The sequence below is a fragment of the Dermacentor albipictus genome, chromosome 5, assembly GCF_038994185.2.
Source record: "Dermacentor albipictus isolate Rhodes 1998 colony chromosome 5, USDA_Dalb.pri_finalv2, whole genome shotgun sequence".
In the NCBI taxonomy this organism is placed as follows: Eukaryota; Metazoa; Arthropoda; class Arachnida; order Ixodida; family Ixodidae; genus Dermacentor; species Dermacentor albipictus.
In genome coordinates, this window is record NC_091825.1 from 68,677,699 (window position 1) to 68,749,787 (window position 72,089).

General features: G+C 44.4%; 1 protein-coding gene across 1 annotated transcript; it reads right to left on the bottom strand.

Annotated features, from left to right (window-relative positions):
- Positions 1–9,442: 9,442 nt before the first annotated feature.
- Positions 9,443–38,432, bottom strand: LOC139060301 (thiopurine S-methyltransferase-like). Its single transcript, XM_070539401.1, has 8 exons — positions 38,333–38,432; positions 31,910–32,002; positions 31,153–31,282; positions 28,530–28,582; positions 25,486–25,560; positions 22,340–22,431; positions 16,068–16,112; positions 9,443–9,658 (listed from the first exon to the last, which is right to left on the bottom strand). The coding sequence occupies exons 1-8, from the start codon at positions 38,422–38,424 to the stop codon at positions 9,540–9,542; spliced, it is 699 nt and encodes a 232-aa protein (XP_070395502.1). The 5' UTR covers positions 38,425–38,432; the 3' UTR covers positions 9,443–9,539.
- Positions 38,433–72,089: the final 33,657 nt, after the last annotated feature.

Below are 72,089 nucleotides of genomic sequence, written 5' to 3' on the forward strand. Positions count from 1 at the left end.
CAGCACCAGCGCTTGTTTTGTCTCACCTTTTTCGAGGCTCGGCGCCTGCGCAACTGCTTTGGCGAGAGGGCAATGCCAACTATCGAAGATATCGACCCTGTAAGAAACTTATTGTCATGCTAAGACACCTCCTATCTTTGGAAACAATCAGATAATCACCATGACATAATGTGATAAGGGTATTCGCTGTGAGTTTCTTAAAATTTTGGGGGGTAATCTATATCCAGTCATGGTCTCATCTCTTTATCTTGATAAGTTTTACAATATTTTTAGCATCATTCAGAAATGCATCTTAATACGAAGCTGTTATTGGGAATATATGCGGTTAAAAACGTGCGATCAGAGATGCCTACTTTGATCCAAATACTCATAACTCATTAAGAAAAACCTTGGAAGTCAAGCAGTGACGTTTCAGAGGGAGCTGGGCACATCAAAAGGGTGGTATGTGCTCAAAGTTTGCTTGGTCACCGACGCGACACCCGACGCAATGATGGTGCAGAATAAGCGCATCGCTAGCATCAAGAAAATGGGCTGCGGCTGAGGGAAGGAATAGCGAAGATGAACAACTAAGCAGTGTGGATCTAGAATGATGACAAATCTGAATCAGCGATCTTGACCCCTAAGTTGTTTTTTAAGCGAAGCTGATAAAGGCTTGTTCTTCCAGAATAGTGTCCATGTGTAGACACAAAATCCCGGAGATAGGATAGTGCAATGCCGGGCCGACTCGCTCTGGAATTGACGCAGGCGCTAAGCACTCGCCATATGTGGGCTGATCCCGAAGGTATTGCAATGCCCGGCTGAGCCGCGCTGGTGCTGAAGCACGTGTTAAGCGCTCCTCATACGCTGGCCGATATCGAAGATAGTGCAATGCTGGGCCGACCCACGGTGGAGGTGAAACAGGCGTTAAGCACACGCCGTACTGGGCTGACCCCGAAGGTATTCTAAGGCCGAGCCGACCTGCGGCGGAGGCACCTTTCGGCAATAAGGGACTCACATACACAGACTCTCTGGTCATCCTTCGTCATGAATTGGAAGAACACTGCGTTTTTTTTTACGTGGACTTCGCTTTCATAAAGAGATAATAAATTAGGTTCAGTGTCATTTCTTTTATCGTGCATTTAAATATGGGTTTAAATAAACTCTGTATACACTTTGTATGATGCAGCAGTGGCGTAGAGGTAGAACATCCGCCTCGCGTGCAAGAGGTCTTTGGTTTGAATCCCAGTGCCCCGCAGTTTTCCACCGGATTAAAAAAAAGAAACATCCGCGTGTTGATAAAATTGCATAAACAGGCCGGGGTATGGCCTGATCCCGGTGACCAGAACCGGTAACGCATTCCCTCACCAGAGCAGGATTGTCCACCCTGGTGCACTACTTGGCAGCAACCTCCTTATGAACACAACAATCAAACCGCGGCCCTCAGTCACCAGCAGATGCGAAGCAGCTGACCACGGCGGCAGTCAGAAATGCGACGCAGCAGACGGTGCTTAGAATCCCTGGCCCCTGACAGGCCCCCATTGGAATATGAACCTGGCAACGTTTAACGCTAGAAGGTTAACTAGTAAGGCGAGTCTAGCAGTGCTAATGGAAGAATTAAAGGGCAGTAAATGGGATATAATAGGGCTCAGTGAAGTTAGGAGGCCAAAAGAAGCACATACAGTGCTAAAAAGCGGGCGCGTCCTGTTCTACCAGGGCTTAGCCGAGAGACGAGAACTAGGGGTCGGATTCCTGATTAATAAGGATATAACTGGTAACATACAGGGATTCTATAGCATTAACGAGAGGGTGGCAGGTCTTGTTCTGAACCTAATAGGAGGTACAAAATGAGCGTTGTCCAGGTCTACGCCCCTACATCCAGTGATGACCAGGAAGTCGAATGCTTCTATGAAGACGTCGAATCGGCGATGGGTAGAGTTAAAACAAAATACACTATACTCATTGGCGACTTCAATGCCAAGGTAGGCAAGAAGCAGTCTGGAGACAAGGCAGTGGGGGAATATGGCATAGGCACTAGGAATAGCTGGGGAGAGTTATTAGTAGAGTTTGTGGAACAGAATAATATGCGGATAATGACTACCTTCTTCCGCAAGCGCCATAGGCGAAAGTGGACGTGGAGGAGGCCGAACAGCGTGACTAGAAATGAAATAGACCTCATACTCTGCGCTAGCCCTGGCATCATACAAGAGCGAGACGTGCTCAGCAAAGTGCGCTGCAGTGACCATAGGATGGCAAGAACTCGAATGAGCCTAGACTTGAGGAGGGAATGGAAGAAACTAGTACATAAGAAGCTGATCAATGAGTTGGCAGTAAGAGGGAAAATAGAGGAATTGTAGGTCTAGCTACAAAACAGGTATTCGGCTTTAACTCAGGAAGAGGACCTTAATGTTGAAGCAATGAATGGCAATCTTATGGGCATCATTAAGGAACGTGCAATAGAAGTCGGGGATAACTTCGTTAGGCAGGATACCAGTAACGTATCGCAGGAGATGAAAGATCGGATTAAGAAACACCAACGTATGAAAGCCTCTAACCCTACAGCTTGAATGGAACTGGCAGGACTTTCGAAGTTAATCAACCAGCGTAAGGCAGCTGACATAAGGAAGTATGATATGGATAGAATTGAACATGCTATCAGGAACGGAGGCAACCTAAAAGCAGTGAAGAAGCAATTAGGAATAGATAAGGATAAGACGTATGCATTAAAGACAAAGCCGGCAATATCATTGCTAATATGGATGAGATAGTTCAATTGGCTGAGGAGTTCTATAGAGATATATACAATACCAGTGGCACCCACGACGATAATGGAAGAGAGAATAGTCTAGAGGAAATTGAAATCCCACAAGTACCACCGGAAGAAGTAAAGAAAGCCTTGGGAGGGATGCAAAAGGGACGGCAGCTGGGAAGGTTCAGGTAACAGCAGATTTGCTAAAGGATGGTGGGCAGATTGTTCTAGGGAAACTAACGTTAACTAACGCTAACTAACCACAAGCTAACGCAAACTAACGGTAACTAACGCTAACATAATTCTAATGCATAAGAAAGAGGACGGCAATGACTTGAAAAACTAGAGATCGATCTGCTTACTGTCAGTTGCCCTACAAACTCTTTACTAAGGTAATTGCAAATAGAATCAGGAACACCTTATACTTCTTCCAAGCAAAAGTGTTCTGCCTTGACAAAGGTACGGGTGTAGTCAATAGCCTATTCGGAATGATCCTGAAAGAAACTCTTTATCACCTCAATCGCTTTATTCGATGGATACGCCAGTCACCTCTCGTGCGTTAGATTTGGCACTTAGCAAATTAAGAAGACGCTGTGCTGTGTGACCCGATTTCATCAGTATTAAGATGCTTACAAATCTGCTATGCTAGTGAAGACAAGCCATCGTAGAACTAGTCACGTGTGGAGCACAGGAGAGATCCCAGAAGCGTGAAAGGTAGCATGGGTGGGGCCAGGACACAAGTGCCAAAATGGTCCTGCGAGCCTTGACTCATAGCGGCCAGTATCGCTAAGAGCATGTGCATCACAGTCGACGCAAAGGCTAATTTTACGGATGTTACCTTGCTATATTGAGCAAAGAAGTATTCACATTGTGTATGACAGTATTTCATCCACGGTTTAGAGCCCAGGACCGTGTCTTCGAATTGCTAAGCCACATCGAGCACCATCGTGTCGACGGCCTTCCGACATTCGGTATCTATAAATGTAGCCAAAGCCGACGACTGTGCGCTTCATGCAAGCATTGGCAATGGGCTCCAAGCAGTGTGCGTCTCGGGAAATACTCTTCGATTCATCCGGGAATTTTTAGAGATTGAAGTGTCCAGGTGAACGCGGAAAATATATTGAGCGAAAAGCGACGCAATCCCCTTGACGTCCACAAGGATGCATACTATCCTCCTTGGTTTTTTAGCGTTGCCATGACCAGCCTTCCAGACGCACTGAATATAGGTTGGACGACGGGTAAAGTGCCCATCTACGCAAAAAACATTTGCATTTGGATATCGGGGTAGGAACACAAACGATTGGCCAGGATATCCCAGGGCACTATTTCCACCATGAAGCGCCACTCAACGACGCTTGGCTTATCTTTATGCGATGAAAAATCGGCCTTCATGCTTTTTCAAGGAATGAAGTGGAAGTCAACAAGGCTGACGCTGAATATTAGTGCCATACAATTTGTCGTGCAACTAGTGTTCGAATCCTAGGAATCACCATCGACAGTATGCTACTATGGCAATGCATAGCAGAAAGTGTTTTGCCTGCATCAGTGCACAGAGTCAACGCACTTCATTGGTTGCTAAGTGCACGTTGTGGAAGTAATCCATTGTTCATGCTTAAACAGAACGCTACACTGACAACAAGCTGCCTTCTTTTTCAGCTGCTCTTGAAATCACTATCACTGGTTTAATTCAAGAAGTCAGTGCCCAGAAAGGAATTTTGCTTGGTGATTGGAGTTTCTCAGGCAGCTTCAAGGAAGGTTAGTAATCACGTACACTTTTGCACTCTGCCTTTTGGAATGTCAGGCCTCGCTGGCACAGTCATAAAGATTGGACAAGTCCCCAGCAGGCACGGCGCTTCTTCGGCTGCTAAGAACAAGAACTCGGTCCCATTTTCATGCGCTCTTGAACACCATCGAATCTTTAAAATTGGAATAGCTTAAACTGAGTCGCGCCGACCCGCCAGGGTCTTTTTCGGACATCACCAGTCCGAATGTACCCCACCTATTGGCGAAACGCACAGTTTCAAATGCCAAAGGCAACTGCTTTTTTTTTTTGCTGGACAGCTTGAGCACCGCGTTTCAAAGCCACGTGGAAGTGTGACAGACTGGTCGCTTTGTGCACAAGCAGCTGCGGCATTCTGCATAGCCTCCCCAATATGTCATGTTCTGGCCACCTGCATCGTGTGGTTTTGTCTACAACAGTAGAAAACGCTGCAAATTGCCGCGGATCTGAGAAAGCTGCTAGGCTTTTAGGCACGAGACATCGTGGTGCCCACGCACTGAAAGTCAGCGTTACAGCGCGTACACCGTAGCTTACTCGAGCGAAGTTTTTTTCTTTTTTTGCTTACAAACACACGCTTTGTATGATGTAGCCAGCTACTGGTGCCAGAATTGTACTAACTCCATTTGCTTCTTGTTTAAGGGGTCTCTCCGACAGCTTTTACTTCGGGACCTCCGACTGCGCAAATATACTTCACCTGTTTGTATTACTGTTTGTAGTACTGATGAAAATAAATGCAACTTCCATTCAAGTTTGCTAGGCGATTTCTGGTCCTGATGAATGATCAGATCACAAGAGACTTAACGTAAAATTACAGTGTATTCCAACACACGTAGGAATTGAAGGAAATGCCAAAGCTTGCGCTCTTGCACGCCCAGCGCTGACATGTGTCTCCAAAGCGAAAATGAGAAACATGTATCACAACTCCAGGTATGCAATCCGCAATTACTTTAGGGTGACCTGCAAAACTCCACACCAAACCTGTATGACCCAGTGAGTTACTTGATGTACAGCATCAGCACCCATTCCGCCTACCCCTTGGCTTGTTTGTTCAATACGGAACGATGCGCTTGCCCGCTCTGTGCATTTCGTGGTGATATCGGTGACATCGAACATTTCAGTTGGCTATGCCCGCAGTTTCACACAGAACAAAAATAGATGGTCAGCAGCCTGCAAAATAATGGTGTTTTGCACCGTACCATTCAAGACGTCGTTTTCCCCGGAGGGGCCGCGGCAACCAGGAAGAGAGTGCAGCGACTGCTGATTGCTTTCAAGCGAGACAAGGGGCTCTCCGACACTTTGTGACACACGCCTGATCTCTACTCACTGGACATTCATGCAGAATGATTGCCAGCTATGTATGGCAGGTTAACCCCGCCTGCTGCAACACTACCAACACTAACCTTTAAAATTCATTATCAGCGAAACTCAACGGCTTTTCCACAAATCGTTTGGTACAATCAAAGTGCACAGGAAAACGTGTATCCAGTATTTCATGATGGTTCATCGATATTAAAAAGCCACCGGAGTTGTTATATGAGGAGGATGAAGAGGGAAATTGAAATGATCATGTTTAACCAAGCTCCTTTCTTCTGTTCGAACGTTAGCTAACTTGGTTGGCGACGCCCCGGTATTGTATTTCGGCAAACTCAGCCGTCGTATCTGAGGACTGCTCTGAGCCGCGTTGGTCACCAAAATACGCTCCGCATCTTTCATCGTGATGCGCCGACTTGTCAAACCGTAGCGTTTATGATTCGCTTGCACCATTTCCCATAGAACGTTTCATCTGTTTCACGTAATAGAGGTTGAAGAACTCCAGCTCGGAAAACGGTTAACTGGGTGGTGGTCACACTAATTAGTCGGATATAAACAGAATTATGGCCTTTGATTTTACATACTTACAACGCCATATTGCAACATATTTAAAAAGAAAAAGTTCTGGAAAATATTTGTGGCTTGAACACCAGTGGATCCGGAAACGCCACTGGTTCGCTGCCTATTACTACGTCATTGTGATAAGGTGTCCAAAGGCATCTTCTTTGCTGCACTGCAGCTGTTGCCTCGTTCGATATTTCCTCAAGTTAGGACTTTAGGTATCGGCATACTTTTCCGATTATGCCGATGAGTGTATATCATAGGGACCACAAAGCCACGGTGCCCAACATTACCCAGTGACTATGAGTAATGCGATAAAGTTTTTACAACAAGATTTCTCACCACGATGTTTACAGCTCTGCCGCCCATCGACATTTGCGGGGTGCAATGGCCTTGAATGCTTGACTTGTACTTCTAATTAAGTAGGCACGCGTACATTTTCGTACGTTTCGTAGATTTGGTCATGATACTCATGTCAGGCACTGTTTGGGATATCATTGCCCTTAGTGTGTTTAGGAGAACAGGTGAGACTTATACAGTGGTGACTAACGGCCACGTCCTCTGCTATGGAGGTGTCCCAGATAAGAAGTAACACGGGTAGATTCCTAATCATAAATACATAGCAGGCAACACCAACGAATTCTACAGCATATATGAGAGGGTAGCAGCTGTTGCAGTAATGCTCAATTGTAGGTATAAAATAAAGGTAGTACAAGCCTACACTCCAACATCCAGCCGCGATGATGATGAAATAGAAGTTTTCCAAAGATGTTGAATTAGAGATGCGAAAAGTACAAACGCAGTATATTAGAGTCACGGTCGACTTCAATGTAAACGTGGTGAAAAAGCAGGTCGGTGAGCATCCAATTTGCAACTACGGCATCGATTCTACGAACGCTAGAGGAGAGATGCTGTTGAATTCGCAGAAAGAAATGAGCTGCGAATAATGAAGACCTTCTTCAGGAACGGTGGTGACAGAAAAGGGATATGGAACAGCCGCAATCGTGAAGCAAGAAACAAAATAGATTTCATGCTTTCTGCCAATGCAAGCATAGTGCAGGATGTAGAACTCTTATGTAGGGTAAATTGCAGGGTTCATAATATAGTGAGAGCGGGGATTCACCTCAATATGAACACAAGAAGAGCAGTATTGGTCAAGAAGAAAAAGGGCACCCTAGACTCAGTAGAGGTAAAAGACGACCAATTCACGCTGGCACTTGCAAAAAATAAGCAGCCTTAGAATAGGGACATGGAAATGACACACAGGTAATGAATGAAACCGTAAACAGGCTGTCTTCAGAAGCAGCAGTTGAAGTCGGCGGTAATGTACCAAAGATACCAGAAGGTATGCTCTACCATGTAACGAAGGACCTAATAAAGAAACGACAAAGAATGAAAGTGTCCAACTAAAGACATCAGATTGAATTCGCAATACTCTCAAAACTGATAAACAGGAAGAAAGTAAGGGTAAGTTAAAGCATAAGAATGACCGAGGAAACAGTAAAAATGGACGCAGCATGAAATCAGTGAGATGAAAACAGCATAAAACAAGCGAAGATGTATGCACTCAATGTAGGGTAATATTTTCCGCAATTTCGAAGTTATAGTAAAAGCAGCGGAGGAATTCTATACTGACCTGTACAGTACCAAGAGCAACCACGATACCTAGGTCCATTCGAAATAACAATGAAAAGATACAGAGACTCCTGCTATAAATAGCGATGAAGTTAAAGCCTTGCAAGACACGAAACGAGGAAGAGCAGTTGGAGAACACGGAATAACAGTCGATTTATTCAAAGATGGAGGAGACATAAGGCTTGGAAAACTGGCGACTCTTTATACGAAGGGTCTATCGACTGCAAAAGCCCCAGAAAACTGGAAGAATGCAAACATTAAACTAATCCACAAACAGAGAGACGTTAAAGAATTGAAAAATTATAGGCCCATTAGCTTACTCCCAGTGCTTTATAATATATTTACGAAAATAATCTTTACCAGAATATGGGCAACACTGGACTTTAGTCAACCAAGGCAACAGGCTGACTTCAGGAAGCGATACTCTACAATGAGTCGCATCCATGTCATTAATCAGGTTATCGAGAAATCCGCTGAGTATAATCAACCTCTTTCTAGGGCTTTCAAAGATTACGAAAAGGCGTATGATTCAGTAGAGATACCAGCAGGCATCACAGGAACAGGCCTTCATCCTGCAGTTCACATAAAATAGGCTGATCATGAAAATGAAAAATTCTAGGCCCTTCAAACTAATCGCCTGGCAATATTAAGCAGTTACGACCCTAAGTGTACACAGAACTTTCTAATAATTGAAAATCTACTTGATATATTTACAATTATTTTTCGCCAGCCTTTATGCACTGTGAGTTTCCTTTTGTATTATGGTGTAATCTTAGTCTAAAAAGCTACCCGAATGATAACTATTAGTTGAATGAAATGCAATGTTCTCCTTTATATAAGAGTTTTAGATGTTGATATATTTTTTCTGTACTGGCATATTGCTTGTGTTGTGCTGCTTACCTTATCATTCTTCGTTTTTCGTGTTATATGTGCTGTTATTTTGTATCTGAGATCTTGTTATACTTGTTGTATAACAAAAAAATACTATTATATCTATAGCTCTAAGCGTTTAAGGTTAGAGATTGCTTGCCTGGTCAGCGTACTGCTTGCACAGTTTGCATGATATTGGTACTGGGCCCATTTCTGCTGAAAGTTCACTGCGAAAGTTGAAAAAGTATTCCTTCTGAGATATATTATTACTCCCTACTTACCGGCATGCCTTCTCATTCTGCAACCTTCATTGCATTATTCCCCGTTTCTTACTGTGTACGTTGCTGCCTGATACAACATAAGAGCCTTCTAGATTTTATAAGTCTATTCAAGCTTTCCGTTCAGCTTTTAGCCTACATAGCTTTCTACGATGTTTCCTTGAACAATTAGCATGCATTCGTTCACTGCTATGGTCAACCGAAATCTCGCATTCCGGGCTAAACAGGGGGTTCACAATACCGAAAGAACGTTTATTTTACGACAACATTTTTCATCGCTGACTGTACACAGAATGCGGGCAATATTTATCAAAACCCGGTATTGTATGACCCCTGCAATTGCGGTGAAACCGATTGTATGCCAAAAAGCTCTACGCTTTCATGGCGTTGGCGGGGTCATATGCCACAGGCAGAATGTGTAAGGTGCGCACCCCTGTGAGGACCCTGTCCTCTCTTCAACCTGACTATCCACCAGTGCAATCTTCGCAGCCGTATCACCTGCAGAAACAGTGAAAGAGTATTAGCCTTCTTGAAAATCATTTAGCAGTTTCTGTAAACCACTTCTAATGAAGCCTATTAGCACTACTTTCTTACTTTATTTGATGCAACATGTGAGTTTAAGTAGGCATGGCTACATAAAATTATGGGTAAATGTATACACGCAGTAAACTAAACTTAAGTCAAACTTGGGATAACATAGAACAAGCTCTAACTAATAGTATACAATGGTCAGCGAATGAAACACGATAGTCCGGGCGCGTGGCCGCCTGCGCTTGTTCCGCCACCGGTGAGTACGCTTCAAAGTACGTTGGTGCATTGTGATATACGCTAGAGGGCGAGATGGTTAGTAACACATGGAGGCTGCATCCGGCCCACAGGCGTTCCGGCTCTGTATTGCGGTGGCGCCGCCGCGGTGCTTCAAGCCGGGGTTTCTGCCATGGAGCTTCATACAATAATTACTTCAATAATAACTTTTCCGGCACTGTGGTTGTTCAGCCACCATGGGGATGATGGTAAATAACTGGATTTGTCGGTTCTTAGTGGTTGTTGCTTCAGACGCTCCTGCAGCTTTGTTTATTGTACGTTTTATCCGCCTTCATCTTAATAAACTTCAGAGCAGTGTATACTTTTCCAAGTATAAAATACTCTACGTACACGCACAATTTCTATTTATTGCAGTGATTCAACCTGTCGAGTTTTCCACATTGAAACGCTCCAAGCGCTTCAACGCACTGATTTGCCCGCGAGGAATTGATAAGGGCATTCGATTCGTATGCCACTTGTTGGTACATGCGTCCATGGTATAATGGTTTCAATATCGGGCTTCCGTACTCCAGGCCATGTGATGGAATCCTGCCGTCAGAAAGTTTTAATAATGTTTATTTTGTTGAAAATGACAAGCTCACACAGTCACGAATCCATTTGAAGCCAGAAGGACGAAGTTTAGGCACTTCCATCTACTTTCGATAAGTTCCACGCTGACAGGACTGCCCCGATATCAGCTACCGCAGACTATAGCGCCAGAGTTCCCTCTAGCAATTATTTTACGACACTCTATGGTTTCTGCACCGTGCTAATGTGGTGGCAGGAGATGACAGCGCACGTTTCGCAACACTTGAATGAGCATTCTTTTGCGATGTGTTAGTATGGTTCAAGGTTGCGGAGCAGGGCCATGGTGCTAGCGGCCTACTGTGCGCTTGCTAAAAAATCCTCAGTTTCGCCCGAAATCCGAAGCGCCGAATGTGATAGCAAATTAGTGCATAGCTGTACGAAGTAAGGATATTAGTTTTAGCGACCGCATCAACTTGTAAAGTTCGCTTACTAACTAAATTAACAAAGATACAATATCTAAGAGTGACTCAACGAGGACGTGGAGGAGAATGAGGAAAGAAAGAGAGAAGGCAGGGATGCTAACCAGAAATGAACGAGGAAGTAGGAAGAAGGATACACTCAGAGAAAGCGCTGTCTTTCTCTGTCTGCTTACTTCTACGTCCTTGTTCATTCGCGCTAACACATTCTATCATGGATCCCAATCAACTAGCCCGCCAACGTGTTTTAACTAAATTAACAAGCATTGTGTCACGCGTGCACAGGTAAACATGAACACATTTTGCTCGATGTGGGCGGAAACTTGCTGTGAAAATGCTGGAACGAAGAATCACGGGAGCAGCACCCGAATCGACCTTCGAGCATTTGTTGCTCCAACGCGAACGAAATGTCGAAAGCACAGCGCATACGAAGCTAGCGGCACTACATGCTCTCTGGAAACACTGCACATCAATTTGAAGATGAGGCCTGCGTGGGCGCGTACTTTGCCCACGTCGCAAATCAGTTTCAAGACCAATAATCGCCGGCAACACGCCCCTACAGCGTCCGCCAAAGGCGCCTACTACGGCGTGCGCTATTCTCGAGGCCCACGCCCTAAAGACGCCGCGGTTTTCTCCACTCTGTAGGGAGCTGCGAGCGAGGAGGACATCGATGCACCCTAGCAGCCACCGAAGAAGAACGCCCCTCCTGCCTCGCCTGACCCCCACGCCTCGCGCACTACAGGAGAAGGCACGCTACCCATCCGCGTTCCTCGCTCGCGCACACGAGATTGAACCGTGTTTGCCGGCTCACACGCGCAAGCTTTCATTCGCTCATGCAGCATACGGCGCGCGGCGACGGTTTTATCACCCCCCGACTTTATACAGAACCTCATGGCGACGCCGACGGCAGAAGTGCACCTGGAGTGTCCATGTAATTGCTAACGCAATAAAACACGAAGATGAATGATCGCGCGTAGAATAAGTATTAACTGTTATTCTTAAGACCTCGGAAAATGAGCGCGGCTCCACACGCGTTTTACTTTCGTAATATATTGGATGGCTCGCACAATGTCTCGTGCGGCATGTTCTAAGCGCAGCGAAGTGTAGCGCGCTTTCCGTGCTTTCCGTGCGCGCTTTCCGTGCTATTTCCGTGCGTGGGTCACGCGTGGCTACGAGTCGCAGCAGCCGCCCCAGACATAAGTCGACTCAAGCAGTGGGTACTTCGTCTCCGCTGAGACGAGGCGCGCTGCTCTGGAGCCATATCATGTCCTATCGTCGCCGCACAGCCCGTCTTGTGTTGCACTACGCTTTTTCGTAGGCTCTAGGTCCACCAACGACGAGAGCGGGCCTTCGTCGCAGCGATGTCTTGCCACAAGCGCCAGCGGCGACAACAGCCATAGGGGCGTTACATCGCCTTGCACGTAGCCCCTCACCATCGATCTTTTCAGCAACACTGATCCCTGTCACACAGCTGGTACCGTGGACTGGTCTCAGCAGCTCGCACCGCTATTAAGCGTAGGCCTCGCCACCTCACGGCATCCTGCCCCCGCCCTAGAAAGTGCAGATGAAATCGCCCACGTGACTGCGGATATCTAGGCGGCTGGTAACTCTGCGCACGCGTAGGCCGTCTCCTTAGAGTGTACTAGAATGGTCTAGTTTCAGGGTCTAAAGCCTAGTATCAGGGTTTACATGCACATTCTTCCTGCGCTATCGCCTTTTGTCTCCCGCTGCGCACTGCGTTCGCTAAGGCCGTGGTCATTGTTGATCTCCTTCGCGGTCAAAAATTTGTCGTAATTTGCAGCTTTCAGGATACATTGGTCTTCGTCGGACGTCGTCGCTCTCAGTCGGCGTACTTAAAGCAAGTTTTCTAGGCAACCTCCATGGTGTTTTGCATTAACAGTCCTGTCAATTTAGATATACATGCGCGCCGTAACTGTAACAACTTGTGACTGCGACATGCCTTAGTTATACATCGTAATGATTCAAATACGCTCTTCTGAAGATATGTCTGCTATGGCTAATCCATTATTAGATTCCAAAAGACTACTTATGTCCTCTTAGACCAATTTACACAGTCGCGCGATCGATAACGGTGGGTGTCCTTCGTGTCTAAACTATTAGTAAGACGGCGTCGGTCTTTTTCAGAATTTTTCGCCGCATAGGCTCGAAGCACATTATCTTATGTCAGAAACAAGGCGTGCGGCGCCGTGAGCACTTGAGGAAGGGGGGGGGGGGGAGGCACATCAAAGACCGTCTTGTGCTGCTTGCTACACCTCTAGGTCGATTTTACGCCACCAAAAACGGCCATCTCGTGAACAACTCATTTGTTCCCTTTATTCTTCAGTGGGATTTTGTTGACAACTTATTCATCGTAACGTAAGCCGAGGCCAATTCATATGACCCCGTCAATTAACCGGCTTCAGTTGTGCGGAGACGTTTGGTGAAGAGATGAATGTATCGCCCAGTTTTACGTGAAAGAGAAGGATCAACCTGTGAGGCTGTATGGCTTGACGTTACATCCACAAAAACATGAACGAGAGTACAATAAAGTGACAGAAATCTTGCCCACCGAGCCCTGTTTATTGAATCGCTCACAATTATCAAGTGTATTTCACATTTCGCAGAGAGTAAAAGATTGCTTAGGTACAATTCAAAATCTCATGGAATGGTACGGCCATAAAACTACATCAAAGCACTTGCCTCGAAAACCTTATGCAAGTTAATGCACTGTGCAAGAGTTCCCTTTCAATAATATTGCAGTGTCCACAATGAAGTGTACACAAGGTAAGCTGAAATACCGTGTGTATATAAAATGCTCTGTCATGAGAAGGGTACAATTAATCGCTCTATGTTTCCAATAAACTTATGAGGCACAGCGTCATTTGGAGAAGTGGGGAGGCGAGCCTCGAGCTCAACAGCACAATCCTATAGCATCCGACTTGAGCAGCCTGCCTGTTCAAAGACCTGCCTGTATACGGATGTTGGCCGCCGTGGCCAACGAGTCAGTGTATTGAAGTATTCTGCTACCTATAGAGTCCCCAGCTAAAAAACTGTGTGTAATATACTGAACGCTCAAAGCGCTGGCAATCTTGCTAATTTTTTTCTCTTGCGCTTTCTTTTGTTTCCATTTTTTTTTTGTAGGAAATCTCTTAGATGTCTCAAAGCTCCAAATCTTCTCGTTTTCCTGAGCAAGCAATATGCTGCCAGCACATTCACTCTGCTTCGAGACATTACGCCACGCTAGTAGGTTGACAGAACGCCCACTAAAATCCATATTCGCGCTCGCACAGAGAACCTACCGCGAATGTACGACTCCGACACGTGCACTTCGAGCGGCGCGGTAGGCAAGCATGATGTAGAAACCACACCATGCAGCGTTGCGGCAGTGCCACCTCCAAACATAGACCGACCAACCGTTGGCCGCATGTAGCCTTAAAACGTCACCAACCCAGTTCACCATCTAGAGTATACCACAGTGCTCCAGCTGGCCTTCATGAGGGCTCACAAGTTGCGCAACAAGCGCCGGCAGCCACGCCGTGCAGGTATCGTGTTTCACTAGCTGAGCAGGGTACATCGTGCCACCCTTTAACCTTCGTTAACCTCCTGCTTGGGCCAGCAATCCTGGCCTGCAGTATATTTAATTAAAAAACAAACAAATAAAACATGCTGACGCCAGGCACTGCGTCAGCTGACGCTGCAAGTGAATGCCAAGTGAGCGCATCAAAAAAACAAGAACTTATTTGTTCAATTCATCGGAGAAATATGACAAATACAATTACTAAGCGGAGGCGATGCAAAACCCCATTCCTAGGATGCGCGGCTTATAGCCAACATTGTTCCCATAAGCGCGGTGACACAACTCTGGGTGCAACAGAAGATATGGAAAACATAGTGATGATGACGTATTTCCGGTTAATGCAACCACTTCAGGAGCTTGCAGCGCACGAAAACATGGCCGCCAAAGTTCACTGTCATTACTCCGACTTTGCCGCCGCTAAGAGCGCCATTTCTACACCACTTGTTGGAACTACTAGGGTGGAAAAAAATTATTCGAGAACCTGTTTACGGGCAGCATTTCACTGTAGAAGATTTCATTCATCAAAAGAGCGTATAAAAACTAATTTTTAAGAAGAACGAATTTGCATCGGCTCTTCTGAGTGTTTTCGGAGTCTACCATAATAAAACTAAGATAAGATAAGAACTAAGAAACTAAACTAAACTAGTACAGTTCACCGGATCGTGGCTTACGGTTCCTATTCATCCTAAAGCTGAAGCGAGTTGAATTGCCTAATAAGAAAACTAGAAGAGTGAATTTTAGTGACGTCCTACAACCATTTGTACTGGGTGATGCAACAACCAACAACAGAATTTTACCACTGCGTTTCCTACATTTTGAGCAAAAATTTTGAAATTCTGTAAGCTTAATCACGGGGTATGAGACAGATATACAGGCAGTTGTGTATTTATTGGGGGAAAGCCATTCGAGAGTTTCGTTAGTCCATTTCTCAGCTTTCCCTTTACTTGCGGCCACTTCAGGGCCAAAGTAATGGCCGTACAGCCCCAAAAATTTGTTTTAAGAACGTTCCTGGGATTTCAGCGACAAGTTTTTGTTAGTAAATAATAATAGTCCATTAAAACTGCATTTACAGGTATAAAAACAATAAGACCTTAAGGTGCCATTTCAAGGTCGGAGACAAAACCGCTTATGTCCAGCAGCACATTAATTCTCTGATAAAAGGCATATCGCGTCATACTCAAATGCTAACTTTTCGGCCCTGCTTGGCGCAATATCATTAGTATATTTAACCCCGTGAAGATCCTAACAATGCACTGTTCAAGGTATCAAACCTTTGAAAAATGGTCTATGTTTCAGATGAGCCGTCGGAGAGTAAATCCTAAAACTTGGAAAACCACATCGCTATTGCAGCGCAAGTACATAAGCGTGGTAATTTATAGCAATGCTATGTGATTGACGAGCTTGCTAAGGTAGTCCATTTCTCAAAATGTCAGGCTTCTCGCCCAATTCAAAGTCAGTAAAATACTGAGTGGGTGCGCAAACATGAACTGAAGCAAGGTGCGTGATTCAGCAAGGTCCTCACCGAAACATTCCCGGATGGCCGACTCTCCAGCGCTTCGAGGCCCAACTGGAAAGCAAATGTGTTCAGCATTATGACGGGCTTGTCAGGTATACTATTAGATCACCTTGGAATTATAAGTTAAGAAAAGCAATTCACACCTTTTCTGTTGAAAGGTGTCACAACAATTTTATCCATGGTAAGCGGTGAGTGAGCCTGCACGTATTGGCAATGCGCTATTGGTGTTATCCGGTAAACATTCAGTGTGTGACATGTGAGACATGTATTTTGCTATGTTGCAAAAAACATAGTGATTCTTGCCTTCCTGGTAAATGACAGCTAGCTGCCAAAAATGAATTCACTCTCAATCTTGGTCCTTTCCAATCTATGCCAAAGAACGTGCCCACATGGCAAATACATTTCATTATTTATCAGTAACAAACGATTGAATTGCTGACGGGCTTTACCTACAGATTGATAACTTTGAATTTCATCATTTGATAATTTTGAAATGTCGCCTGCTGCAGCTGCCATAAATTTACTCATTGGGCGGGATTATTCAGAGGGGCGTACATTTCTTCAAGAAGAAATACTAACATATATTCAGCTAATTAACAATAATGTACTAATTACTTTTGAAATAGTTACTTTATGGCACATTTTGCATTCTGGAATGAATTTCCAGAATGACGCCAGGTTGGAGACATGCGCCATCAAACTTGCCACAAAAATTCACTGTTGTTCCAGTTACTTTTTTAACAACACACTATATTATACTTTGAAGCCCAAAAGTAACTGGAACGCCCATGTATTTCACTCAACACTTCGAGAAATTTGTCGAAATTGGCGTCATCCTGAAAATTAATTTCAGGTATATACGTAAAGCAAATACACCGTCTAAACTTGAAAAATTGCACTATGTGCCGTAAAGTAATAAACTAAGACCTTAATTATTTATTTTCTTAAATTGCTTACATAAGTTTCGATTTCTCGTGCTAATAATGTCGGCCTGTTCAAATTGTCCAGCTCAAGAACAAGAATTAACCTATCAACGACAGGCTACCATAAAAAAATCTGGAAAACCTAAAAATTATCACCCTGTGAAAGTAATTTTTTAGTGGTTTATACAAATTTATAACAAAGTACAGCATTTTTTCAGTTTAGTTTCACTGTTTGGCAGCCGCCGCTTCAATTTTTTTTTATTTGTGCCAGGTTGTAATTTGTCAAGGGAACTAGTTGATGTAAATGGAGGATCGTAGCATCGCCATTTCCTCTCATTTACTCAATCGCTTCGCTTGCAAACTGGTACCTGTCCCTTGAGCAGCCAACTTTGGTGAAATTTCCCTTCATGTATTTTTTTGTTGCTTTATTTGCCGTGTCTATTTCTAGGTTTTATGCAGCAGCGTAGTATTTATTATCTTAACAAAAGAATTTGGAAAACGAATTGCAATATTAAGCAACAGTACAGCTAGACAGGAATATAAAAGGCATTCGATTCGTGTTTATCCCCGAACACAACTTATAATATTTTGAAAACCTGCAACAGGAAGCTAGCGGTGTGAATAAACATCATACAGTGTATGCGTTTTCTTTCTTCCGAAATACTTTTAGAGCGTAAAAAGCTTACTAGCAATACGACATCACGGATTAATAATCTACCGGCTCGGAGACATTCGCAAGAAAAAAAAATATTGCCTTGCCTAATCCACCTACACGCATAAGTACCTTTTTAGTTACAAGCTTTGCGGCACATATTCAAATAGAAAATTCTGGGGAATTGTCATGAAAATCTGGTTCTGTGTTCCCAACACGACCTACTGGAAGTCAAGACCTGCACATATGTCCAGCTTCTATTGTAGCTGGTGCGCCTACTATCGTACAACCGTGGGTCGTTGGTTTTGCTTTTACGACTGGTTCGTTTGCTAACTGATGGTTGACCAGGGCGGCATTGCAATTAGAACGGCGTCTCTTGTGTTGTAAAGAACTGCTTGCATAGTTGATGGTTTTTGCCAGCACAGTGACAGTGATGTCACAAGGATTTGATCAGTCACTTTGTTCTAAATGTTTACGTCCCAACATGAAAAATGTCGGTGCATGCAGTCCGTTACTCTCTGAAGTAGCATTAAATAACCGCTCATACAGCCTTCTCCACGCAGTAATAAACATGACAAATTTTGCACATTAAGTCCCATCGTTTATAGTGTAGTTCGTAAACTTCACAGCAATTTCATTGTTTACATTGTAAAATTCACTTCTGCGCGTTTTAGAAACTGGAAACCACTGTAATGTTCGACGACAGAACGATTACCACTTATCTGAACTCTTGTGTGTCAAAAACAGAACTACACATATTCACTGCGTACGTATCTTTCGCTGCTGTATTACCACGCAAAAAAGCTAGCTTTGCAGTTTCGAAAAAGATCCGTGACAAAAGGCCTGCCGTGCAGCACGTTTTAAAGGACTGGGGTCGCTTTTGCAAGCTTTCAGCCCACCTAGAACTCAAACAATGCTTACAAAAAAAGTATGTTCACCTCTCCTTGAAACAGACTTGATCAATTTCTTGTGCACATCGGGCGCACGAATGACTGGGCAACGATTTTACCAGATCCTTTGCCTTTCATTAAGGCACACAGCAGTAAATCCTAATGTCATCTTTGACGGTAGGCTATCTGCAATAAACTCAAAAAAGCTAGTTTATCTATGGATCCTTTATATCACTTCTCGTCGGAGGCTACGAAGCGCAAGACTATGCCATGTAGCCTGGTAGCCGCCATCAGTGCTTTTTGTTTACCTTTCTCGCACCTATCATCCTTCTCTTATCCCACCATGCAAAATCCAAATACTCACAAATGTTGTTGTGTTTTTATTTGTGAATTTATTCTTTCACAACCAGTTTACGCGCATTATGCTTGTAGAAATGGCAGCATGGGCATAGTAACACATCGCGGAAGCAGACGAAGGCGAACCGGTTATAACTAGCGCCTGTCTGCCCACACGCTCTGTCCATAGCGACAAAACAGTTTATCTAGACCAGGCTCGCCTGGCAAGTGACATCTGGGCAGGCCTGGAGTTCAGTACGTCATGGTTCCTACATGCACGCCGAAAAAAGTCGGGTAGGCCAAAATAACTGGCGTTAAACTACTCGCTCAGTTTACCTGATTACATACGCGGCCCCGCGAAGCACCATTCTCCGCCCAGTTCAACCATAAGGTAAATTTTCGGCCTAATGTAATGCGGCCATCGCACATCCGTCTTCCCAGAAGTTTATTACGATTGGCGCTTTGCGCAACTCGTGATTAGACGCATAGTCACTTTGGAAGCAGGGGCGATATAGGTTGCTTTAACAGACCGTTACGGTGAAGTTTATTTTACGCCACTTCGCTATATCGCAAAAGGGCTGCACCCCGATCCATGCTTCACAGGGCCGTGTGCGCAAGCAAGTATATTAAACCATTAATTTGAAGCCAGCTGTTTCGGTCTACATGGCCACAATGAAAACTAGAAAACATGGACTTAGATTAATATGACAATTCGCTTCAGCTTTTCATCATAAACATGTGCAGTATACTTTGAAACTGAGAAGTAAATAAGGCACTTCGTCTTCTAAGAAATGGATCACATTGTTTTTTTGTCGCAACTCATGTCCGCCTGGACAAATAACTCATCGCCATAGACGTGACTCAAGTAAATCTTATAGCGATTTTTATTGCTCGAAGAAAAAAATCGCCGATGATTGCGGTACTACCTAATGCCAAGTCTGAGCGCAGCTCTATACCTGTTTTAATGTCGAGTGGGAATATTGTCAAGGGGCAACGAAGAGTGGTGCGAGGAAGAAGAACGCAATTTTACGTGTGGAGGTGGAATCGATATTGACACTACGGCACTCTGGCTCGAAGAATATTCGGTTTATATATATATATATATATATATATGTTACGCCACTTGCACAAGGGCGCTGAGTATCCCGTCATCCTGTTGATCGTGCTGAATACATTTATGGTATGCATGACACCTACGCTTGCGTCCAGGCCATTTCTGACCGGTGTGACATTCGCATTAAATAACGGCGTGATGACAGCTTACGTGTTCGCATCGATGGTCTCAATTCTGGATATTCGGAGGCCACGCTTGGCATGTTCCTGCTCGTCGACAACGTTCTTTACCGTAGCAGCTTACGACTGAAGCATCGAAATTTTTACTTGCTGTACCACGCAATCTCCAGACATCAATTCTCGAGCAGTTACATTACGCCCCTACTGAAGGCCACCTCGGCGTTTCGCGTACTTGCGACCGCATGCGGCTTGACTTCTACTCGGACTGTACCGCTCTGTGCACCGCTACGTAGCAGCCTGTGCACTCTGTCAGTGCCACAAGAAACCTGCTGTGCTGCCCACTAGACGTCTTCACCCCATCAACGTGCCCTGAGAACCATTCTTTCACACCGGTCTCGATCTTCTCGGCAGTAAAGTGGGTGGTTGTCGCGACTGATCACGCTAGCTTTGCGCAGAGCTGTGCATCTGAGGTGGCAGATTTACTTGTACATGACGTCATCCTCCATCGTAGCACACCAAGGTGGCCCCTCACTTATTGCGGCCGCACCTTCCTGCCCCGAGTAGTTGAAGACCTACTTCACTCCTGCTCTTCCCAGCACAAGCTTTTGACCACCTACCACCCTCAGACAAACAGACGAACGGACGGGCTCAATCGCACATTGACTGTAATGTTGTCTGTGCAGACTTCTGTCCACCACAGTGATTGGGGCAGTGCAGTACCTTTCATGGCGTTCACCTGTAGTTTGCCCCGTCACAACATCCCTGGCTTTTCACCCTTTTACCTTCTGTTTTGCCGCCACCCTTCTTTGCCCTTTGACATACTGCTTCCTTCCTCGATGAAAACCTCCACTGAAAATGCTTAAGGAGTCTTCACTCGGAATCGCATGGCACGCCAGATTGCCTGCTCCCAGCTCGCTGAGTCAGACTGCGCAGAGGATCATGTACGACCACGGACATCGGGGCATTCAATTTCTCCTGGCTCCATAGTCCTCCGATGGACACCATGTCGCCCCATAGGCTTGCCTGAATATCTGCTGCCGCGCTACACAGACCCCTACATGATATTGCTTCAGCTTGGCGGTGTGAACTACGAGATCCCTCCGCTGGACACGCGCATCCCCACGGACGTTGCGCATGTTTTCCGGCATAAGCCTAACTCTGCTGCGAGTTCAACCCCTTATACTTAGGGCCGAGACGGCGTGATTACAGGTGGGGATTGTGTTACGGCGCAACCAATGAGCCGCCAGTCAGAAGAAGATTTGATGCGTGAAGGTTCAATCGGTCTCAACAGCCATCTTGTTTATGCGTCGTTGTCTCTCTTGTAAATATTGCAAATACATCTGTACACGTGACTTCTGCAACATAACAATATTTTGTATCATGACTATATAGGTACACGGTTTACATTAGGAAGATAACGATGTCAGTAGTGTAGCCGGCACGGAAAATGTCTCGTGCAGCACATTACAATCCGAGGGAATTGTGGCGTTACTGCCTCGGTAATCAGGAGATCGCGAGAGGTAGCGCGTGGGTGACAAGTGGGCGTGATACACAGCAGCCGCCCCAGACAAATCTCCCCTCATGCAGCACTTTGTTTCCTTATAGACGACGCATGTTACTCTGGCGCCACATCGTAGGCATCATCGCCGCACAGCCCATCTTGCGCGGCACTATACATTTCTTCGCGCACTTCCGTTCCACCAACGAAACGAGCGGCACTTTGTTGCGGAGAAATCGTACCACCAGTGTCAGCGGTGACAACACCCATGGGAGTTTCACGTTGAACCTTACTGGTTGCTGGTTGCTATTGCCCCTTCCAGAACCAGTGATCTCCGTGACACACGCTGTTACCGTGAACTGACTCCAGTAGCTGAAGCCGCGCGCGAGCGTAGTCCTCGCCACCTCGTGCCAGCCTGACCCCCAACCCTCAAAAGCGCAAATCAGGTCGCCGACGCGGCTGCCGCTTCTGTCGTCGCCGGCTAAACAGCGTATGCTTAGGCTACCATTCGCTCCTCTTCCGCTTTTCTCTCTCACGCTTTCACTGTAGCTTCTTCCTCCAGTTTCCTCCTCACACTCTCTTCCTTTTTATCTCGCTACGCTCTGCCTTCACTTTCATATTTCGTTGTGCTCGTTCGCTCGGTTACCAAGTACGACAAAGCCGAGGCACGCCGACGCTCAATGCAGGGACGGGCGCCTAAGAACCGCACTTAAAGTAACAATGAATATGATAACAAGAAGACTCACCCATGTCAGCAGTACCGTGCGAATCATAAACGATCGTCCACATGCCATATGAGAAGTCAGGGGCCAGCAGTTTCTTCACTACCGCAGCATATCTGTTGTGAAATGTTAGTTAGGCAACTATAAACATAACCTTCCGCTTTTAATAACAAAACTTAATGGAGCTCTAGAAAGAGGCGGTGATACCACTTTCTTTCCGAACACCGCTAAACATGTCAGTAAAGTGTCCATAGATTATTTAGACACCACAAAAATATTGTTCCAGCATCCGGAGCAGAACTACAAAGGCAAGCATTTCTCAAGCGGCGTCTTGAGTTATGATGAGCGTTCCAGCCACGTCGCAATTAGGCATGCGTAAAATTTTTGGCTAACTAACAGGTCTGCAGATCCAACGGTACAGTGCGAACAATGTTAAGCGAATCTTCTCATGCGTTTTTGTTAAGAATACCATTTCTAATTAGGGATAATTGGCAAGTACATCTCCCACAACCCAGTTGGACACGTTATCACTGGGAACTGTCTTTCCTAGCATAAACTGCATTAATAATATCTTGTCGAGAGCTCATTGGTTGATATTTAGAATTGAGTTTGAACAACGCAAATCAGACAAGGACACGAGGAAAGAAATACCACAGACAAGCACTTGGAGAATTTCAAATAAACTTCCAGTTGGCAGTCAGCTGTTGTCTGTGGTATTTGATTCATCTTGTCCTTGTCTTATTCGCACTGTTCAACCTTACTTCTAGTCTAATCTGGTTGCACTTAATCATGCAAATTCCAGGCATGTCGCCAATGTAATTACCGCGATAGCATGAAGATCGATGTATGACGATGACACAACAAAAATGGGCTTGTGGTGGCATAAAGGCACGGGCATGACGACTCTGTAACCACTATGGCAGAATTAAGCTTCAATTTGAAGATGTGCAACAGCATCAAGACAAACGAACAATGATGACGATGATGTAACGGCTGTGTTATGACGTTCTTAGAAAGACGAAGCTGGAGTGAGGACGACGGTGTGACAACTACGTTGTAAAGTAAACGTGATGCGGTTGCAAGAATAGTAATATTGGCATGACGACTACAAGACCAGGACAGAGTGAAGAAGGGTATTAGGGAGGTTGAATGATGTATTTCGCATGACGTCAACATGATGATGAAACTAAAATATTTACAACAGTACGGCGCTAATGTCATGACAAAAAAGCTGTAATTGTGTTCTAATCACCACGACGCCATCAGGACTATGTGAATTGCAACGATAAATTGACGATAAAACAACAACAAAGGCATGACGACGACCGCATTACTACACTGCAATCATAACAATGCTACTACGATTAAATGAACTCGACGACAACAACGCCATGAAAACAATGACGATGCTGCAGTGTCAACGAAGACATGACGATGACGGCGAGTCATAAAAGTGATGCTTATACTGAAATAATGTCAATTTAGGACGACGCTAGAATAACGACGACTGTGTGGTGAATGGAATGAAGCAGTTCAAATGATGAGGACGAAATGACGACTGTAGATTGCGATGTTAAAATGATTACATTGGCATGACGATGTTGAAATTATGACGGCTTTGTGATAACGACGGCGGGACGATAACGGGATGACGGACGTTTGTAACGACCACAACACAATGACGGTGACGAAATAACGAGGACGCTGGGACGACAAAGACATGAGGGCAATGACTTGACATCATTGGAATCACTATGTCAGAATGGCGATGTCGTAGTGACCACAAAGGCATTACAGCAATTCACTGACCACGTCGGACTGATGACGATAGAATTACGACGGCTTAATGGGGATGATGGCATGGCAACGACGACATGCGGATGTTCAGTCTCGCATTCGGGATTACATACATCGCCTGGCGCCGTGTACCTGCTTGAAACGCACTATGTCCTGTGTTTCTCTTATACTCGAAGGAGGATCAGGCGGAACAATTGCCGGCTATGTATGCCAGGCTAACCCCGCCTGCTTCAACATCACCACCACCACCACCACCACCATATTATACCGGGTTGTTGTCGACGACGACGATGGCGTGGTGACTAACGTGAGCATTGTCTAGAGAAGCAGCTTGCCTTTTACACAGGTTAGATGCTTTCAATACAGGTTGCCTTCGGTGCAAAAATTTTTCCTTTATTCGTAATTTTTTTTCTCTCCTTGAAGCTTTGACCGATGCTGCAGGGGTTAGGATCAGGTAGACAGGAGAAACTCCCAGTTATGTGTGCCATAGTATTGTGTTGGCAAGTGACATTACCTGTTCATCTAGGCCCGCTCCTTCCAGCTCACTTAGAACTCCAAGCGCACATATGCAAATGTTTCCGCAAAGCAATGTCCTCCTTAGCGTTTCAAAATGATGTAGAAACAGCCTGAGCACAATAGAGAATATTCTACAAGCTTAAAAAATGGGGCATTTGAAATTCCTAAAACATGTCAAGGTACCGAAATTTAACAATTTCTTCGGGGTTAGGTTTCTTACATCCGCCATTAATTTAAGCTAGTTGGAGGTAATATCTGGAGGAACAACAACTAAAATTCCACTATTTAACTTTTTTGAACAAAAATCGTCTTGTGATTGGTCCTAATTGCGATAACTGCCTCAAAATCTTGAATTAGGGTCAATCGTGTAACCCTTTTTCGTAGTGTAGTTTTTTTCCTGGTCTGAGTTAATTAGCATGATTACTTCTGAGTTATTGCCATCTGCCTCTCTTTCAGACAATAATGATAAACTGGCAAAAACAAATATGCGCTAATATTGTGCCACTTCATATTATGACCCTAAATCAAAACGTCTTATTCAACTGTTTCACATCACCGTTATTATAAAATATAAGGACGCCCGCGACTTCTAAGGCGAGTTGCTGACTGCCTGTTGGCACATCATCAAAAATGCGCTCGTGCACAGGGTAATCTACGAAAAATGATGACTACAAAAAAGGCATTTACCGTTGAATCTGGCGTATTTATACATGGTTTGTGTTCTAAATCTGCACTTCTATATATGACTTGTTTGCAAACAAATAGCTTGTGCAGATGTTCCAAAGTACTCTGTCTCTGCATAGCACCATTGTTCTTCGCGCATAGGAATACGATTAAAATAATTTCTTTATTTTTACCTGGAACGGTCCTCGAGTCTCACGGCTGTAAATCCAGATCTGTCCCAAACAATGTCCACAGCTTCAATACAGTCCCTGCAAAAAGGTAAATGCAAAACACTGAACGACAAACAAATGTATTACATCCTCCTTCTTTCGAAGAATGTTCATGACACTCTCACCGTTTGCTCGATTTGTTGAATTTGCGTAGCAACTATTTATCTGCCGTTTCAATCATTATTTAATTGCACAAGTGACTGCCCAACCAGAACTATTAACTCTGGAGCGCTTTCTTTTATTTTTCTGGATGTTTCGGAATCCTGCACAGGGTGATAAAGATACATTTTTGTGTCTACATATGGGAAATGCCGATTTTCAGGTAGAGTCCTGTCTTTTTTCCTTAATTGGCGGCGTAAGCAAGGTGACGTTTAGTACATTTTACAATGATTTTCAATGATCTTACTTGTTAAATATGTTGATCAGTCCTTCAGCAGAGTATATTGTACAATATAGAGGGTGTTTATATATTTAGCTTGGCAAAGAACTGATCAAATTGGTCTGGAAGTGCTTTCAGTTATGATGCCTTTCTGTAACCTGTAAGAACTTTCGCATATCTATATCGGAAAACCCGTCGAGAGGACTATCAAAGGCAAGGTTTTTTTTCCAAAATTTCTACGTAGAGCATATATACCTTTCTTTGGCAGAAATTCGCTTGAGTTGTCGGAGTAGTTCTAGAAATTTGTTACATCCATAATAAATAAACCAAACATTTCTCCTCCATAAAGTGAGTCTTTTTACTTTCCAGGCGTAGTGCATATTGTCCAAGGCAGGACCGTAATGTAAATAACGGAATAGATTTTCAGAAATCTCCAGCAGCTAAATTAAGAATGATGAAATCCGTTGGCGTCCAATTCGAAGGCACGGCTCTTCTAAGTTAAATGAAAGTGAAAATGAAGTACTCTGTAGAGGGATCGACATGTGGGCGAGTTGGTACTGGTTGAACGTCTTTAAGGGGCGAGACGACGAAGACAGACTGTCTTGCGTGTTGCTGCCTTCTGTCTTCGTCGACTTGCGCCACCCCTTCAAGGTGAAAATGAAATACTAACAAAGGGAATTCAGCTTTCAGAGGAAATGAATGTAAATGAGCTCATAAAGATTTTCCGCAGCATTGTGGACGTATCTTGCTCCGACCAGAGTTTCCAGAACACCTTACGCTGATAATTAGAACGTTAAAGGCGAAACGTCACACGGGAAAGTCTTGGGTAAGCTGCCATCGAGGTACCCACGGGCAAACATCAATGACATGTATTTGTGCCACCTAAAAGATATGTGTACATGCCAATGATACTGAAAGCACGGACCTGCGTAACCAACGGGAAAGAAATTACGAAAAGAATTTCCCCATGTCAAAAAATTAAATATTTTATCTATTACACTGTTGCAGTGAGGAGTGCCTAAGCATGCAAAGTTCCTTCTTCCCCTCCCCTGTTTACGTTCATTTAGTGAAGCGGCTACGCTTATGTTAGGCGGTTGAGTAAGAAATTTCAGCAGTCAGCAGAAAAGCACCACACTTCTGCCACTGAAATTAGTGTTTCCAAATAAACATACCCTATTTTGCACAAATTTTTGAAATTAGACATAAATTATGGACAAGCGCTAGCACGCTTTCGCTAAACATTTTCTGAGCTCCATTGTGAGCTGGCTCAGCTGCAGCATTAGGATTCTCGAGCTTAATAGTTTTTCGTTTTCTTCGGGCAAAGTTCAAAGACGTGAAGTTTACTTGTTTATTTGCTGTACCGTTTGTTTATATGCCAGATGTACATATAGCCTAAATAAATCCGACGTTCTGGGCATCGATAGTGGTGTTCACTCATTGTTGCTGTTACTATAGCTGTATTGTAAATATGAGTATACGATTTGCTTTTTGACGCACGTTTCTTAATCACAATTTTGTTATTACAGGTTTATCAGGTCTTTCTACACCTAAATGCTTGACTTTGCACAAGAAACTCAAATTTATCACTAATGTTGATAGTGACGTAGTTGGAGAGTCGTTATCATTATTATGAAGTGCCCATAAAGTTGTCGACCTTTGTGGGCTCTTAGAGTAAGTTGATGCGGTGTTCTAAGAAAATGATCCACACAATACACAGTTCGTCAAATGCCGCGTCATTCCTTTGGTAACTCGAGAACACGAGTACCAAGAGAACGCTTAATCATTGTCTTTTGTTTTTGTACGTGCAACGACCATAACAAGATCCTATGTCACCACAGATATATTTTTTCATTCACTGTAGCAATATTCTAAGAGCGCCAGCTAATGGGTAAATTATTATATCGCACCATTTCTCTTGAAATCATTTGTCAAAAGCTATTACATATTTTTAAGACTTCCGATAGAAATTCGTACTTCAAAGCCAACAGTCGCAGAAAATCTCCTGCCACACCGGCCGACACTTTCAAAGTTATTTTCTACATTATCTAAAGTATACAGCTAACAAAGCCACTAAGATTTGGTGAAATCAATGCCACTGATAATATTCCACGTGACCTTCGATTATTATTGTGAAGAAAAAAGAAACAGGCTTCAACAGTGCTTTGGTTTTCTAGAAGCGGACTCTCAAATGTAGTCGCACAGTCGATTATCTCCAAGAGTGTGTCTTTATGCACAGAAAAAAAAACTGAGAACCACGCCAGCAATTGACTACCGGGCATGGAACAATGTCTAATAAAAATATACTTGTTCTTTATTTTCCTTGAAAAGATCAGTTATCTATAATATTCCATCCTGATTTTCTACATAAATGAACTTTACTGTGCTTGAACTAGTGTCCAACTGGCAGTAATATATTAGAATATAACCGAACCTTTGCATGTAGGTTAAATACTCAAAAGCAATTTCTTCATTTTCTCAGTCAACCAGGGACGGTACTTTTATCGTAACCACGAGAGGACCCACATCGTATGAACCATATATTTTTGCATTTCCTTAAAAATATATCACCAACGCTGCCAGTACATTAAAGAAGAACAGCGATTATCGACAAATTCAATGTGTAATTTACCTTTTAAAATCAAAAATGTCGCAGATAAAGACTTGCAGCCGATGATCTTCGGTCTACACAAAAAAGAAGAAAAATATGTGTAATGTTGTGTCATCCTACATTATACTTTTGCTCTGGCCATTCGAATTGCATTGATCATCTAAGTGACACACAAATACATGAATACCACTAATATTTTCCACAACAGCACTACCTTTCACAACAGGTCACGCGTATTTTGGATGCATTGCCAAAACAAGTTCGCACATTTTTTTTTTTTCTTCAATGGAAACTTTGTGGACTCTGTAGCACGATAATCCTATACAACTTCAGTACTGAAGTGTCATTACAGGAAGGACACGTTCATGCAAGAGCTCGTAGAAGACCGCACTTGAACTTTATTTGACAATAAAGGTCTTATTTATTGCTTAGGCGCTGCTTCATGTTAACGCGCGAATTTTCGTGTCAACCATGGTCTCTGGCATATCTAGTAACTGTACCATGGATATTTCATAAAAGGCTAAGTGCCTTAGTGGGCCGAATAGGTTCTGCATTGACAATAGTTAGACTTCCACGTTATTGAATGTTACGTACGTTTCAAATATGCATAATTGTTTGTAATTTTCTTGTGCGTTACTTTACCCTACCCTTCCACAAGCCTCATTTAGGCAAACTTTAACAACCAAGTAAACTTGCAGGCAAAGTGATGGCCTCCTCTCAGACAATGCTTCTGGTGAAGTACGATTGCAGTATTCTTGTTTTTGACTATTTAAATTTGCAGCCGCGACAATATTGTGATACAATTTTCTGTTATTTACTCAATATGTTAAGCTTCACAAGATGTTTGTCATGCGAGTCAGAGACAGAGGAAGAGGAGAGGAAGAGAGTTTGACCAGACACAAGTATTCCATATGCTCGCCTGTACGTGTTTTTCCAAAAATAGTGGTAGAAATATGCAAGAGGAGACACAAAGAAATTAACAGCCGCACTAAACATTCACTTAGTCAATTGGAGCGCAAAAAGCGCCTTCATGTGGTGCGAAATTAGGTCATGTCTATGTTTGATGATTACCTCCGCCGGCAGTTGTGCGTCGCCGAACTCATGAAGCACAGCACAGTAGGACTACTGGAGACATTCCTATGTAATGTGTGCAAAAACTTTCGTGAAACCATTTTATGCAAACTTTCCGACATAACTAATCCAGTAGCATCATCAGCCTTATTTCTTGAATAACACATTTATCGTCATCTGAAGGGGCCGGAGATGTTGACAACAAATGCGTAACTGCAACAATCCATTCCTAGAGGGAAAACAGCTTTTATACACCATGCATGGTGGTGCCACGACTGATCAATACGTCAAAGTGAGCTTTCTAAAAAGCACGTTCCTTTATTTTACAGGTCCATAGAAGGCGTGCTTGCACAGCTTTGACCACACTGATTGATAGCCTGAGGCTCAATTTGACCTTTCGGCCTGAACAGAATTACACAATCATCAAAGAAGCGCTGCCGCATTCATGGCAGTGAAAACAGAAGTGATCGCTAGGTTACACTGTCACATTCATATTACACTTCGTTAAAGCGCAATGACACCGTCCTGTCTTTCCTATGTACAGAGTTGAGTAGCCTTGCCTACAGGGCACCACCGGGGCTCTGCAGAGTAAGGCAGTGCCGTGTAACGTTTACTGCTGAGTTCGAGTTAGGTGTCTTCTGTGCTCCCGCGACAAAAAGAAGCGAGTGCCTGCTCATCGCTTCCTTGTCGAGTTTCCGACTTGTGCATTCGCTTCCTGCCGAAGAAAGCAAGTGTCACTGTGTCACATCATACCTAAGTGGCACAGTGTATGAGAAAGGTGTTTGTAGAGCTCCTCCACCACGCATTCAGCATGTAGCAAAGAACGTGCGGGCTTATTGACTTTCGTATACGGCAATTCCACATGGTTCATTTATTTCACGTTTTACTAATTAACATCCATCATTAATTCCAGTAAGCGATAGTAGTTGACAATGTAGCAAGGAAAAGGCTGCACCGTTGACTTTTAGACATAGAGGCTTAACCTAAGCTCAAGAAGGGAATTAGTGACTCCTCTTAATGTCACTTACAATAACTGGTGAGCAGCTTCGTTCGTAGACGTCAATTTACAAATATATGTATTGTCCATGTGGAATATCAAGCCCTCGAAATCTGATGGAAAATGTTGTGGCAACAATGCATTAGTGCTTTAAAGTATGTAAAGCGGATTGTACTTGCTTGCTGTACTCCTTATGATAGCCTTTCTTCAGACGTTTCCCCTATCATTTCGGTTCTCAAACGCCTTTCTCTCAGCAAAAATATATAAGAAACTTATTGTCCTCCCGCAAATAATTAAAGTTAATACAAACCTAGAGCCTCAATATGGTTAGTCCATGTGCACTTTTTGTATTTCGAAAAAAAGCTACTCTATCTTGGCCGTTGGCATATTGCTTATCAAAACCGTAACTCGACTCATAGTGCACTCCATTGTAAACTGGCTCCTGTGTAATACAGATGAATTCTGAGGCAACAAAGTGTGTGCTTCAGTTCACCACTCAATGCGTCAACTGATCATGTTTCCCACAATTTCGTAAATGCTGTATGTGAAGCCTATTTGTTGATAAAAATTCCCTACCCTGAGTATTTTGCAGTTAATAATGGGACAAGTTGCCTCTTCCAATTTCAGCCCATTCTCGTCGAAAAAGCTGCGCACGCAGTCTTCCACGAATTCCACACCAATGACGGTGTGCCCTAGGTCATAAAACCTGTAACGGAAACAAAATATAATGACAAACAAGACAAACGATACCAGACTAAAAGATAGAGATGATGCCCCAAGAATGACCGCTGGATTTTAGACCAAGCCCTGCATTTTTTTTTTGTTGTTGTTGCTCAGGCGTTTGTCAAACTCTTAGCATCAAAGCTTTATTTATAGCCGTATATGATTGCTGTCCGCGAAAGATTGTGTCGAATTTTTTACTATAGGTAACATGTACTACGTGGAAGCAAATAGAGCCACAGCCTTTATTTGTGAAATTTACCACTTATTATATTTCTGCTTTTAGCAGTTACTAAGCCTTCTCTCATTGAAAATTTCAAGATGGGAACATGACTCGATTTATCATTGCCATTGCAAAGAAAAATTTCCATGAAAAAATCCCGCACCCTTTCCAACAAACAAAATTGATGGAAATACTAAGCGAGAGCGAGCCAAAGAAATAAATATTTGTACCTGACAGCCGAAGACGTTATGACACGCCTCTAGATGGTATATCTCCAAGACATCGTCTAATTACATGCCAACATACTCAAAGGTTTCTTCGGGAGACCACCTTCTCTATACAGCAGGTGAGAATTAGCTGAGACTCAAGTTACTCTAGAGGTTTACTCACCACTTCAGTTCTGATGCTTTTCCGCAGAGGGGTATGAACACACGAGCGCGCGATTTTCCCGCGGTAATAACTTCTTTGTTGTCACTCAAAAGTCTGAAATCAACGAACCTATTATGTTTCAGACGATCATGGAAATTCTCAAAGAACATTTACTTACACGTCTGACTACTGTGAAATCTATTACTCCCAAATATCAGAGTGCACCGTGTGCAGGTGAAGAGATTGTCAAACGTATTAAAAATAAATTATCTGTCATACCGTACCGGCGACACCCCAAAGGAGAATATAGAGATTTTTAATAATTAGATCATGCTCAGCAGCAACTTAGCGAAATTTGCTAATAACAAGGACTCAAATAAAGGGAATATATATTGAGAAATTTCACCTATAAGATTCAAAATTTCTTGTTGCTGCCGAAGCTAAAGGCTCTTTTAGCAACCAAAAATAGATAGCGAAACCATTGACCTCCTGTCATACGGTATGCTGGCAATGAAATCTAGTGTGTGGCTCTTGTTTTTATTAGAGAACAACTCAAACTGCAATAAAACAATAGATAAAATACAGTTTGCCTCACGTGACAGACACGTGATATGTACCTTCCTAAATTTCGTCAATGATGGTGTGCCTGTCCATGCATGAGTTCCTCGAATATTGGTACACCGCAGTCATCATTTCCTTCAGCTACGTACAGACGGCGTGTCTGACCATGAGCTCTATCGAGCAATTTCCCTTGAGAGGGGGCCGGGCTCATTCCTCGCTGTGTCATAAGCGATGAAATCATCGTTTGGTGCAGGGAACGTCTGAATACGGAAACGTATTGAAGCGTCGGCTCAATAAATTGAACATACAATGTCAATTCAAAGTATAGATGTAGCTTTTGAATATTTCTCATTTACATTTCATGGAGGCGACACTATCGATGATGTTTCCCCCTTAACTTGGATTCCGTCGTTTTGTGCTAGTTATAGTTGCGATTACGTACAATAGATAACTTCGGCCCCTCGGTAATTAACAAGTAGACAACTAGGGTCTCAGGAAACGTGCGATGGCGGATGTGCCATTGTGTATGTGCTCAGTCTCGGCCACTCACCGAGTATAATTTTCCCAATCGAAGGCAATGCGTATGAAGGCTGAAATGTATGAAGTTGGAAACTCAAGAATTGAAACGGGAAGAAAGTTCGTTAAATGTACTCCTGTTCATTTATGTTTGGTCTTGCGGCGACACACTCCGCGCATACTTCTGCGCACCCTCCGTCTTCTTATCATCTGGCCCCGCATCACACAGCTGCACGCTGGACTGCATGGTGAATAAAACATAGCGCCACCGCCACGTCACCGCAGGTATGCGTCACCAACGGTGGCTATAAAAACAGGCTGCCTGGCTGAGAAAGGGGCCTTCTACCTTCCGCTACTGTGACGAACGTAGCGTTAGTATGCCCGTCCGCTGCCATCGTTCGTCGAATAAAGAAGCGTTACGTTTTTATGTTGGGATTCGTCCTTCGCTACACACGACATCCCACATCTGGTGACCCGGACGTGATAAACAACGCGTCGCCATGGACGAACAAGACGCCCTTCAACGACGGCAGCGGACGGGCATACCAACGCTACGTTCGTCACAGTAGCGGAAGGTAGAAGGCCCACTTTCTCAGCCAGGCAGCCTGTTTTTATAGCCACCGTTGGTGACGCATACCTGCGGTGACGTGGCGGTGGCGGTATGTTTCATTCACCATGCAGTCCAGCGTGGAGCTGTGTGATGCGGGGCGAGATGATAAGAAGACGGAGGGTGCGCAGAAGTATGCGCGGAGTGTGTCACCGCAGTCTTATCCCTCGTCAAGAAGGTCACGTCATTACTGAGAAGAACTGCGTCAATGCGTGGCTTGCGAGAGAGCATTAACTAGTGTGCGTGCCAATGGAGGTAAGACTATTCCAACGGCCGAAAAAGCGGCGGCCAAGAAGACTCATCTCGCTGAACAGGCGCGCATACATTCTGTCGCTAAACACAAACACGTACTAAACACAAGTGCAAACGACGACAGCGAGCAAGCTTAGCTATACCATAATGGCCACGTAGAGATTCGCGTTTTCTCCTTTCAGCACCAAGATGCGAAGGAATCATCTACATGAAGACTTTAGAACGAGAAACAGACTAATTCGTCAGACAGTTCAGGCCCTCTTTTCCGAAGCAATGCACGTCAACAACAAAATCACGAACATTGACAATCGCAATCACAAATAATGTTAAAAAAATTTCGCCGCACTTGCACTTTAACATATTTCTTTGATCTCGATAATTTTTCACTTTGGGCGTGAGACGCATTTTTCAGGGGACCGAATTTCTAGTAAGAATGAATGTCTTTATTCGGGGCTGCCGTTTTATGTGCAAGGTAATTAAGGACCCGATGTGGCAGAATGTTTTCCTTTTTAACCACATCAAACGATTCTAGCTTATGCGTATCCGCATACATGAACCTTCTGGGTCACCCGAGCCACTTTTGAAAGGAGTGATGCTGCTCCTGTAATGCCAGAGGTTAGTTTCAGTGGATAATCGACGCGCACTTCGTATAATGACATGAAGACTTTATTGAAGAAACGGAACGCATTCCAGTACGCGCAAATGGTTTATTTTTTCAAATCTTCAGGCAGAATATATGACCAATAAAAATGTTCATGGGGCGCATGTAATTTCGTATAGCATCAGAAAAATGGTAGCCGACGTTTTGGACGTTGACGAGCTGCACAAAACCAATGGCACGTGACTATAGGGACCCAAGTTGACATCATATAAGGCCACAGAAGACCGCCCTATGCACAGTGACCATGTTGGTGTCGAAAAGGTATCAAGTACGGCGCACACCACGCGACACATCCAAAGTTACACAACCATGTGTGCCAAGTTAGTGGTAAAAAGGTTCATTGAGGAGTCAATTCCATTCAATTCAATTCACTTTATTTCAACACCACAATGTTGAGGACCACGAACAAAACGCTTTTTTACGGCTTTACAAGATCCGCAGTCCTTTTTTAACAAGATTGGCTCCTACTCAGTATCACATACTCAGCGACGAAAATTAGTCACTTGGAGGGTCTCGAAAACGGTTTCCTCAGCATAGTAGCCCGCTTCTCTACCCATAGGCCACGGACGCCCCAATGACCCACGTTCGCGGGGAAGCGGTTGGCAACATAGATAGCAACAGAGCGTATAAAAACATCTCTGAAAGTGCCTGAAGTACTCTAAAAATGTTAATCGTACGAAAAACGTACAACACCATGACGATTGCGTATACATGCGGAAGCTATAGTTGCAAACTACATGCCAAGTTAGTGAAAATTTGGAGTTTTTTCGCAATTTCGGCACATTATCAACTTTCTGTGTCCGTATCGGCCATAAACAAGTACTTATACCTCTTTCAAGACTATGGGTTATATTGTAAATTTGCTTGACAAGGCTTGTTGTTGGGCTAGTTGGCTCCTACTATCACGTGTGGTGGTCATTCTTGTTATTTTCTTTTTATCTTTGCCGATATTACAGTTCTAAATTAAATTTTCATTCACCAAGCACAAGTAATCAGCTATACCAGAGGACCTTAACCACACACACTTTATGCTAAAACCTAAAACTGCCTGTATCGCATCATTGAACTAGGCTAAAAGCCCTGCAATGCCTTTAGCATAAGGAAGTGGCACACGAACCGAAAAAGCTCACCGCGTATTCTTAGTAATTCTCTCAAGTATTTTTTTTTCTCTAGGCGACCATGCATCTCGGCGCTATTTTTTCGGATTGGCGCGTATCGAGCCAGATGGCCACACGTAACTTCATAACCACCGCACGAGCAGTAACATACTTGGGGAAGCAAAGGGAAACATTTTAGGCATTAAATTTAATGCAATTGCTTAACACGAATAATAAAGCTTTCCCACTTACAGCGATTTTCGTATGTATAAGATATGTTTGCAACGCACTCATTCACATGCAGCTTCCTAACTTTCGATAACAACCTTGTTATTGCGCCGAGCCTACTTAGGGTACTTCAGCCACGTTTCGGGGTTCATCTGAGGATTTATCTATCTCTCGTTCCCTAGCCGTTTTGATGCAAACTCGGTCACTGGACAGGCGGCACTGGGTATGTGGCCCTGTTCAAAGACGCTCTTCGATCCCAACTAAGTGACTTGGGTATGTTCCACTTGGTCGGTGCCACTCGTCAATGAACCAGACGGAAACTACGGCCACTGGGTATGTGTCACATGTTATGCGCCTTTCTTCAATGAATGTCTTGGAGGGGAACTTGCGTATATGAGCATGTTACACTCCGTATGTGGCGCACTTCAATGGCATGCGTTAACCCGCTTCATGGCAAATCGCGGTATTTGGTTTTTGTCAGTGCTTATGTGACGCTTGATATCTAACCACTTTCACTCCAACTTGAGTCGCTGTGTATTTGAAACTGCGTATATACCCCGCTTCAATGAACATATTCGATGTCAATTTGGGCTATTGGCTATATGCAACTGAATTCTAGTCTCTGCTGAAATAACCTATTTCCAGGAACTTGGTGTACAGGGATTCCACCACTTGTATGTGCCGGAAGGTATGCTCCTCTTTTTAAAGAAAGTCTTTTATGCCTACTTTGGGCTCTAACTAAATGAAACTACATGTGTAGCTCTTCAACGAACATCTTTGGCGCAACCTTGGCCATCAAGGCGTGATCCACTTGGTATGTACCGTTCGCCAATGACAACAGAGTAAACATTTAAATTTATCCGATGCTGAGCAAAGTCGAATCCGCGTCACATACATTAAGACTATCTTGTTTGTCTACATATTCATACAAACTCCGTGCGGAGACATCGCATCGGTGGTGTCGGTTGACTCAGCGCATACGGTAGACAGCGCCAGAGATGAACCGGCTGTACACACACCTCAAACATGACGCGTTTCGTTCGTTGCAATATGGTATATCGATACATTGATTCAATGCTAACCACACTTATGTCGGCCTATGTTGTTAGATGGACTCTGCCGGAATGTTTTTTTTTTTTATCTCTTTGAAGCGGTTCGAAAATCAAACAAATCTAAATGGCTAATAGACGCGCCACTGTTTGTAACTACGCGCGCATAATTATGTTCTTCCATTATTGAGGTATTTGCGTTCCTATGTAAGTACGTGTGCATTACTGCCTTAGAGTAAGCACGTTAAGTAGCACGTTGGTGACACTGTCATTAAAACAATTGAGCATGTTATTTTCTGTTCAACAATAAAAATGGCTGGGTTTATTCAAACTCCTGTATAATAGCAGTATTACTCAGGCATTCCATTTTGTATGGCGCATCTACGCTACCTGAATCAAACATCGGTTCAACAAAACACATTGCTAGGCTGTCTGGCGCATGATCAGTTATCAGGATCGTGCCGCAGCCAAAGACCCGAACGACGGAATCAACATAGAGTGCACCTGTGTACGTTGCTGGAGTCGTGCCGCGTCTTTCGTTGCGTCACGATTCCAGCAACCAAAGATGGGTCATAAACCGAGCAATTTGCTTCCCTATTTCTCACCATTAGCGCCTTGCTGCTGTCTCTCAGAAGCCGTCGTGGTTGCTTAGTGATTATGGCATTGTGCTGCTAAGCACGAGGTTTCGGATTTGAATCCCGGTCGATGGGACAGAAATGCGAAAACGCCCGTGTACTTAGATTTAGGCGCACGCTAAAGAACCCCCAGGTAGTGCAATGTATTGCAGTCTCCCACTGCGGCTTGATTCATAATCAGAAGGTGATTTTTGCACGTAAAACCCCATAACTCATTTTTTTTTTTGCTGTCTCTCAAATTGCAACAAAGGGAGTCTTGATGATGTTTGCATGCAATTCCGTGCTGTGCGCTGTGTGCATTTTTGACAATACATTTCTATTACTTTATTGCACGTGATCAGAGTCCGTCTTCCTCGCCTGCACTATTTACCAATGCATATAAGGCTACGGTAACCACCTAAGTTAGAACTCAAATATACTTCAATACCCATGGTGCGAAACTTTTATTGGGTAGAACAATGAGTACGCAGATGTACATTCTCAGGACCACTTCCTTAAGTTTAGGTTCCAACTCGTTGAAGTCTACGTTAGAAAAGTCGGCATAGACAAACGGCTTGTATGCATGTACACGCACAAACATTATCTCCTATTCTCGCTGAGGTTATTCACAATCGAGTTTAAATGAACCGAACAAAGTGCATTGTGAAGCAGAAGAAATAGAACCTGAGTTATCATATTCTTACTCTTGTCTCCTTAGACAACCAGAAAAATGAACAATCATTTGGCTAGAAACTGCTGCGACCGATTTCCTGGTTCAATGTATGCAACGCTTCAAAGTACGTGCCGCTGCTTTATGCTCTCAACTTGGCAGCTTAACGAGTTTGACATATTGACTCACTTGGTCACACCTTCCTTCTGCCACATCGATTGTCCTTCCTTCCACATATAGTTCCAATATTCTTGGGTGTCTCGTGGCGATGTGCAGGCCATGGTGCTTGTTGAACGCCTTACCTAAAAGCTGGAGCAACGCGCACCTTTATATTACACAGCAGGGGCCTCAATACAAGTGGATAGCCCTGCCACGCACTGGCGCCAGAACCTTCACAGGAAGAGAAAGCGTGAGTTAACAAACAAAAACATCATAAGAGCGTTCGCACCTGCGCTCCCGCACTTCGTAAAACTTCATAAATGTAGCAAAACAGACCGCAAAACGTAGCAATTGCTTCGGCTCCGAACTCATTTGCTACACCACCAGGATTTTCCTATTGTGGAGCCCACCATCTTATATTTGCCTGCCTGGTCAATCGTCAAATAAGTGTGCTTACAAACTACCGATGCCTGGGCAACAAGCCAGCGTTTATTGGGTGGTTTGTTGCGGCAGGATTGAGGTGTCATAAACTGCTTCATTTAAAAAATGGAATTTTAAAGCAGTTTCTGATATATTTAATAAATAAATCCAAAATTTTCATTCTGTAATAGTAGAAAAAAACGCGGATTTAATAAAGATGCTGAGGCCCGGCGATGTACCATAATAATTTTATTCATAGCATAGCAATTCACGTTACGAAGGCAGAAATACGCACATACCCAGACAGAGTTTGACTGCCAGATATTTCACACCTAAATAGGCTGCATTCATTTAAATGAAATCTATAGGTTTCTGAGACATTTGTATGGAGCTGTTATGCAATGACTTTTTCCATTTTTTCCAGCGTACTGTATATGAACAGCTTTAATGTATTGGTTAAGAAATTCTTTTATCATGGTTATTTTTACTTCCTTTGTGTGTAATTGTGGCGACATTGCATTGTGGGGAGTGAAACAACTTTCGAGAATTTGTGAAGTGGCACAGCTATATATCTCTCTTTATTATTCCGAATGTCACTGGAAAGCACCTTACTCTACGACATGTGAACAGTCTGAATTTGAGGTTACATTTACATATAATATTTTCTGAAAACCCTGCCTGAATTCTGTGTTTGTGTAAATAAGTGTTGTGTGTTGTGTGTTGGTTAGAAAGTACCTATGTTATGGGCTTCATAACTTTCAGGCTTTAAGAGTCGTTTTGCAGGTACCACCGGGAGATTAATCACCTCTGAGGTGAAAACTTCTACTGCAAATTACGTCCCAATCTAAATGACGCTGTGAGAAGATTTGAACAAGTTTTAATGTGATTACCATTCTAGGACTTCTTCGGCAACTTTTCTCTGCCACCATCAAGGTATCCATCCGTTTTCTTCTTGGATGAAAAAAAGAAGCCTTTATTTGTCCGGTTCACGGCGGAATGGACCCCACGTCACACGAGTTCCTCACTCACAGCAGGCTGACGCTTTAGCGAGCTGCACCACGAATACGCTGCTTATGTGCCACCATTCAAACCCTCTTTTACGACGACTTGGGTCACTGACTTTTTGCCACGGGGTGTGCGGCTGGCAAGAGAGCGATTCTCACCTGTGCGCCATGCATCTCAAGGGTCACGCACAGAGTTCTGGGCAGCGACCGCTGTAGATGGCACAGCGTTTGCCGATGGATTCGCGGCAAAGGGTCCGGTTGCACATTTGTGAACCGGTCCTGTGAACGACGGTTAGCGATGAATGACTCTCACGATTAACGGCCACTGGCTTAAGTGCAGCCACTATAGTTCTCTTGGCGACGATCATTACTCGTCAGGTTTCCGCAGCCAAAACATGCTCACATAATTGTCCACCACAAGTGTGTGAAGTTTTCTTTAAACATCCTTTAAAACACTTCTTGCCTTCCAGCCTCCGCTAGAAAACTTCATATGCATGCTGAAAAGCATTGCACCATCTTTTCTTGGAAGGTAATGCACGTTTGCACGCGAACTTTTGAGGCGTTCGAGCCATGGGCGAAGTCAGGATTTTATTTCGAGGGATCGAGGGGGGTCCTACTCCTTAAATATACGTTCGTACGTGTATTTGTATATGTACGTGTACGTACGTGTATGGACGTATATAGGTGCATACAAACTAAAAATTTCGGAGGGGTTGGTACCCTTCCGGCTACGCCAATCGTTCGAGCTCAGCCTGCTTCAAAAAGTGTCATCTTGCTCAGCGCTTGCGAACAATTGCCGCATGTAGCTCGCGACCAGCAGACAAAAAAGCAAATGGAACACTGTGGGGCATTTACCTCCTGTGCGCGCGAGGAGTGGCTTCCCTACAGAGCGGGAACATAACATCGGCCTATGCTCGACTCAGCTACCTGAGGGAGCACAAACAGGGACACTAGTCAGCACAGCCTCCACTGCTCGAGTGTGGGGTTGGGTATTTTCCGCTATGCATTTACGTTGAAGCACGCCCGTGTGGAGTGATACACTCTAACAAAGGGGACATCTGTAGGAGTATAGTGTAGCGTGCATTGTATGTACTCTGCTTAAATATGACTTCTTGTTGGTTTGTAATTGTCGCCATGCTACGGCATCTGTGCGTGAGAGGTTCTTGTGTGGAGGTGGGTATTGTTGTTTGTTCAATCCGTGGAGTTGTAGCGTGGCGTTGTATTGGAAAGGTGCGGGCTGCATAGATGCGGCCATATCGGTCTTTCGTGGCCCACAGGAGCAATGAACTCGGGCTACAGCGTCCGCACGGTAATTTCCACGGAGGGACTGGTGTCCTGGAGCCCATACTATGCAAATGTCCCGAAATTGGGAGGCTTGTTTGGGGAGTCAGTAGGCGATGGAATATATTCTGCCTCTCGCGTAGATAGGGCAAGCTGCCTGAAAGTCAGTAATAATTGTGACGTGCTCGTTGGTTGCACTAGAGGTGATGGCGAAGACGATGGCTGTCTCAGCTTCGAGGGTGCTGGCAGCGCCGCCCGTCATCGAGACCACCCCTTAAGGGTTATGGTTCGCAGCGCTGGCCGTCATGGCTGCTTTCTGGGGGTACTGTGCGGCATCTGTGTATAGTGTGGTAGGGAGTCCGCATATCTTCTCTGGGGGGTCTTTGGGTGAGCTTGGCGACCACCAGCATGATGTTCCAGGTGCATGCTTTTGAACATAAGGGCTACTTTGATGTGCTTCCATATGTTGGGGGCTAGATGGATTGCATTTCAGTGGCCTTTGCCGTGTGTGGGGTAGCCCAGGCACACTAGGACTGCTCTTCCTGCTGGTGTGGGGGCTAGGCGTTCGCGTTGGCTCGGGAGATAGGCGCCTATGGTTTCTCTTATTGCGTTATGCACTCCTAGGGCCCCTAGCTTGAGTAGCTGTTCCCGCTGGTAGGCGGAGCCCTTGCTTGTTTGCTTTCCTCAGAAGTATGTCTAATTGATCTTTGTCTTCCGTAGTAACGGCAGGTACAGGCAGCGTAGGCGATGCGACTTATTTTCAGGGCCTGAACGAGCCATGTTCTGTCGTTTCTTTCAGTCCGTATTGTCTGGTTCCAAATCCTTTGCATGATATGGAAAGTGGTCCGCTCGTTACGTTGGATGGTGTATCCGCCTCCGCCGTCCCGTTGTATGTGGAGGCCGAAGATGCGGACGAGATTTACTGTGGGTATTTCTTTGCCGTCGGGGTTGAGTGAGATGTGGGTTATTTCATGGAATTTTCTTCCTGATATCTGTCGAACAATTCATAGTTCTGACTCCTCGGGGGAGCATCAGAGACCACTTGCTTTTGCACATTGCTGTACGATGTCGGTCGCTTGTCGGAGCGCGTCTTGTTTTTTTCGCTTCGGAACCATTGGTGCTCCAGTTGGGGATAACATCGGAGTATATTGCATGCCCGATTCCTGGTATTGCGTTGAGTTTCCCAGGTACGTTCATCATAGCAATGCTGAAAAGGGTGGGTGATGGGACAGCACCTCCTGGGGCTCTTTTGTCGTGGGTAGGTAACGTCGAGGTTCTGAGTGAGCCAATGCATATTGTTACCGTGCGGATGCTTAGAAAGGTGCGTATGTAACTGCAAGTATTACGACCGCAATTCGCGAGGTTTAGGACTGTAAGGCTGTTATTGCCAGCCAGATTGTCGAAAGCGAATTTGAGGTCGAGTGCTAGAATCGCTATGGTGTTGTTTGGAGAGATGCGTTCAAGGACTTGTTCCTTCAGCTGAAGGATGTAGTGGGAAGAAAGGTGGGGCCGGTATCCAAACATTGTTTAGTGAAAGAAGCCTCTCGATTCTAGGTAAGGTTGAAGTCGGTTAAAAATGACATGTTATAGAAGCTTCGCTAAACATTATGGGCGTGACATTTGTCTCCCCTTTTCTATGCTCGAGGGTTTGCCTGGCTTGGGAATGAGTATGATTTCTGCATTCTTCCAATTCCGCTGGTACCCGCTTCCCAATAATGATTAAAGATTTCAGTAGCAGTTGAATGGTGCTGTCATCCAGATTACACAGGAACCTATTTATTTTGTCTTTGCCTGGGGTGGTATTTTGTGTAAGTGCATGGATTGCATGTTGCACCTCAAAGATAGTGATCGGCTCGTCGAGGTCGTGGTTGTCATCCACGCTGTACTTGGGAGGTTGTCCCTGTGCGGGTTTGAAATCACCTATGTACCGCGACGGCAACTTCTCCAGGCTTTCGTCAACAGAACATGGATGGGCGTGGAGGATATGTAGGTTTGTTTGCTGGCTAACTGCTTTGCATTACATGGGGTTAAGAAGACGGCGTAGCAGCGACCATATTTTGGCCATGCTTAGAGTGCCCTTCAGCATTTTGCGTTGTTGTGGCCAGTCGGGATGGGTGAGCTCCTCTGCGTGGAATCCTGCGGTTGCCGTGAGTTTCCCTATACGTAGTTTCAGTCTGCAATTATGTTTTTGGCGCTTCGATCTCCTAAGACGGCCTCGGCGGGCTTTCCACAGGCGAAGAGGGTACGTGTCTACGGCGGGAATGTTTGTAGTGAGCGTGATATATGTAGCATGTCTGTCTACGTCTTGCTGGAGCTCTCGTACCAACTGCTAGAGACGCGTATTACGCGTTGAGGAGTCACCCGCTGGCTCTTTGCGAAAAGGTGTCCAATTTGTGAGCGTTAGGTTATTTATTGGGCAGCGTGCATGCGTAACGTTCAATGTAGTGGCAAGCATGCAGTGGTCCCTGCACACGGTTTCCTCCGTGTTATGCCAGGTGGCTCGCTGTATATCCCTTTAGTGAGGGTGAGGTCAGGGGACGTATCTCTGGAGACGCTGTTTCCTAGACCTGTCTGGTGTGTGGGGGTCTGTGAGGATGGTGATACGGTACTGCTGTATCATGTACTGGAGTGCAGTCCCTTTTGATCTGGTTGTCGTCTAGCTACATGCCTGTTGAGCCACGTTGAGTTCACCTTCTATCAGCAGGTTATTGTTTTTGGCTATGTCAATCGCTTTATAGATCAAGTAGTAGAACTATGCCTGCTTCTGCTTGGGTCGACTGTAGATGTTCTGGTTGAGATGGCTCTTTCGGCCTCGTTGCAGCGGCAGGATTTAAATTAGGTAATGATCGCCGTGACTGCCGTCTATTGTGTATTCTATGCTTCTGAGTTTTTTAGCTGTAAGTGTGGCCACGTGGCTTTCAGGTGTGGTGGTATTTTGTGTTGTAACCTGTTTCGGTTTTGTGTGTGCATGTTTCCTACAGTGCCAATACGTTCCGTGTCGTTCTGGCCTTACTCATCATCATCATCATCATCATCATCATCACCATCATCAGCCTGGTTACGCCCACTGCAGGACAAAGGCCTCTTCTATGCTTCTCCAACAACCTCGGTCATGTACTAATCGTGGCTATGTCGTCCCTGCAAACTTAATCTTATCCGCCCACCCAACTTTCTGCCATCCCCTGCTACGCTTCCCTTCGCGTGGAATGGTTACTCATGAAGTATCTCAATAATCCTGGCTTGCGTTTGTAGCTACGACAATCCCGTTGCCAGATTAGGAATGGGTTTTTGTTGCTATGATTGGTTTTGCTATTGATCCTGGCTTATGGTTGGATCGGCAGGGTGTACCTGATCTACTTTCTGACGTCCCAGTGTTATCACTTGTTTACGTAGCTGATATTTTGCGATCCGTGTTTCTTCGATTGTACTTGCCAGTTGCTAGATGCTTTGTTGCGTTGCTAGCAGCGGCTGTTGCGCTACTTTGACTTTCTCCCAACTTGTGCGATTTCTTCCAGTTTTGCTGATTCCGCAAGTATCATGTGTTCAGAACGTTCCTAACATGATGGAATTGAGTGTGTGCTTATTGGTGTGGACTGCTTAGTGGCAGTACGACTTGCGTGTAGTTCTGCAATGTGTGTGCGAACTTTGTTGTTTTCCTCGTGAAGGCGTTTGGTTTCATCTCTAATGCCCTTTAGTTTAGCTATAATTTACTGTTTACTATTATTATTGCATATATAAGTAGATAATTGTCGGGGGTGGATGCGGTGTGCAGATATGATGGGAGGTTGTTATTTTGGGGGGCTGTATGAGATGGGAAGAGCCGTGCTGACCAGCTCACAATTTGTGACCTCGGCACAGCAGGTACGCTGAGGTTTCGGGTCACTCCCTGTTGGTTCGGTGAACAGGAACGGGAACGCTTCCGTTTCTTGTCTGTGTGTCACGGAGACTACGATCGTCAGTGCTCCCGGTGGCTAGTCCTTTCTTATGTTGAGGGTGCCTTCTTCAATCAATCAGGGCACTCCTTGGGAGCCGTAGAATGACACCCCTGGCAGAGGGCGCATCGGGAGTGACAGGGGTGGTCCTAAGTGGGGTTCCAAGTACTACACTGGGGGCGTACGATGATTTCTGGAGTTGGGCATACATCTGTCTGGAGGCCGCCTTGGTGGCAGATACGGCAGACAACCGTTGTGGGTCAATACGGTTTTCATCGCACTTCACCGCTGTAATATTGCATGTACAAGGGTGCAGCCTTGTCAGTAAATGTGATCACTACCACGGTGGTTTGTCCGAACATACAGGCATGTAATATTTCTCGGCCAGGTGCGTAGAACCCGTTGAGGAGTACTTCTTTGGGAGTCCTTGCGGGAATGTCGTAAATGGCCCCTTTGGCGGAGCTGTCGGGTGCCACCACGTATGCCATGACTGCAAATTCTTGACCACTCAGGTGAATTTTAGGGATAGGACGGATGCTCATAACTATCTCTTCGTTTGTCGTGCTAAAAATAGCGATTATTTGTACTGGGTCAATTCTAACAGTAAGGTTTCATACGTGCTCAGTGGTGGGACGCTGACATGCCGTTTGATGGCTTCAGTAACCCGTGGCCTGGTCTAGGTGGCAAGGTTGATTCCTTCTCGGGAGCAGATGACTACCTTGGGGTAGTTTCGGGGAAGTGGTAGGAGCCGAGGTAGTCGGAGGACCGAAAGGTCTCGCTGTTGGAATGGTGGATTGGTCGGAGTCTATGTCTTTTGCCAACTGTACTTAACAGTGGGCCATTCTACACCGGCAGGTTCATAAGGAAGTGAGATTTGTACGTGTTCAAGATGCATCTCGGTACCGTCGTTGGTGGCCGTTGGTACGCCGGACTGGCTCAAGATCTTACCGGCGCAACCATGCCCGTCGTCAGGCATATTTGTCCAGACGCCTATTGCGAAGTTGAGAGTCTGGCAACTGATAGAGCAAGCGACTTACAGTACACATTCGGGTAGCCACAAGTCCCGCTAGACGTATGCAGTCGATTGATGCTGGTTGTGGTGGCGTCGACGGCAATTATCGAGGATTTACCGATGTAAACGCTCCAGCCCATGTGCGACACACCCTAGGCGTCGCCCGCATGGGCCAGGCAATGCATAGCGCTGTTTGAGATTAAACCAAGCGATGCAATATGGGACGGGGCATTACTGTATATCCAGATTTATATGTGACGCGTTTATATTCGCAAACAGCACTAGGACAAACGAAGCGCTGCAAGGTCAAACAACGCGTTTGTGTAAATAGACTTGTGTGTTTGACGCGTTGTTGTGCCCAAACAGCACCACGATCACCACGTTGAAGACGGCCGTTTTCTACTGCGGCCGTGCGAGCCTATAGTTGGGTACTGCATGGCTCTTGAACAGACGTTAATTACAGAAACAAGGGATTGTTGCGCGATTAGTGAGTCTACACAACTGTTTTTAGCCAAAACAGCTGGATAGCCCCCACGTTGATGATCGTTTTCTACTGCAACCATGCCGGCTGATTGTTCGGCTCTACATGGGCGCTGAACTGATGTTAGCTAGATGCACAGGTAATCGTGGCGCGATCAGCTACACTGTATACAGCCTTCGTCGTACTAGTGTTCCTGCCTTGTTGTCAATGTTAAAATGACGAAAACATTTAGAGTCCGACGCTGAAGTGTTAAAAGGTCTTTGGTGAAATACTCGATAACCACATACCTGTCCAAACAAGAAAACTGAAGAAAGAAGAAAAGAAAGTTGTTGGTTTTAAAATATGAAAGTAATCTGCAGAATTTGTCAGTAAGGTATTTTACCCACAATCTTCACCAAAGACGTAGGAAACAGTGCAAGGAAGAAGTTTATTTACACTAATTACAAGTATTGACCTCAGCGTGTGTGGAGATATGTTCGCCAACCAATTTATGTACAATGTATCTCAGCCTTGTCATCTCCACGCGATGATGTCTTCATTTCAGATACCGGGTAAAGAGCCTGTGGAAATATGAAATGGTCTTCGATGACACAGGCGAGTAGTGGATGTCATGCCTCAGTATCAATTACCGGAAAAGCATCAACACTGAGCATGTAGACTATGCGTAAGTTGGGTTCGAACTTTAGATTACCGAGTCCAGTGTAATTCTCTTCTGCATTTCATGAGGTGGGTGACAATGTTTGTTTACTGTTGCCAGTTCAATTTAGTATATTTATGCTTTTTGGCATATTTTCCATTGTTTCTTAATGAAGGCGACATTCTGTGTTTCAATTTAAAGTTATCCGCATATTAAACCAAATTTCTAAAAAGGAGTTTTAGAGGTAGCCTGCCTTCTTTTGGGTAATTGGGCATGAGAGTCACAGAGGCATCATGGCTCACACATGGCCCCTTTAAACCTGAAAGGTGCTTCTTTCACACTGTTTCTGGCATGTTAAAAAGGAGGCCCACAATAATTGTAAGTGGCGTGCTTCCTTAGCTAGAAGTACTCAGCTGAAAGTGTAGCTGCTCTTTATTACTCTTTCCAAGGATGTGCTTTAGAATCTTAGAAACTACGACAGACGTGCGTGTTCAGTATGTTTGCAGGACTGAGGTAACTAGCACGGAAATCATTTGCAAGAGATACAAGTGCTTGCTCATTTCTTGTAAAAAAAAGGTTTGTTCTCATTGCATACAGTAAAATAAGGGCCAGTCGGACTTGGTTTAAAAGTGGAGAGGGATATATTGGTTGACATAGAACACAAAAGCCTTCTGACTACGCTGTAACTGTCTAGCACGCGGATTACCACTACATATTGGTCAGCAATGTAGGAAAGGAGAAGGTATGGTGAGATGACGAATGATAGCCATGAAGCACATTGGTCTAACAACAACGAAGCGAAAATTTGTGGCATTAAGAAAAAGATATACATCCCAGAAAAACAACTTACCCATTGCACGAAAAAAAAATTATTTTAAAAACCCTCAAGAACAGATCGCATTGCAGGAGTAGTAAGAGAAAATATATATATATATATATATATATATATATATATATATATATATATATATATATATATATATATATATATATATATATATATATTCAATTTCTTCAAGAAAAATCATTGTAAACAGCAGATTTCCATTCGCCACAGTACGGCATAAGAGCTACTGTCGGGGCATGTGGTTGCAGTCAGCTCCAGTCATTAATAGCAGCCTTGATCAAGTCTTACACAGTGTTAGGATATCGCAGGGCTCTCTGGTATCAGAACTTCATGAATAAGAGAATAGATTGCGAAGTCACCGGTTATCATCACGTGTTATTACTGACTCATATGAATCATGGGGCAGTCAGAAGGATGTGCTAAGCCTACTAATATTTTCCGAGAAACCGGTATGAGCTTCCATTGTAGGAGTTTGCTACGATCGGGTGGATGAGTCATCTTATATTTCCTGATTACATCCCTCCAACTTGCAGGTTTCCACACGGTGATTTCATCATCACTGTTCAGATGAAGCAGGGGTTCCTAAATAAAACGGAGCCATAAGAAAACAAGGTAAAGGGCAACGTTAGGCAGCTGAAAAGGCAATATAGGCACGAGCATCGAAACAGACATTTGTAGGTAAGATAACTGCAAGATTAACTTGTTTACATTCCCATAATATGTGCTTATAAAGCAGCCACGATAAGGGTGCCAGGAAACAGCAGCCATCTTGCTTGAGGTTCCTCTCAAGTTAGGAAACCGTTAGGAAAACTGAATAGCAAAGGGGTGTGGTTCCCACGTATACTTCTCCCATGTATACTGCATCATTTAGGCTAGGTTTCAAGACATCTGCATCTCAAAGAAAAATCCACGACCAATAAACGTTGCAGGAATTCCCTATAACAGTTTTCATTAGCAATGAGTTGGCACTAGGATGTGAAACTTTACAGTGCATGCATGTATCCAGTTTGCATCTTCAATAAACTGGCTTATATTTAATTGCACGTTGGAACATGTTTACCTGAGCGTACCTGGCATAGTGGCACATTATAGCAACTCCGCAATACCATGATGGTACAGTGTTAACTGGTAGACTACCGACAACGTGATGCTCATCTGTCTCTTGAAAGGCATCATCGCCTCTTGATCAGCACAATAAGCCCGGAACACACAATAAACAGCACACAGTTTCATTTATGCCTGTGGGCCTACGTGGTGCTGCGAAAATACCGTGCTAGAAATGTTGAAATACAACAGGTTCTTGAAACCAACTTTTCTTCTCAGATTATTTTATGAAGAAACCTCTCAATATTACTGTGCAGAGCTTGAACACTTTGTTAGGAGCGGGCTCCTGCTTACTTGTAAATTATGTGGAACTGGCTCATTACATCTTGAGAATTCTTCGGCACAACGCTCATGCTTGTTCATAAGTCTATCGTGGTGCTGGCGAAAACAGGATAAGTGGGTTGCTGAAGTTAATGGCTCTTGCCAAGCCTAAATGTACAGCATCAATAGTATCAAAATTGCATTCTTTTTTATTCTTGGTCCAGTTCTCTTACACAGAAGCAATATTGTGTTTGAAACATAACCGTAGAATTGCAACTGCTGAATCTGAGCATGAATATTAAATGTGTTATTTGAGAGCTTCAAGGATTTCCTAAGGTGGCAACTGAAGGGCTGTTTGCAAAAAATGGCTGTAAAGCCAACTACCTTGTGCGCAAGATTTCAGATACCGCACGTCATACAATCTAAAGCACATAAAAATAAGTTTTAACAGAATATATAAGGACAGTTGCATTAGATTTCACTGGCATCATTAGCATATGTCACTGGTTTGGCACTTAAACACACTGTGAGAACCACCGTGGATCAGACGGATATATTCTAATCATGCGACTATGCTCCCTGGCATTAGAATTATTCCTTACAATTATATGAACCTCTAGCCAAGTCCTAATTTCTTTATGACTGGCCAAAAGCCTTGGCTTCTTGGACTGTCATGAAGCTTCAGTGCTTTTCTACCTCAAAATGTCACAAGTTTCTCTGCCGACAAAAGCTGTGCAAGAGAGCAACAGTAGGTTGGGGCGCTGCAGCAGAACATGGGATGCAGGGTTCCTGACACCGTCCATCGCAGCAATTGCACCACGAATCCACAAGATGAAAAAGCAAAACCTTTTCGAAGTTTCGGCTAAAGCTGAGCGGGGGGTAGTTGCATAGTAGTTTTAAAGCAAGTAATGGCAATAAGCACAGTTGTCTACCCTCACTTTTCAAACTGCAATTATTCCATGCTCTTGTAGCGCTGAACCCCTCTAACGTCGCAGGCATCGGCGTCTCGATGAGCTTCATAAGCTCCGCTTACACCTTCACACATGTGATTTCAAGGCGTCTAACAGCAATCTACGTGCCTTGATTCGCTCCATCTTCCGTGAGGAACTGCCTGCCCTAGCTTCGTCAAACCCTCCTGAGGTCCTTATGACGCCTCCTGGTTGCGGCCTATGCCATATAGTGAGGGAAGAGATAGCTGCCATGACCTGCCCGCAAGTCCCGCGTCCGCACCCTATCCCTACGCCAACTTACGCTCAGGTTGCCTCTCTAGTGCCCCCTCCCCGCAGCCACCACAACAGGCACCTGCACAACACGCGTCCGTGAATCCTATCACTATAAGACCACCACCTCTTTTGTCTTACAACGCATTGAGCCCACCTGGAGCGGTTCGCTACTACTGCGGCATCCGTGGCCACATTTCAAGATTTTGCGTACACCGTCAGCAAAATGAAAGGTGCCGCTGTTGCTGGTTTAAAAGGGATGAGTTTTCTGGCTCTATACCACAACGTCGGCGTTCTTACTACGGCTATTATCTACGGCGCTCCCCATCTGGACAGGACATGAACCCTGCCGGTTCACTGCATTTCCCACTCCATCGCTCTCCATCACCGATGCGGAGCTCCTGTTCCCCTCCTCGACCGGCTAAAGCATCCTCCGATCACCGCATGGAAAACGAAATAGTGCAGCTTCACGAAGGAAAGCTGCATTCATTGGACAACGTGAAACTCCTCCGGAGCGCCCGTCAAATGTACTTTTGGTGTGTGTTGAGGGACTCCAAACCGAAGCAGGTTGACACAGGTGCATCGCTTTCCGTTATTAGTACTGACTTGTGTTCTCGATTGGAAAAATGAAGACGCCGTATAATGGCGCTCCCTTTCGTTGTGCTAATGCAGTTATTGTTCAGCCCTCCGGTGTTTGGACTGCGCGTGTTTTCATTGATGGCATCCGTCACCACACTCTAAAAACAAAGAGAGTTCCGGGCATCCCCTTCGAAGGAGTATCTACTTGCCCCATATTTCATTCTCTTTTCGAGAGTAGATCGACCCTCTTTGAGAGAGAGTAGGATAACTCTTCCTGGCAGAGTTTTGTTACTTCACTGCGAGGGAGCGCTACTAGTCTTCCGCAAAGTGCTAATACGCTCCTCGAAGGGGTAATTGCACTCCCCCAGACTGCGTGCTTTCAGTCCTGCAAACTGAATAGTTCTGCTCCTCCAAGACGAATGTTTCTACTCCCCTAAACAGAGGGCTTGTGCTCCTTCAGAACAGAGTGCTAGTACTCTTCTCGCTAGTGTAAAAGCACGATGTCGATCCATGGTCACGTTAAAAGGGATTCGCAATACTTACATGAGGGGAACATTTGATTCCGTCATAAGCAGCTCCTGCACTTATACTTGGTGAACGGGGCGTAATCTGTAGTCGCAGAGTCACTCAAACGAAACATTTTCTCTCTCAAAAGTTCAAAACCTTTATTGATCAGTCATAAGACAATCTGAATATTAATTTGAAGAACATAGTGGCAAACACATAAAATCAGATTACAATGATGCCCGTGAACTTTAGAACACATCTTATAATAAAAGATAAGTACATTCTCGAAAGTTTCATCAGGGTTACAGTGTAGAAATATCCTTTATTTGGCTCCTTCTTTGCAAAAACAAAGTGTGCAACCGAAAGTTATACATAGAACAAACGTGTCCAAACTCGCGAAGTACTGACCATATGATCGAAGAGAAGTGTGCGCGACATTACTGGCCAGCAAAAGCATTTCTGGCACAAAACGCATCCACAAATATGGCAGAGGTTACCAGATGAGCTGCTAAATATGCGGCTCGTAGTGTAGACAAATTGTGGAAGAAACTTTCTGTGAGCCATATTCTAATACATCAACTCATTTGATAACACCCTGCACAGCGTATGGCTTTTCCTGACTGAGAGTGCACTGCATTTAGAAATGTGTTGCATATAATCATGTGAGGCCGCAGGTCTAGCTAGCTTTGCTTATATTTCACATCAAGTTATTCGTGCATGGGCTTCACCCCATCGTTTCTAAGTGTGTCTCGTCATGGTTCTGCAGCAATATCCTGCCCGTTCTCAAAGCGGTACAGAGGCGTATCATATTTCCTATTCGGTTCGCCTTCTCACGAATTTAGTTTCCTGGTGCTGTTGGCATTGATCGGTTACACTTTCTCAGAAATAAATTAAAATAAATTTAGAATATTCTCTAATAATTGGAAAAGAATATAAAGCTGCAAGGACCATTCACAATAAAATCTTCCGCACCAAATTTCCTGTCATATATGGTAGCTTTTCATTCCCATTACGGTAAGAATGCTATACTTCTGAGGAGCAGCTTGCATATTTACATCATCAATAATTGTGACTCGTTGAAAATGGAATCTAACTAAAGTAAGCATGACGTTACATCAAAGGCGACATAAACATAAGTACAGGCAGTGAAGTGCACGAAAAAGACAAACAAAGCAGCAAATCACACATTGAGAAAGACACCATTCTGTTTCACGTATTTCTTCGTTGCACGTGGATTTTGCATGCGACTATGTTATACTTGCACAATGAACCAACTACCTCCAACCAAAGTTTTTCTCCTACTGAAGTGGTTAAAGTGCGTTTAAGTAAGAAAAATGTTGAGATTTCACAGAATCTTCGTCTCAAAACAAGTTATATGTGTCCGGACAGATTATTACATCGCCTCACTGTGCACTGTATATGAAGTCCAGAAATTTACCATGTGCGAAAATGGTTTAATTTTATTTTGCCTTATAAAAATTATGTCTACAGAAGCCGTGAAACTAAGGGACATTCGCTTAGCACTATGCGTTCACATCCGCCAATCGACGAACCAGTGTTCTAGCCATTTGCTCTCAGTTCTTTGTATTGAACGCATCTCTACCTCTAATAGCATACTTGGTTGGCAAGTAGATTGAGTCACCATGATCAAAATATGAAATACCGTCCACAAGCTTTCATGTGACTATTTCACAGAAGGAGAAACGACAATTCAACATTTTCAAATAAATTTCAATTCCATGGGACTCTCCGGCTTCCAAGATGTAAGGTGTGCACCACGGTGTGCAGTTAAAGGCCTTAATTGCTCCTTGGTTCCACTTCGAGGGCCACGAGCGGTTCTAATGAACTGGTTTTGTGAGCATGCATGTATAACGATAATGACCGTCTAAACGTGGGATTCTCTTGCCCCTGTGCTTCCCCTTTCTGGATTAAAACACATTGGCGGGCTGGTTGATTAGAATCCATGGTGGAGTGTATAAGCGTGACTGGACGAGGACGTAGAAAGGAACAGATACACAGACACAGCGCTTCACTTTCAACTATAGATATTATTTTCACACGCATTGATAAATATATACCGTGCGAGTGGAAACAAACGTAACAGCAAAAAAGAACATAGAGTGGTGCATTTCGTTGAACCGAACACGTGTGCAAGGCAAGGGGAAAACATGTACGACAATGGTCACAAAAATAAACCCAGGAATCGTATCTCCTTTTCCGATAGTGAAACCGAAGGAATGCTTACGCACTTTTGCTCTAATTTTGCAATCTCGTAAGCCTCTACAATCTCCCTCATCATCCTTCAATGAGCCTTATACAGAATGGAAGTGCTTTCAAACATGGGCTTCCAGGAACAATCTCGGCAGTCGATACACAAATTACCCGAGATTACCTTAGTGACGTTATATGGATGCTCTTTTAATCTCTCGTTGATGCATCTGCCGGTTTGACCAATATACGTTCTTCATCATGAAAGTGGGATGGCATAGACAACGTTATGAGTACAGGTTAGAAAATGTTTGCGATGTTGGGTAGAACATCCGTGCCTTTTGTTATTCTCTGTGTCAACCTGTTTGCATAGCTTCTGTAGGCACTCAGGGGCAGAGAAAACCACGTCTAGCCCAGATTTCGCCGCTATTCTTCTGAGATTAGGTGAAATGCATTGAATGTATGGTACCACAGCAACTTTCTTTGCTCTAGCATTGGCACTGCTTCCATTCGACACGTTTTTGCACTTCTTGCTTAAGCCCTCCGCGACAGAAGTTAGCATATGCATCGGGTAACCAGAATCTGCCAGGCGCTTGGCCTGCTCTCTGAAACTGGCTTCGATTTTGTGGTCACACGACTTCGTCAGAGAGTTGTTGAAACACGATGTTACTACTGCACGTTTTACAAGTTTTGAACGAGCGGAATGAAATGGTAGTACTGGCTTCATGCTTCTCGGCTGATAACTCCAGCATATCATTTGTGAATAAAAGTACTATCCCAAGTCTAAAAACCTTATGAAATTCCCTATGGGGACTGCATGTCTCAAAGACAAAGGGCACAACACTTTAGTGAATGAGGTTACGGTTTTTGAAACCAGCGAGTCAAAATTGTCTGATTTTTAATTTATTATTATTAGAAAATCGTCAACGAATTTGAACACTTTCGCAACATCGGCGTCATTTCTCAGGCGTTCCTCAAGAACCTGGTCGTGGTTAGCTAGATACAAGTAACTTAAGCAGGGAGCAATACATGACCCAATGCATATGCCATCTTTTTGTTTGACAACATTTCCTTCCCAAGTCGCATAGGTCGAATTAACAAAAAAACGAAGAAGTTCTAAAAGTCTGTCGCTGGTCAGACCGCAAGCGTTTTGAAAACTAACCGCTCCAAACTTGTCAATGCAGTCAGATACACATTTCACCACGTCACTCCGTGGGAGAGAATAGTACAGGTCCTTTAAGTCAATGGAAAAAGCGAGAAGATCCCTGTGTTGACAGTCTTTAAATAATTCAACCAATTGTACGGACTTAGTTAGCAAAACTGGGTCGTCGATTGGCAAGAGCTTTAGGTGCCTTTGTAAGTACGTCGCTACATGTTTCTGCCAAGTAGCATTCTCTGACACTATCAATCTGAGGGAGCATTCCGGCTTGTGCATTCTTGCGGAGAAAAACAATTCGAGGTCCCCCTTTGTGCTTTTTTCAATACACTGGGATAAGCCATCTAGTTTGAAGTTTTTGCATAGCTTCTTTGCTTCATTTTGGACTTAAGTGTTATGTCCTTGTGGACCCTGAAAGTTGATGAAATGGCTTCACGAGCCTTTGAATTATACATCGTTCTGTTCATCACCACGAAACCACCCTCCTTATCCGAAGGGATAAGTGTGAGGGCATTATCTTTCAAGAACTTAACAGTCTTGTTCAAGGAGAACTTTTCGCTAGGGGACCGGGACCGCGTAAGCACATCCACTGCAGAAGTTAGCCAAAGAAGTCTGCTGCCGATCTCCTGGCAATGGTACGACAAGTGTCAAAGTGTGTACCTGAAGCCGAGTCGGAAAGGTGTGCATCTGAGGTAGTGGATGTGCTTACGCGGTCCCGTATACTTCTTCGCCAGTTGTGTTCTTCCAGGGCTCTACTGTGACTTGCTTTACTTACACTAAACCTCTTTCACTGGTACCGCTTCACACCGAATCATCACCTTTGTCTAACACAACTAATTATCATACTGCTGCCGTTGCTGTGGCGGCCGCGATAAATCCCGATCTGAGTGCTGCGGAGCAAGCAAACCTTTTGGCACTACTGCAAAAACACAGCTCCTTATTTGACGTTCACTCCAAGATACTGGGGTGCACTTCCGTCGCATTACATCGCATCGAAACCAAAGGCAGTTCGAAACCAAAGGCAGTATGCCACCGCCCGTATCGCGTGTCTTCCGCAAAAGAGAAAATCATTATGGATAACGTTAATGACGTGCTCAAAAGAGACACCATTCGGCCGTCGTCCAGTTCTTGGTCGTCTCCTGTTGTGTTGGTTTCCCCAAAAAGACGGCTCGGAACGATTTTGCGTCGATTATTGTGCACCTAATAAGAATACGCACAAAAACGTTTATCCGATGCCAAGAATCGACGATGCCATTGACTCCCTCCAGGGTGCAGAATATTTTTCTACGCTAGAACTCCGATCCGGGTACTCGCAAATCTCCAGGCAGGAAGCGGACAAGGACAAGACACCCTTTGCAACACTAGACGGACTTTACGAGTTCAACGATATGCCCTTCGTTTATGTAATTCTCCTGCAACATTCGAACGCATGATCGACACAGTTTTACTTGAGCCTTAAGTGTAATATACGTGTCTGTGCTATTCAGATGGCATCGTTCTTTTTTTTTAAACTTTTTGTCAGTGCCTTGAGCATTTGGACGAAGTTTTCACATGCACTTCTAAAGCTGGTCTCCAACTCAACACAAAGAAATGTAATTTTATCAGAAAGAACATCAAATTGTTGGACCACCTTTTCAGCAAAGACGGCGTCCGACCAGATCCTGACAAGGTTGCTACCATGCTTCGGTTCCCTCGCCCTGAAAATCAAAAACAATTAGGAAGTTTCTTGAGCCCGGCATCCTACTTCCACCGATTCATCAGTCATTTTGGTGCTATGGCATCATCACCGCTGCACAAGTTTCTCACGTCGGGCACTGCTTACCCTTGGACAGACGACTGCAAACTTTCTTTCAAAGCCATCGAGTAAGCAATAACCACCAACCCTGTCCTCTGTCACTTCGATGAGAACGCACCAACTTGTTTGCACACCGAAGCTAGTGGCCATAGCATCGGGGCTATCCTTCTACAGTGTGCTATCACCTCACGTGAGTGAGTTATTGCCTATGCAAGTCGCGCATTAACGGCTGCCGAAAACAACTACTGGATCACCGAGAAGGAATGTCTCGCAGTAGTTTGTGGGATAAAAAAATTCCGGCCATATCTTTGTGCACCCTTTTTCACGGTCATCACCGACCACCACACCTATGCTGGTTGTAGCAAATGAAAAATTTGTCTTGACGCCTTGATCGCTGGTGGTCCGCTCGCAACAGTACGATTTTGACGTTGTCTACAAGTATGGGAAAAAGCATCAAGATGCTGACGCTCTCTCACGTTGCCAGCTGCCACTATTACATTCGCGTACATAACTCCATTGCTCGCCACTTGATGATGAGAATAAGTCTACACTCTCGTTATCACCCCTAGCGTTACTGGCACGTTATCTTCCAATCGCGTCACTCAGCTCGCCTCGCGTCAACGTTCTGACCCGGACTCCAACAGCATTATCCAACGCCTGTGCGGAACTGCTTCTCCACCAAATGCCAGATTACGTCGACAACTGCGACTAAGCTCCACAAAGATGTGCTGCACCTTTACATTTGCAACTCCGACAAAGACCGCTGGGTACTTGCTCTTCCACGTTCGATGCGCACATAACTCCTTGAAGCCTTTCACGACGACCCATCTGCTGGCCGTTTGGGTTTCTACAAACCATACCACCACGTTAGGAGCCGTTTCTTTTGGCCTCACATATCTACCTTTGCGGCCAACTACGTCGCTTCTTGCGTCCAGTGTCAACGGCGGAAACGACCGACCTTGCTTCCTGCTGGGCTTTTACAGCCCATCCCATGTCCCGAGACACTATTTGCCATCTTTGGGATAGACCTTGTCGGCCAACTGCCCGTAACGCCAGCAGCTCATCAATTGATCGTGACAGCTGTTGACCAAATCACACATTAGGCAGAGACCGCTCCTCTACGCTCTAGTTCAGCCTCCGACATTTCCCCCTTCTTTGTAGATGTCATTGTGCTGCGTCATGGTGCACCTCATCTACTGTTAAGTGACAATGGCAAGACATTCATGTGAACAATGATCGAAGAAATACTCAGAGCTTTTGGCACAGTTCATAAGACAACATCCGCATAGCACCCTCTGACAAATGAATTAACAGGGCGGTTTCATCGCACACTAACAGATATGATATCAAGGTATATCAGGCCAAACCACGACAACTAGGACAAACTTTTACCTTTTGTGATCTTTGCTCAAACACCGCTATCCAACAAACTACGGAGAACCCAGGTTTCTACCTAGTTTACGGCCGTTCACCAACATTCACCATTGACGTCACTTTCTTGAATGCCCCAACTAACAGCTCGGTCTCTATAACCGAAGAGTTCGTCTCCAGGCTTAAAGAATGCCGTACACGTGCTCGCTTCAACACAGAATCAATCAGCTAGAACGCAAGCAACGTTACGACATCTCTCGTCATGATGCCTTCTTTCGTCCTGCAGAGGAAGTGATCCATTAGACACCCATTCGTACACCGGGTTTGTGTGAGAAGTTTGAATCCCGCTTCCATGGACATTGTATTAACAATGAACAAACATCCCCCGTGAACTATCGTGTTACTCCCACAGACATTTCTTCGGACCACCGTTATCATGGTTCGGAGATTCTTCACGTTTCGCGCCTCAAACAATCCGGTCGGAGTTTCCCTCCTGGTTAAGTAGCCACCTGGCTGGCCGCTTGCGCGCGAGGAGAAATTAGTGTGAGCATTGCTTATACGCTTCATATTCTCGCCTGTATATAGTCATCATCACTTTTTGGGGCCTGTGGATGGGGCTCGCACTCAAGCGAATAAAAAAGAGAATGGTTGCCTAAACCTTGTCTCACAATATGTATATATATATATATATATATATATATATATATATATATATATATATATATATATATATATAAGATCACGAACAGAGTGGCCCACGCTATCAGCGTAATCAACGGCCAAGAGCAAGAGGTAGCAGCGGCCTCGGTAAGCACTCCCGACATCGACTGCGCGGAAGTAATGGCGATAGCCCTAGCGGCCATTACGGGCCAGCGAGAGGAAGATCAAATCACAATGATCACCGACTCACAAACAGCATGTAGAAATTACCAAAAGGGCCGCATTTCCAAGCAAGCCATGAGCATCCTCGAAAAACGAGCCAATTTCCCAGAACTGTACACTGTCTGGGCCCGGGGACACGAGTTCCTGGCGGGTAATGTAGCGGCTAATGCCACTGCCAGAGATCACATTCTCCACGCTATCCCACCAGGTTCACGAGGACCGGTTGACCAACAAGATAGCGTACCGAAAAGATACACCGATATCCTGAGCCACTACAGACTGGGTTTGAGGATCTATCCACCCCCGCGTCCCAAGCTGACAAGAGAAGAGGCGGTGATCTTCCGAAAACTACAGACCGGCACATTCCCGCACGGGACCCTGCTACACGCCATGTATCCTACGAGCTATACTCACAAATGCGCCTTCTGTTCTACGCCCCATACCCTCTACCACATGGTATGGGAATGTCAACAAAACCCATCGACACCGCCCATCACCGGACCAACCGTCGTGCAGTGGGAGACCCAGCTGACAAGCTCGAGCCCTCAAGACCAGCATCGCCTGGTGAGCAAGGCCAAGCTATCGGCTCAGGCCCACGGCATCCTCAATTAAAGAAGCCGCCCACCTCGGATGATTTTACCGTCGGCTCATTTCTACTAATAAAGTTTATCCCTCCTCCTCCTCGCTTGTTCTAGTGCACTTCTTGTTTTTCCTTTTCTTTCTGTCACACTAAGTTCTTAATCTCACTTATCAGCTTCTTACGGCTTCTTATCAGTACTTCGCGTGCAAGCTACATACTTATACCTTCTTACCGTTTCATTTCATTTATTTACCTTTAGGGTAGCGAATAGGACATTAAAGAGGGGGGGGGGTGCGAGGATAACAACGAGATATTTCAAAAAGAGGGTTACAAGCATAAAGATCAGAACACAAATCATATAACTGTTTTGAGCATTAAGAACATAGAGTGCATCAAGTGTAAGCATGGCGTAATGATTAAATGCTGCAATAACAGAATATCGAGCTACAATAATATTTAGAATAACGCAACAAATACATGACAGTGATCAAAGGTAGTACGACGCTCAAGCAGGATAGCATGGTATTTTAGGAAAGATCAGCTGTGATGGCAGGCTTGCTCATTAGGGTAGCTTAGCAAAGCCAGTTGGAAAGAAGATAATTCCTTAATAATGGCAAGGAATAGCGGAAGTGCGTTCCACTCATACACTGACAGGACTAAAGGTGAGTGTAAATATTTTTAATCCTGGCGAATGGTGGCTATACCTTCAGTTCATGGTCAATACGGGCGGATATGTGGGCTGCTGGATGAATGAATTTGCGTGTAAAGGCACTGTCACTGTTATAAACACTGTGAACAAAGGATAATCGTGGGTATTTTCTGCTTATTACACGAGGTAATATGCCAAGGGTTCTCTTTATGGATGACACGCAGTGATAACAACAATATGAGTGTGAGATGAATCCAGCGGCTTTACTTTCAATTGATAGCAGCATGTCAGTAAGGCAAGCTTGATGTGCATGCCAGAAGTTGCAAGCGTACTCTAATGATGTTTTGATTAAAGAATTAAATGCCTGAAGTTTCATGTCGGAATTAGCAATGCGAACGTAGCGTTTTAGAACGCGAAATGATGTAAAAGATTTGTTAGTGATTATTTCTATATGAGTATTCCATTTTAAATTGCAAGTGAACCGAACTCCCAAGTATTTATTCGACGGAACTGTTTCAACTGCAGAATTGGTAATTAGATACTCGTTAGGCAAGACGTTTACACTATGGACAAATTGAACGTGTTTAGTTTTCTCGCTGTAAATTTTCAGCTGCCATTTGCTGCACTATTCTGAAAGAGTCGTGACGTTGGATTGGAAAGTTAGTGTCATTCTGGCATATATATATATATATATATATATATATATATATATATATATATATATATATATATATATATAGAGAGAGAGAGAGAGAGAGAGAGAGAGAGAGAGAGACTGAAAGTCCGGGTATTTGATAACCCAACAATTTCATGCCGTACACGCCATCATTGATCGCGGCTGATTACGATATATTAACCGTGAATCCACCCCATCTCTTCATTAGGTTAAATATATCAAGCTTATTATGTTTTTAAAAAACGACGAGGCTTTCCCAAAAGACTGTCCGTAATGCAGTAGGGCAACGTGAATTTTGTTAAGGCTGGAACTGCGCAGCGCCAGCGTGGATGGGGGAGGGGTTCTTTACAATGCCAGCGTCAATGGCCCTCCCTGTTCGCCGTCTTCGACAGCTTTTCACGTCGAGGCACGGAAGACAAGCCTGCCTGCCTAAACAAGGGACACGTAGTAAAGGAAAGCAAAACCTACGTTGCTAGCAGCCAAAACTCGAGCTTTCAAAAGTGTGTCTGTGGAGGTGGGAAAGAAATCACATACTTTGCCCCTTCATTTCTGGCAGCCGAGGGGTAAATACGGCAGCCTGGTAAATACGCCTATGACCACGCTGGTTACTGGACGTGATGTTACTATCATAGGTCATGCATCAATGCATCATTAGTTCACCATGGATCCCTTCGTTTTCAAGGCAACGCCACTACTGAACACGCGCAAGCAGGAAACAAGAAAGAAATGACACTCTCACGCCAACAAAAATTTGCAACAGTACATAAAATACAATGTAAGGCAATACAATATTGTATCCAAACAAAATAATTCTCGCTGAAAGCTCTTTCGTTACATGGTGGCACACAGATCGATTGCACAGTATCCCTGCCGAACTCTGCGAAATGGAATATTAGCACGCATTTAAGAGCCTCAGTAAGCATAACATTTCTAATTTACGGGGTACAAACATGTTCGTTTCTGGCCGCATGACAAACAATATTCGCATTCCCCCACAGTCCAAAGACGTGTTCCTTGTGGTGAACCGTCCCTTCAATATCTAGAAATCCAATCCACGACAGGTATTCTGAGCTGTTGAAAATATGCACGCAAGCAATTCGCTCCAGTACACTATTCTCAAATTTTTCCTAGCCTAAATGTTTTCTATTTTTCCTCCAATATCTTATATTTTACACTCAATTTGGTAGCTCTGATTGTAAAGCTGGAAATGCCAGTCTATATATATAATCTGATCTTGCTGTAACTGGTCTTTACGCACTGTTTCAACAGGCCTATTGGTATTTGATCCTTATCCTGCTCTGGCTCTAGGCGGTCTAGTAGCGACTCTAGAACGCAGGTACTACAGACAAAATCCAGCAGTTATAACTCGTCTACTGACTGAAACCACATTGCTTGCAAGGGTAGGGACGTCGCACTATGTACAATGCACGATAGGGCTCCTCTATGCGTCCAAAATACTGTACTAAACACAGTAATAAAAAGTAACACTGATAGTAGAATAAAAAGAAACTAGAAACAACCCGCTATCGGTGCAGAATGCAGCGACATACGAAGAAAGCACACGCGCGCGCCCACGTGGTGTTCTTTTTTCACAGTAGATTTTTTTTACAAACTTTTTATGAGCTTAAGGAACGTAGACTTTAAACGATGAAGTTTTTAGGGGAGGCTGACATGCTTTGCCGCGAATAACGCAAGTTCCGAAATAATAATTACTAAAATCTTAGCGAATATTTTCAGTAGACTCCTATAGTCATACTTTATTGCACCCCAATATTGAATAACATTGTTGAGCACTGCGATAGCCTAAATAGGTGCCTAGTGTGCGGCTCAAGGTATAGTGTAAGAGTCATTCCTTTTTTTTGTACGTTCTGGCAAGCGGCTCCCAGCAATGAGTACCAGGGAGATCGGAGGTTAGCCATATTCTATACTTTTTAGAAAGGAGCACTCTCCTCCTATGGCCCGAATATTTTCATTTTGTTCGGCATGATAACGCATGTTTAGTTGCTTACACGTCACTTTCATGTGGCGATTTATCACTGTTCTATAATGACGCGTGATTCACAGGCATGGCTTGAAGCGTTCTTACAAGTCTGTAACAAGACTTCAGCAAACAGCAAAAATGAAAAACAATATGAAAGCAATGGCGAAATGCCTCCCCAGGTTGTGCGGGATGAAAGTGCTCTTGCCCAAATAAATGTCTCACATCATGTTTATTCCTGGAGCGTCGGTCCTTACGCATCATGACCATTTATATCCTGACGTCTTGCAAGACTTAGCGGACACCAGCCGAGTTTGTTGTTGCTTAAGGCGTAATCTCACAAGGCCAGGGTCTATAACAGACGCCACCCGTCATGATTGCGGAGTAACAAAAGAGCAATGTGTATAATCGCATCCGATTACCGACAATACGTGTGCCTCTTTTTTTTTAAAGCTTTCATGTAGTTTCATGCGGTAAGGCACGCCATGGTTGATTGCGGCTGATTATTATATATGTATCGTGAATCCGCCCAATTTCTTCATTGGGTTAAATATATCAAGCTAATTTTGGGTTTAAAAAACCATGAAGCTATCCCAAAAGACAGTCCATGATGCCAGTAGCGCCACCTGAATTTTGGTTTCAGAATCAAACCCAATGTTTTCGGGATCAAACTCAATATTTTCGGAATCAAACCCCGGCCCTCAGTCCCCAACAGCTGCGAAGCAACTGACCACGGCGGCGGTCAAACCTCTGACGCAGCAGAGCGTGCTAAGACTCTTTGGGTCCGAACAGGCCGCCATTGGAATCTGAACCTACGTTTGACGTTAGAGTGTTATCTACTGAAGCGAGTCTAGCAGTACTATTGGAAGAATTAGCGGACAGTAAATGGGATATAGTAAAGTTAAGTGAGGTTAGGACGATAAACGAAGCATATACAGTGCTAAAAAGCGGGCACGTCCTGTGCTACCGGGGTTTCGCGGGGAGACAATAACTAGGAGTCGGATTCCTGATTATTGCGGATATAGCTGGTAACATCCAGGTATTCTATAGCATTAACGAGAGGGTAGCAAGCCTTCTTGTCAAACTCAATAGGAGGTAAAAAATGAAGGTCGTACAGGTCTATGGCGCTATATCCAGCCATGCTGACCAGGAAGTCAAAACCTTCTATGAAGACGTGGAATCGGCGATGGGTAAAGTCAAAACAAAATGCACTATACTGATGGGCGACTTCAATGCCCGGCCATTAAAGAAGCAGGCTGGAGACAACTCAGTGGGGGAATATGGCATAGGTTCTAGGAATAGGAGGTGACAGTTATTATTAATAATATGCGGATAATGAATACCTTCTTCCGCAAGCAGGATGGCCGAAAGTAGACGTGGAGTAGCCCGAATGGCGAGACTAGAAATGATATAGTCTTCATACTCTGCGCTAACCCTGGCATCATACAAGATGTGGACGTACTCGGCAAGGTTCACTGCAATGGCCATATATGGTAAGAACTCGAATAAGCCTAGAATTGAGGACAGAATGGAAGAAACTGGTACTTAAGAATCCGATCAATGAGCTAGCAGTAAGAGGGAAAATAGAGGAATTCTGGGCAAACTACAGAACAGGTATTCGGCTTTAACTCCGGAAAAGGACCTTAATATTCAAACTGTGAACCACAATCTTATGGGCAACATTAAGGAGTGTGCAAAAGAAGTCGGTGGTAGCTTCTTTGGACAGGATACCAGTAAGCTATCGCAGGAGACAAAAGATATGGTTAAAAATGCCAATGTATGAAATCCTCAAACCATACAGCTAGCACAGAACTGGCAGAACTTTCCAAGTTAATCAACAAGCGTAAGACAGCTGACATAAGGAAGTATAATATGGATAGAATTGAACAAGCTCTCAGGAACGGAGCAAGCCTAAAAGCATCGAAGAAACTAGGAATAGGCAAGAATCAGATGTATGCGTTAAGAGATAAAGCCGGCAATATGATTACTAATATTGATGCGATTGTTCAAGTGGCTGAGGAGTTCTATAGAGAATTACACAGTACCAGTGGCACCCACGACGATAATGGAAGAGGGAATAGTCTAGAAAGATTTGACATCCCACAAGTAACGCCGGAAGAGGTAAGGAAAGCCTTGGGAGCTATTCAAAAGGGGAGGCTGCTGGGGAGGATCAGGTAACAGCAGATTTGTTGAAGGATGGTGGGCAGATTGTTCTAGAAAAACTGGCCACCCTGTATACGCAATGCCTCATGACCTCGAGCGTACCGGAATCTTGGAAGAACGCCAACATAATCCTAATGCATAAGAAAGCGGACGCCAAAAACTTGATACAGTATAGACCGATCAGCTTACTGTCCCTTGCTTACAAAGTATTTACTAAGGTAATCGCAAATAGAATCAAGAACACCTTAGACTTCTCTCAACCAAAGGACCAGGCAGGATTTCGCAAAGGCTACTCAACGACAAACCATATTCCTGCTATCAATCAGGTGATAGAGAAATCTGCGGAATATAACCAACCCTTATCTCTAGCTTTCATTTATTACGAGAAAGCATTTGATTCAGTCGAAACCTCAGCAGGCATGCAGGCATTATAGAATCAGGCTGTAGACGAGCCGAATGTAAAAATACTGAACGATATCTATAGCGGCTCCACAGCCACCGTAGTCCTCCATAAAGCAAGCAACAAAATCCCAATAAAGAAAGGCGTCAGGCAGAGAGATACGATATCTCCAATGCTATTCACACCGTGTTTCCAGGAGGTATTCAGAGACCTGGATTGGGAAGAATTGGGGATAAAATTTAATGGAGAATACCTTAGTAACTTGAGATTCGCTGATTATATTGCCTTGCTTAGTAACTCAGGGGACCAATTGCAATGCATGCTCACTCACCTGGAAAGGCAAAGTAGAAGGGAGGGTCTAAAAATTAACCTGCGCAAAACGAAAGTAATATTTAACAGTTTCGGAAGAGAACAGCACTTTGCGATAGGTAGCGAGGCACTGAAAGTGGTAAGGGAATACATCAACTGAGGGCAGGTAGTCATCGCGCATCCGAATCATGAGACTGAAATAATGAAAACAATAAGAATGAGTTTGGGTGCATTTGACTGACATACTGAGATCATGAACAGCAGGTTGCCATTATCCCTCAGGAGAAAAGTGTATAACAGCTATATATTACCCCAGTTGAAAATGACAACAGAGGTTGTGTTCAGTAGTACAGAAATTTCTGTTGTACAACAGGATTTTTCTGTAGTAACTACAGATTCGTGATGGAGCGACAGACTTTTCTGATGTACAAAAGACATTTCTTGCGGCGACTACAGAAGTACAGTCTGTCGTATGTCTGTTGTTACAACAGAAAGCTGAAGCTCTACAACAGATTTTTCTAGTACTACAGAAAAATTTGTCATCACTACAAGCACCCTGTTGTCCCAACAGAAATGTTCCTGAAGTAACCCGAAAAACTTCTGTAGTGCTACAGAGAGCTGTTGCAATACTACAGAAACCTATTGTGGCAACAGGCCCTCAATTGTCACAACAGAAGTGTTCCTGAAGTAATGCGACCAACTTCTGTTGTACTACAGAAAAATGTTGTTGTACGACAGAAACCTATCATTGCAACAGGCCCCCAGTTGTCATAACAGAAGTGTTCCTGAAGTAATGGACAAACTTCTGTTGTACTACAGAGAACTCTTCCACAACGGAAACCTATCGTCGCAGCATGTTCCCAATGATGACAACAGAAGTGCACTGAAATTGTGCGATGCGACAAGCTTCTGTAGTGCCCAGTTGAAAAAGACAAGAGGAATTCCTGTCGCAACTACAGAAATTCTGCTGTACAACAGACGTTCTTGACATTTCTTAATTGAAAGACATTTCTGACGTTATGACAGAAATTCTGATGTCGCAACAGAAGCATTCTGTCGCGAAGGCCAATAGTTATGAAGTCGCAACAGAAACGTTCTGTCGCGACAACAAGAGTTCTGAAGTCGGAACAATAGCTTTATATCCTGACAGCGACTCCGACGTTACGACACCAATTCTGACGTCGCAGCAGAAACATTCGGTCGCGGGGGCCAAGAGTTCCGAAGTCGCAACAGAAGCGCTTTCCGTCGTGGCCCTTTAACATTGTATGTTAGTCTCGCATCGGTGGTGTACACTGTACTTTTCTCTTGCGCGGTATTCAATCGCGCTTCTCTGAAGCCGGCAATGCTGATGGCACCGACACCGGTATTAAAGTCGACGTGGCGAATAGTTATAATTGTGCCGTGACGACGCGGCACCAGCAACGCCCTACCGGCCTCCTCAAAATCGGCCGCTGATCAAAATCATACCATCTGTGGGAATGGCTGCGTATTCGTTTTTTTTTTCTTGGTAAGATGTGGCACACAGGCCTGTGGACTTACGTGTGCTGTTACACTGACACAGTAGTTAATTTCCCAGGAATATTTCACAAGCTTATGCGAAGCGCAAAAGAAGATTTGGGTTGTTCCACAAAGTTGCGTGAAAAGCTGCCTCGCTCGGGTCTCATTATTCTGGTACAGTGCTGCCGTGCGCAGCCAGTATGCTGTCAGAAAGAACTCTCATCCACGAATGTTTATGTAGCTATTTTGCATTGAACACACGAATTATATGCGCGCTCAAAAGTGTAAAGAATGAGAGACAGCTGTCTAAACTAGCAGTAATAACCCTAAAAGTCAATGTTGTCTATTTCTGAATTTCTTATTTAATATGGATATCGTACATCAAAATCGATGTTCTAGCACTCCACGACGTACCTGTCGATGGTACGAACACTATTGCTCTTCTAGAGATGCGGCACTTGACGCTGTGGAGTGATAGCGGATCTTGGCTCTTAAAATGCAAATGTAAACATCAGCGCATCAGCACGTCGTACTATTCACATGGCCAAAATGTACGCTTGAAGAGCATGTCAGGAGTGGTGCAGTGGTAATATGCCGGGCTCGGAATCGTGAGGTCGCAAGTTCGAATCCTAGACGAAGACGATTTTTTATACTTTTCTTTTTTGTACCAACAAATTTACATAGCCTTAAGGAGCTCTCTGTCAATTTTTAAATATTGATCAAGAACTAGAGAACTTTCTACTACAGGACGTCACACTACAAACAACAGAGCTACAGACGACAGAACTACAGGCAACAGAACTACAGAAACACCGTCCCAAAATACGACAGACTGTGAAAATTTCCTGTTGTGTTTGTCAACCGGGACATGTACTGACCTACGGGGTAGAAACCTGGAGGCTTACGAAAAGGGTTCTACTTAAATTGAGGACGACGCATCGAGCTATGGAAAGAAGACTGATGGGTGTAACGCTAAGGGATAGAAAAGAGCCGATTGGGTAAGGGAACAAACGCGAGTTTTTTTATTTCTTAGTTGAAATGAAGAAGAAGAAATGGACATGGGCAGGACATGTAATGAGGACGGAAGATAACCGATGCTAATTAAGGGTTACGTATTGGATTCAAGAACAAAGAAGCGTAGCAGGGGATGGAAGAAACTTAGGTGGGCGGATGAGATTAAGAAGTTTTCAGGGACAACTTGTCCACATGACCGGGGTAGTTGGAGAAATATGGGAGAAGGTTTTGCCTTGCAATGGGCGTAGCCAGGCTGATGATGAAGATGTAGTTCCCGGAGAAATATGTCGTATACTGCGAAATTCTCATCTATTTGTCGAAAGCATTGCATGTGGCATAGCTTTGTGCTTTTTCCCACATGCGTAGCCTTGCGAGAACAACACACAATTTTCACTTGGTTGATACAGTTTATTTGAGGTGAAAGAACCAGTAACACTCCGAACATTGTTAATATTCCAGTTTTTTTTTCCTCAGACAAGTGTTACAAATATTTTGTGGCAGTGCTGCGGCGACAAAAAACGCCTGTTAGCCTGCGGTAATCAGGGCACACGAGTTTAGGTTGCTGTAGAAAGACTTTAAAAACTGCATAGTGAAGTACACGATTTTGTGCACTAATGTTCTCAAAATAATAGAATAATTGCATGTGATGCTTGGAATTTCGTTGCATGACAAACACGAACCTACAACTAAATCATGATGAAACATTCCTGCTAAAGCATTTCTTGGCTCCTCTGGCATTTTGTGTATCTAAAACAAAAAAACTATTTGCGGAAGCCAGCGAGTTTGCGGTTCCCATGGTTCACAACAGCTCCAGTTGGGGAAATATTATTTGTTGCCGATGATATTGGTTAAAGTTGCTTGTTGTTAGCGCAGGCCCAATGCCACGGACCTCGAAGGTACATGAGATGACACAGTGCTTTGTCTCACCTCTTGTGCATTCTATGCAACTGTCGTTGTGCCTACGCTACAACAATGTAGAATTGGGTCTGGGTTGCCCAGAACAGAGCTATCACCTACTTTTTTCCCAATAGAGCACACATCTATACTAAGCTTTGTCAGAGACAACGATCAAACTACCGAAAAACGTTCACTAATACATTTCAAACACAATTGCATGTATTACACTGGATGAGGGTGCAAGCTCCGCGTGTATTCAAAATTCTGTTAAGGTCCGTGACTATCAAAGTGTCACCGGAGTTGTCATTTGAGCACAATGAAGAGGGAAATTGAAATGATCATGTTTATCTGAGCTTCATATTTTCTGTTCAAACGTAAAGTAAATTGGTTGGCGACGGCGCGGTGTTGCATTTCTGCACGGTCCGCTGTCGTGTCTGAGGACTGTTGTGAGCCACGTTGGTCGCCGAAATACGCTGCGCTTCTATAAGCGTGGTGTGCAGTCTTGTCTCACCGTACCCTTTATACTTCGCTTGCACAATTTCCCATAGAATCTGGCATCTGTATTACGTAGTAGAGCTTGAGGAACTCAAGCTTGGGGAATGGTCAAGTGGGCGGTGGTCATACTAATTAGTGTAATATAAACAAACTTACAATCTTTAATTTTACATATTTACCATTCTATATATCAACATATTTGAAAAGAAAGTGTTCTGGTAATTAATTGTGGTTTAAATACCTGTGGAGACGGCAACCCCACTGGTTCTGTCCCTATTACTCGGTAATTGTGGCACGCTGTCAAAAGGCATCGTTTTTGTTGTGCTGCAGAACTTACCTCCTTTGACATTTCCACAAGCTACAGCTTTCAGTATCGGCAAACTTTTGCCAGTATACCGATTGGTGTATATCATAGAGACCACAAATCCATTGCACCCAACATTAGCAAGTGGCTATTCGTGATGCAATATGGTCTTTAGCACAAGTTTTCTCAACACGCTGTTTACAGCTACGTTGGCCATCAACGTTTGCGGGGTGGAATGCCCCTGAATTATTTAATTATATTTGTGATGAAGTCGGCTCGCGTACGCGAAATGTGGTGCCCTAGGCTTCGTCATGATTTTCATGTCAGGCATTGTTTAGGATATCATTGTCCTTAGTGTTGCTAGAAGAACAGGTCAGGCTTATACAGTGCTGACTAACGGCCGGGTCATCTGCTATAGAGGAGTCCCAGAAAACAAGTAATACGGGGTAGATTCCTAATCATAACCACAAAGTGGGCAACATCGACGAATTCTACAGCACTAATGAGAGGGTAGTAGCAGTAGCAATAATGCACAAAAGAATGTGTAACATAAAGGTAGTACAAGCTTACGCTCCAACATCCAGCCACGATTATGATGACAGACAGACAGACAATGAACTTTTATTGAGGTTCTGAGGGACCCGTTGGGACCCCCGGCTCACCGCTGGCTGTTCCCATGTCGGAATCGGGAGGCCGAGCCTCTCCGCTCTTTCATGGGCCCTCTGGACGGCCATGGACTGGAGCTTGAGTTCCGTACTAGATATGGCCTCGTCCCAGTCCCATTTGCTGGTGAGGGGCGTATCCCGTAACGCAGGGCACTGCCAGAGCATATGAGGTAGAGTGCTAACCTCCTCCCCACAATCCGGACACTGTGGGTCAATTTCTGGGTAAATCCTGCTTAAGAAACCTCGCGAGGGTTATGACCTCGTCTGAAGCATCCTAAGCGTGATCGATTGAGATCTGCATAAATATAGGTGTGGAGACGGGAAGTGCCTGCGTTCCTTTTTATAGTGGGAGACGATCTCATGAAAGGTTAATAAGGGGTCGCTGTGGCCGAGCTCCTCCTGATTCAATGTAGCCCCACCGCCGTCGCGGCGGGTTAATTTGCGAGCACGGCCGTGAGCAATGTCATTCGGGTTCGGCCGGCCCGGCAGCACGTTGTGCCCATGTGAGCGGGGAACCATATAATATAATGCGGGGGTCACAATTAGTTCTGCACTTGCTTTTCAGAATCGCCTCCACCTGTCTCGCAACCATTCTCGAAGCGAAAGCCCTGACGGTCGCGCGTGAGTCAGTGTAGAAGAAATAGAAGTTTTCTGAAGATGTTGAATTATAGATGAGAAAAGTTCAAAGTCAGTGTACAATAGTCATGGTAGACTTCATTGCAAAAGTGAGGGAAAAGCAGGCCGGTGAACAAGCAATTTTCGACCACGGCATTGATTCTAACAACACTACAGGATAGATATCCGTAGCATTTGCAGAAAGGAATAAGCTGCGAATAACGTACACCTTCACGAATCGTAGCAACAGAAAAGGGACGTGGAAAAACCCAAATCGTGAAGCAAGAAACAAAATAGATTTCATACTTTCTGCCGATCCCAGCATAGTGCAGGATGAATAAATGAATAAAGGGAAAATCAGACATCCACCCCTTCGTAGCAATGGCTACAAAGGAAACCCATACGGGTGCCTCGAAGGAAAGCCTCAGAGTTGAAGAAAAATTGGTCCTAGTCCGGGACTCGAATCCGGGACCACCGCCTTTCCTGGGCAGCCGCTCTACCATCTGAGCTAACCAGGCGGCCAGCAGATGGCAGGGCGAAGTCGAATTTGTCGACAACACGAAGCAAAGGCAAGATTTTGACGTAGTAGTTCTGCGGAAACACGCAAGGTGGAGAGAAGTAATGAATAAAGGATAAAGGAACTTTTCTTCAACTTTGAAGCTTTCCTTCGAGGAACCCGTATGGTTCCTTTGTAGCAATTGCTACGAACGGGTGGATGTCTGATTTTCCCTTTATTCATTACTTCTCTCCACCTTGCGGGTTTCCGCTGAACTACTACGTCAAATAGTGCAGGATGTGGAAGTCCTAGGTAGGGTAAACTGCAGTGTTCATAGGATAGTCAGGTCTAG

Bases quoted from the DNA above. Each gene is read 5' to 3' on its own strand.
- LOC139060301 (XM_070539401.1), bottom strand. From the start codon at position 38,424: ATGGCCTGCACATCGCCACGAGACACCCAAGAATATTGGAACTATATG. The intron at 16,113-22,339 runs GTGAGTCTTCTT...TTTGCTTTCCAG, and splicing joins GCACGGTACTGCTGACATGG to TTGGGCCTCGAAGCGCTGGA. The intron at 9,659-16,067 runs GTGAGGACCTTG...CTGTTTCTGCAG, and splicing joins GGCCATCCGGGAATGTTTCG to GTGATACGGCTGCGAAGATT.